This window comes from Amphiura filiformis, unplaced genomic scaffold, assembly GCF_039555335.1.
Source record: "Amphiura filiformis unplaced genomic scaffold, Afil_fr2py scaffold_77, whole genome shotgun sequence".
Classification (NCBI taxonomy): domain Eukaryota; kingdom Metazoa; phylum Echinodermata; class Ophiuroidea; order Amphilepidida; family Amphiuridae; genus Amphiura; species Amphiura filiformis.
Window position 1 is genome coordinate 22,207 of NW_027305541.1, and position 72,089 is coordinate 94,295.

Below are 72,089 nucleotides of genomic sequence, written 5' to 3' on the forward strand. Positions count from 1 at the left end.
CCATGTCCCACTAGGGCCATGTCCCACTTAGTCCATGTCCCACTAGGTCCATGTCCCACTAGGGCCATGTCCCACTAGGTCCATGTCCCACTAGGGCCATGTCCCACTAGGTCCATGTCCCACTAGGGCCATGTCCCACTAGGTCCATGTCCCACTTAGGCCATGTCCCACTAGGGCCATGTCCCACTTAGGCCATGTCCCACTTAGGCCATATCCCACATCCTATTATATGTGACCATACAGCACGAATGAGCCGTAAATGTCCTCAATTGTATTCTGAGTTACAGTGTAAAATGGGCATGAAGGTCATATTCATAGGTATTTCAATTTGGTGCTACGTGTATCTCATTAAATGAGGTACACGTAGCACCCAATTGAGGTACCTATGAATACGACCTTCATGCCCATTTTACACTGTAACTCAGAATACAATAGAGGACATTTACGGCCCATTCGTACTGTACGGTCACATATAGGCCTACTAATTATTAGTCATAAATGGACCTACATCCAAAATATCCACATGTTATGACTATTTCTTAAAACTTATAACCTCAAAACAATCTATATAATTATGTGAACGACGCTTCTGACATCATAAACAAACTAGAGGCTATACTACAAACCAGTTATCTCACTAGAAATAATAGTTGGCACAGCTATATATACTGAAACATTAGGAAGCAATAGGCATAGCATGCAAAGCCTTTGAAAACTCCAGGTTAATAACATGTTTTAACAAACCACCAACTGAACAATTTAGAAATCTTTTAAGTCTTGTTCTTGAATACAACACCTTTTTTTCAAAAAAAAAAAAAAATGGCATGGTCATGCATGGGACCCACTCTCAGTGCAACTTTATCCAATCTTACATTATATTCTCAATTACTGGATATACTTAGACGACTGTGATCCTATACCAAAGAACAGAAGAACTTAGACAGACATTGACTATCTTTCCGTTCACAAACACTTGTTAGGGGACCTAAAATTATTTTCAGGGCTCCTTTTGGCCATGAAAAATGTATGTCAACCCCATAGAAAATATAGTGTAAACTCATGTTCTGCGAGAAAATATTTTGGTGATTTTTTAATGAGCCTCTACTGACGGATTAAAATATTTAGGACCCACTTTTTGCATCAGCTCCTACCCCCCCCCCCCGTTACAACTATAGGCCCTACTATGAAAACTAAAACAAGTACTGAAAATGACCAAAAACAAATACTATAACCATAGTGGGACATGGCCCTAGTGGGATATGGACCAAGTGGGACATGGCCCTAGTGGGACATGGCCCAAGTGGGACATGGACCTAGTGGGACATGGCCCTAGTGGGACATGGCCCAAGTGGGACATGGCCCTAGTGGGACATGGCCTAAGTGGGACATGGCCCTAGTGGGACATGGACCTAGTGGGACATGGACCTAGTGGGACATGGACCTAGTGGGACATGGCCTAAGTGGGACATGGCCCTAGTGGGACATGGACCTAGTGGGACATGGCCTAAGTGGGACATGGCCTAAGTGGGACATGGCCCTAGTGGGAATGACCTAAGTGGGACATGGCTAAGTGGGACATGGACTAAGTGGGACATGGCCCAAGTGGGACATGGACTAAGTGAGATTGGACTAACTGGGTCTGGACAAAGTGGGATTTGGACCAAATGGGATTGGACTAAGTGGGATTGGACCAAATGGGATTGGACCAAGTGGGAGCCCATTTGTGTGAGACGAACTGTCACGGTAGATTGCAATCATGCTTTTGTTGAATGCATTTGAGTAGTCCTTCATATTTACGGGATGATACGTCACATGCAAGGCCTCTATAGACATGGCAGTATAGACGAATCCAATTTCACGCACTCCAACTCCTCAATGGCTGCCAAAGTTGGGTCCCTGTCGGCTCCATGTCACCTAAAATGTGAAATGATGCGGCCTTGGACTAGGGTATTTACCTAGCTGGGGGGTTTTCAACCCCCGAGCTAGGTACTGTTTTGCTATCCGATCTTTCTTCTTTCTTTCTGGCAATAAATTTCAAAATGCTTCTACTCCTACATGTTACACCCTACAATTACGTAACTTGCACATATGTATTGGCTATATCCAGTGCCCATAGTGACTAAACAGAATTGGGTTCAAAGATCATTAAAGGGGCATTTCCGGTATTTAACCAAATATCTTCAAAATGCTTCTTCTGCCACATATTATATAGTACAATGATGTCATTTGCATATATGCATCGGCTATACCACACGCTTATAACTTGCATACAGAATTGGGGTCAAAGGTCATTAAGGGGGTAAAATCTTACAATTGTATTATCTGGACATCTTTAAGGGGTATGGGGCTCAAACTTGGTGACAACAAATCTCATGACCAGGGGAACATTTTGCAGGGGTCAGGTCAAAGGTCATGCAGAGGTCAAATTTAAGAAATGCATTTCCTGTACATCTGTGAGGAGTACTGGGCTCAAACTTGGTGACAACAAACTTAATGATCTGGGGAACATTTTGCCGGGTCAGGTCAAAGGTTATCTGAGGTCACATCTTAGAATTTCACTTTCTGGATACCTGTAAGGGGTATGGGGCTCAAAGTCAGTAACAACAAATCTCATGACCAGTGGAACATTTGCAGGGGTCAGGTCAAAGGTCATGTAGAGGTCAAATCTTAGAATAGCTTTTCTGGACATCTGTAAGGGGTACGGGGCTCAAACTCAGAGACAACAGGCTTGATGAACATTTTGAACATTTTGCAGGGGTCAGGTCAAAGGTCATCTGGGGTCAAATTTTAAAATTGCATTTTCTGGACATCTGTAAGGAGTACGGGACTCAAACTCTGTGACAACAAACGTCATGACCAGTGGAACATTTTTGGAACATTTTGCAGGGGTCAGATACCTCCACAACACCAACACGCCCCAGCTAGGTTTGTGGTCTATGACCACCATTTGCCACTAGTTTAAACTGCATTCTATCACCTGTGTTACACGTAGACAAAAGAATAATGACAGTGTACAACACAAAAGAATCTAAAATCGAATTTTAAGCGGCTTTAATCCACCCAATTGGGCAGTCTCTACACCAGTTTGGTGCATGCGGGGACCCGAAAATGGCCGACCAAATCCTGACCATGACTTGGCTCGTTGGATTCGTCTATAGCACTATTTGTTTTCTGAGTTATCAAAAATAAATCAAATATAATAATTGCTGAGAACAAAGTTCATATTTAGTAATGTTACATCTAATTTGAAGTGCAGTATGGGTTATTCAAGTTGAAATCCATCATTCATCCCTATAGAATGGCATGACCTTAATCTCCCACACAGGGAGTCTGAATTTCAAATGTGGTTACCTGAGCTGATGATGGGTGACTCTATACTGTTATAGTTAAGTGTCACATTATGTGGACCGTTGTAACACTAAACTCTTTAAGGTTGGTCCAAAGTATTCTTTGGTTGGTCTTAACACTGGAATTGTTGAAATTTTGGGCCGCATAACTGCCAAATTATTGGTCTATAGTATATAACAGTATACATATTTGGAATGGTAAATGACTTGATGAATCCATCTTTCTTTCTTTTTTTCTGGAAACAACAAAAAAATTCTTGAGTAAAAATCTAGGACCCCATTTTTTTTTAATTTCAATTTTCAATTTCACCAAAATTGTTTGAAATTTGGGTGAAAATCAAGGTTTTTTATGATCACAGATCACAGCATAATTATATTTAGTACCATCAGAACAAAAGACAATATTAATTACAATAACCGGTTCACAAAAGGGCACTAAATATAGTATTCACTGAACTGTTTCAATGATGGTAGGACTGTAGAACAGCAGCGAGCGAGGCAAGGGGGCATTTCCCAACCCCCACTTTTTTTTTTTTTTTCTCAAGACAAAAAAAATCACAGAAAGGCCACTATTTTGGGCCATAATTGCCCTTGGGGAATTGTCAAGATGTTTTCCCCCCCCCAAAATTCACTTTGCCCCCCCCCCCCTTAAAAAGTCTGGTACAGCCACATCAAATGGGGCTCTGAGGACTCAATGGGTATTTTTAAGTCAACAGGATTTTTTTCTTGACTTATATTTAATTTCTTCTGAGCACTCAAATAAAAATAATTTGTTCATTTATTGCTGAAAACTTGTTGTTTTTTAGTGAATTTGATAAAATGTTTTTGTACGGAGTATTCTTGCTTTAAAAGGCATTCTTTTTAAAAAATGTTTATAGATTTTGTCAAAATTAGACCAGTCAACTGAAATTTTCTTGTGAACATGGTATAAATATATACAATCATGTAATTATTTTTCTCATTTTTTATTACTCTCAGCTATTATAAGTCCTGTTTCAGTCAAGAAAAAAATTTTAGTCCCTTTTTGTGAATACAAGAATGATCTACATGTACTTTATTAAATACATGGAGTGCATATTTAATTGTTTGTGCAAATAGACATAGTGTTATCTCGATACACAAAATAAGTACAAAGTCATTCAATTCTCATGACCCTTAAAGTATTTTGATTCCATTCAAGTCTCGTTTACTCAGTTGTTTTGATTCGCTGCCAATTCAATGCATTTAGTACCAATTCAATACACATTGAATATGACATTAATGTATAGGGGTGTGTGTGAACTACAAAAAGTACTATATTTTGAGGTGGTAGTGATCAGGTCTGCACAAGCCAGGGCAGGGGCTATTTTAACGTGCCTCACTGTCACGTACGTGTCGAGATAAAATATTCGTACAGTGACAATTAACAATCCGTGTAGATAGGCTTTAATAGTAGACAATGGTAGAGCCTTTCTTACGGTCACATTCAGGTAAAAATGTCAATTTTTTTATTTTTGAAACGCACTCTACTTCATCAACACTTTTATCTCATTGCACGAACGTGACAGTGAGGCACGTTAAAATAGCCCCTGAGCCAGGGCCCGGTACCCCAGGTCAACATAAAAAGTGGTAACCATGTGTGTTCTAAATTTCGCAGAAAAGGGGTATTTTGTTGACTGAAATCGCGGACCGCAAAAACACGAAAAAAGGGGGGGTATTCTGAGCATTGTCTCCGCGAAATTTTTAAAAAAGGGGTATTTCACAGGTTCGCTTCGATCGATGTCTTCAGCCCGAGTCTTCAGCCTCCATCAAAGTAATGTTCATACTTGCACATTTTGTACTTAATATATTAAAATATTTGGAGTCATTGAAAAGGGGTGTCTGGAAATCTTCTCATTGAAAACCTTGAAAAAGGGGGTATTTTTACCCTGATTTTGTCAGTGATTTGGCAAAAAAAAAGGGGTAAAATCAATGAAAAATCAGTGAAAAGGGGGGTTTTGAAAAAGGAAGAACACACATGGTTACCACTTTTTATGTTGACCTGGGGTACCGGGAGCCAGGGTTTATTTGACTGGGTTGCAAGCGCTAAACAGTGGACCATTAGTGAATTTTGCTTTCAAAAAAGGGTTAATGTATTGTTCTTCCTGAAAAAGAGTGGATCTTTGTGAATTTTCCTTCAACAATTTTTACAGATAAAAGTGGACCTTTTTCATATTGCAAGGGGTGCATCTCACCCTACACCCCCCATATGGCTTTTGGCGCATTGTTGGATCCAACTCAAACTCCACCCAATTGTCATGTCAAAAGGAGACACTTTTAGGCAGGTTATCAATTTTGAGGTTTTTACATATCTTAAATATAGAGATATATTGGTCCACAATGCTGTTTTCCCCAATGAAATCGGACACTCCCAAGCGAAGATATTGCGTTCGTACGTTATGGTATTATAAAATTGGAAATTGAGATATCGTCATATCGGCCTTTAAAAATGTTATTGACAATGTTGAGAAGTAGAAATTACCTTGAAAAATGTCTCAAAAAATACAATTATATTCTGGTCTGAAACTATCAGACAATATTTTTAACATTAATAACATCACAAATTCGCAATAAACCCAAATTGTGAAAAATCACCCCGGGCAGAATTTTGGCTATTTCTCCATTTACGATCCTGCCCAAAAGTGTCTCCTTTTGACATGACATGTCACATATATTTAAATTGTGAATTTCAATCAAATTTGATTCCAATTCCATGAGTGTCCCTGATTGTCCATGTTGACATTGTTTACGCACACACACCCCTACACATCAGAAACATATAGCCATGATTATTGATAGCACCTTATCATGCTTAGAAAAATATATAGACACAAATAATACTAATCTACATCCTGTAGAGATACTGTTGTACATTGACCTAATTTTGAGTTATATAGACAAATAAATATTTACATACTGATCATGGGCCCAACGATTTGCACACAAAAAAATTACATGGGGAAAAATGGCAAATTATGCAAAATTGCACGAATGTGACATTGCATGGTCAATTTTGTGGGGAATTGCATGGAAAATAGCAAATTCTCGCATTTCACAATACGATGCGCCTCCAGCGGTTGCTGGTTCGAGGCCAAAATACGCAGTGCATCATGGGAAAGTGAGTCGACATCCAAAGCCAGCGTAATACAAATACAATACAGGAACATGCATCATTGTGGGTTTAAATGTCATTATAATGATGTTACATGCGAATGCACACTAAAAATGCCATTTACAAATATAGATCCATTTTCTATCTATTGATCACAGGGAATCCTCCATGGAGCTGTTTTCAACATATTTATTATCACACTCGCGTGAAAATTCAATAGCAGCTAGAACGGCGATGTCGACTCTGGAGTCGAAAATTTGACTGCCAAAAGCAACCGCTGGTGGCACATCGTATTGTGAAACATGAGAATTACAGAGAAAATTTCACAGGAAATTTCACTGAAAATGGCTAATTTGGTGGGTGTTTGCGCAAAGTTCTGGCGACATCATTGGTTTGAAGAATAGTGTAAGGTTTGGGTTGTTAGATCATTGTTCGTGAGGAAAATGGTAGAAAGCAAGTAGAAAAACCATGCACGTATTTGGAGGCAGTGGCATAGCGTGGGGTCATCCGATTGGGGGTCACCAACCATGATTGGGGGGCACCGGGTCTGAAAACGAAATTTTCCTGTGGGATTTTCAAAATTTTGCAGTAGATTGGGGGGGGGGGCACATGCCCCCGTGCCCCTATGATGCATACCCACCATGCATTGGAGGGTGCTTTGGGGGTAAGCGCAGCAGTGGAAGAAGAAGGGAGGGCAAAAATAATTATTAAAGAAAAGAGGGCATAAGAATTATGAAAAAGGTTTTAAAAATTGGGTCTATACATAAAATTTTTAGCTTTTAGGTCGCTAATGCCTATAATCCTTTTCTTTTTTTTGCTCTTCACTTTTTCAAACAATCAAAAAAAAATTGAATCAATCTTTTCGGACTGTTGATGAAGGGGTGGCAAAATTTACCTTTTCTGCAGCCCCTCGGGTAAGAGCAGCCACAGTACACCACTGAAAACCATATTATGTTGCAGAAATTTGGCACAAAATTGGTGAAGTGCAGGGAAAAAGTCATATTGACTGGAACAAATCTTATTGCGTGGAGAAAATCAAGTTGCACAGGGCATCGCAAAAACGTTGGGCCCTATAATAATGACATTTTATAGACAAGGCATACATGGAAACAGCATAGTGTGTTCATTAAAAAGAGAGAATTAAGGCATACATTTAAACAGCATAAGTTAGTATAGAGTATTCCTTAAAAAGGAAATTAATTACATGCATGGAACAAACTGATATTTTCTTAATGGTTTAAATCAACCATTTACCATGTTTATTATAATTTACAAAACGGAGAGGATAAACCAATTCTCCTCTATTAGGAATGAAAGCCCAGCTTTCAATTTAATATTGCACATGTTTTTGTCACTGGGCATCCTTGTCCACTCTTGTCCAAAGAAAACGGACATCTTTCAAATTTTCAGAAGTTGCTCAAACAATAGGCCTACAAATTTAACAGGACGTTCTCAGTGACAGGGTTTTTCTCCTTCACTGCTTGTGTGCACCTACTGCACTAGCTAGCATCCTCATGACCTCAAAGTCTGTTGCACTCAGCATAGGCTTTGCACTGAGACACCTTTTTTGCCAAAATACCAGCCTAGGTCCAGTCCCGGCCCCCGCACTCCGTGTATCCACGGGTATTCATCCTCTACGAAAATTTCACGAAATAAGGGGTGTTTTCAGATGAAGAAACGTGATTCACGAAACACACAAAAAAGGGGTGTTTTTTCAAACTACGTGTTCGCGAAATTGAAAACAAGGGTATTTTCATCGAGTAGCATCGTTCGCGTTTTAGCGAAAGTAGGGATATTGTCAAAGGGCAAATAATTCGCGAAATCGCTAAAAAAGGGGTGTTTTCCCCTAAAAACTTTGTGAAATGAGATGCAAAAGGGGGTGTTTTTAAAGTTCACCAGCAAGCATGAATACCCGCGGATTCACGGAGTGCGGGGGCCGGGGGTCCAGATTTCTTTCAATGGAAACTCTCTCAACCGTAAAGTTGTTAAAAATCAGCAAAAATAAGGTCCATATTTCTTCAGTACAATGAAAAATCTCTCAACTGTAAAGTGTTAAAAAATCTGCGAAAATGAGGTCCCTATTTCTTCAGTTCAATGAAAAATCTCTCAACCGTAAAGTTATTCAAAGTTGTACTAAATAAACTTCATTATTCTCTTCCACTGTGAACTCTCTTGATCATACTACTAGGCTAAGTAGTTGAAAGTCAACAACCATTAACCAGTGATACCACTACCTTACAAACAGGAAATTTCCTTTAAAATTGCAGGGTAACCATGGTAACAGCCTGGTTCTCAGGTGCTGTAACCCCAGACGGTAACCATGGTAACAGGTCTCCTACTTCTTCAAGCTAATAAATCAACATCCAGCATACCGTCTAAACTTCTCAAAATGAAAATTAAAGACTTGCTGTTGATGAAATGAGACATTCTATGATGTCATGCATCTTGTAGCATATCTCTGTAATAGAAAATAACGGAGAATTGAATTAAACTTCTTGATGTTCCAGTGACATTGCATCATAGGAGCATCTATACTATTAAAGAGGAACTTGCCGATAATCGATACTTTGAAGAGGAACTGATCGATTCATCGGTATCATCTCGGAGATTATAGATAAATTATAAATTAATAAATAGATAAATAAATAAGTTCTAGCATTTCCAGATGAATGGTAAATGCATAGATAGATAGATAAATTAATAAATACAAATAATTATTTGGATTTATTCGGTAGATCAACCAATGGTGGCCCGCTTATTTACGGTCCGTTGCTGCGTTGCTAGGCCTATACGCGGATTACGCACAGGTCGTGGCAACTTCCCGACGCGCTAATGGTAACAAAACTTCCAGTTTCATCTAAGACGGAAAATATCACATCTCTTAGACGGAACTAACAAATTAATGGCTGAGACAAAGGTGGTTTTAAGTTACGTATTTTGAAAATAAATGGTCCAAGTGATCTGATTATTTTGAAAGTGATATTAGTGTATCCGTTCGTGGTGACTTTCGACGGAGAGTGGGCATTATGCGGCATGGTAACCGCAACGGCTATAATAATATATCAACTGCATTCGTTTATGCAAATTATGACTTTCGGAAACTTCATTTGTGATGACTTTGCGAAGATTTTAAATTCAAGGTAGGCCTAGGCATATATACGGTATTGGAAAGTAATTTGAGTTTATTCGTTTGTCATGTTGTGATGAATTTCGATGGGGAGCGTGGGACATTATTAGCAGATTATAGCATGGTATAAAACCGCAACCGCTAAATATCCGTGGCGTGAGATTTCTTTTTGACATTAGGGAGGGATGAAAACATTTCTTGAAGTAGGCATATTAATAGTGAATCCGGCATCTTTTGGCAACATTAACAATGGCGTGATTTCTCTTGACATGGCATGGGGGATGGGTCCGTTTAAATCAATTTCTTGCAATAGGCCTACAGTGAAGCCAGCATCTTGGCGACAGAATAATTTATGGCAAGCTAATTAGGCCTACTGGTGAATTATATTGTGCAAAAGTGAAACAAATTCGCACGAAGGCCGCAAAATTGGCACTTTTTAGTTTGGCCAAAAATGAGGTTAATTTTATCAGAAACCCACATCTATTGTGTCAAGTTGGGGTGATTGTACGGACCATTGACCTTATCAAAACATTGGGGGGGGGGGTTATACCGACCCCAACACCGGAATTTACGCTATGTAACTCAACCTTCTTGAAACCCAATGTTGCTATAGGCCTACTTGATGAAACAGAAACACATATAAAAAAAAGAACGAACGAAAGAAAGGAACCCACATACATGCGTCAACATGGAGGTGATTCAGTAGATCATGCCCCTTATCGAAATATTGAGGAATTTATTACTCATCCCGGGATGTATGCCTATGTAAAGAAAGAAGAAGGAAGGAAAAAAGGAAGGAAAGAGGGAAGGAAAGAGGGAAAGAGGGAAAGAACGAAAGAAAGAAAGAAAGAAAGAAAGAAAGAAAAAGCAAACAACGGGAAAGCAAGAAAGAGAAAGGGAGAGAGAAACGAAAACAAAGAAGAAATAGACAGACAGAAAGAAAGAAAGAAATAAGAGAGAGAGAGAGAGAGAAAGAGAAAGAAAGAAAGTGAACAAGCAAGAAACAGAAAGAGAAATGGAACGCAGGAAAGAGAGAAACTGAAAGAAAAAAGGGAAAGACAAAGAAAAAAATAAGTAAAAAGGGAAGGAAAGAGGGAAAGAAAGAAAGAAAGAAAGAAAGAAAGAAAGAGAAAGCAAGAAAGAAAGTGAGGGAAAGCAAGAAAGAAAGGGAGGGAAAGAAAGAAAGAAAAGAAAGAGAGGGAAAAGCAAGAAAGAAAGGGAGGGAAAGCAAGAGAGAAAGGGAGGGAAAGCAAGCAAGAAAGAACGGGAAAGCAAGAAAGAAAGAACGGGAAAGCAAGAAAGAAAGAACGGGAAAGCAAGAAAGAAAGAACGGGAAAGCAAGAAAGAAAGAACGGGAAAGTAAGAAAGAAAGAACGCTAAGGAAGTCGTTTGCAAAGTAGAGGCAACAAATGACAGGCCTACCACATCTAGCTCACATCACTAACCGCGTAATAATTGAGCTGTTAAAAGCGATACCAATTGACATGATTACCATTTCCATCGTTTATACTAACCGCTCCCGTTTACTAACCGCTCCCATTTACTCATCTAGCGGGGGCCCGCGCGAAGCGCGGGTACCCGCTAGTATAGATAATAGTAATAATATTTATTTGAAATACTTGCAAAATAGAAAATGTGACAACATATCAACACACTTTACATTTCTTATACATGACAAAAGCAAATAATTCAGGATGAGTGAATGGGCTTAAAGTCCAAACACTGAAGTGCCCACTCATCCTGCGCATGCTCCCCCCCCCCTCCCCATCGATATAAAAATTTAGAAAATCCCATAGAAAAAATTGTAGAAAAACTGAGCTTGTGCCCCCAATCAGGCCCTGTGCCACCCTCCCCAGCAAACATTACTTAACTGGGCCAATACTGGACCCCGTAATTGGGCCGATTCATGTTTGCACACCAGCATCGGACTGGGCCAGTAATGGTTGTAAACTGGACAAGTAAAAATTACTATTTAAAGCTTGCTCTCTCGTCTTTCCCTCTCTCTCTTACTCTTCAATGACTCCCACTCTCTTACCCACACACTGGCATGTTCAGCCAGAAAATATAAATTTGTCCAGTTTACAACCAGTATTGGCCCAGTCCGATGCCCGGGGTCCGATGCCGGTGTGCAAACATGAATCGGCCCAATACTACAATGTTTGCTGGGTCATGGTCGGTGCCCCCAATAGGATGACTCATGCTTCGCCACTGTGCTGCTGTTCCATCACAAAGTTATGTAAAGTTGTTTGTATGTCGTGCACCTTGAGGCATGCAATATTTCATTAATTCAAATGGGTTTTTTTAATGCTGAAATTGGTCACTATAAGCCCAGCTCTGCCATCATATTCAACACATTACATGCATTTTTCAGTATTTCATTTTAGCAGCATTTTCATTGAAAACATAATTGTGACCAGATATGATCCAATCAGGCTAAAGTCGGCAATAATGAAACTGAGATTTAAGCAAAAAGTGAGGAGAAAAAAACCAATAAAAACCAAAAGAAAATTGACATATAAAAGGTTCAATTGTGCAACCAAGTATTCAAGAGACCCTGAGATTCAACATCAGCAAGTGTAGATACTGACTACTGAGCAAGTTAGTAATAGCGCCGGTAACTCAATTTTCAACATTTCCAACTTTGGCCTGAGTGGATCAGATCAGGTCACTATTGGAGACAAAATCAAAACTTGCCTGGTAACTTCTTGTTGGTCATTAAACATTATCAATCGGATCTGTAGGTGCATGACCATTAAGAGAATTGAAGTCACTTAAAGTGGTGGTCACCTGACCATTACAGTCACACGAGCTGGTTGTCACATGACCACTGCAGTCATGTGATGTGCTTCTGGTAACAGGTAGGAGTGGTAGTCCATTTTCTATAGCCATGTCACTTCTGGCATATTCCTCCCTATGCACATAATGCAAACATATACCGGTACATACATAAATTAGGGGACGAAAAAAACCAAACCTGTTTTACGGTACAATAATTGTCATAATTGTGCACTTGGTCTTATAGGGAGGACTTTCACAAAAAGTCCCGATAAAAACTAGTCCTAGTGTTAGGGGTAGGTTTTTATAGAAATCTGGTTCTGCTAATCCCCAGGATCACTGCCGTTCACAAATAGTAAAGTGATGGTACAATGTCAGTGGCGGCGCCAGGAATTTTTTTTGGGGCATTGGGGGCAAATTGCCTCCCTTGCCCCCCCCCCCACCTCCCCGTGGCGCCGCCACTGTACAATGTATTTACAATATCCTATAAAAGTACATTTTTGTAATTTTGTTATCATAAGGACATAAGAACTCACCTTTTTTGCTTGTATATAACTGTGTTCACTTTCCTCCATATAAAGACCAACACCACCAGCACGCCTACCAATAGCGTTATAAGAATTACCATTAATATCATGACTACATTATCTGCAAGGAAAACAGGAAAGAGGATTGGCAGAATTAGAGATGGAAAATACAATTTTGTCCAGCAGTTTTGCAAAATTAAGCTTATTTCCACCTAACATACCCGGTGGGTTCAGTCTTCACTGACAATGTGTACGCACGATGGTTCTAATTAGGGGTACTTTTCAAGAAATGTCCGCGGAATTTTCGAGGACAAAATTGTTCGCAATTGTCTAAATAAGGGGTGTTTTGGAGCAAAATTGTCCTTGAAATGAAAAATAGGGTGTATTTCTAGGACTTTTGTCCATGATTTACCGCTTCTGAGTTTTGTTTTTGTATTTTTTCTGTCCGTTTTTTAAGTAGTTCCAAACAAAAATTGATAGGGTATTTTTTCCGATAAAAAAAAAGGGGAAAATTCAAAAGCGTCCTTGAAATGGTAAAAATACGGGTATTTATTTCTGGAAAATGTCCTCGATTCCTTGTGATAAGGGGGTGAAATGAAAATGCGTCCTCAAAATGATAAAAATAGGGGAGGTATTTGGGGGCAAATTTTCCTTGATTTCGTGCAAAATAGGGGGTAAAATTGCTACAAATGTCCTTGATTCCCCGTGAAATAGGGGTCATTTTCAAATCCTGGAACGGTCATACGTCCTACCTTTAAATACAAACTGAACCCACCGGGCTAACATACTGGCTATTTTGAATAATTATACATTCAGTAAAAGGCCCAAGCAAACCCCACATTTTACTACTTTTTACTGATATTTTTTTCAATTCCTTTATTTAATTGGCTTAATTGGCTCTCCAATACTCATCAGAAACTTCACCTCGGAGGAGCAATTTTGCTTGTTACAAACTTTAGTTTGAAACCAACCTCAGGCATCATTAGAACCTGACATCTCATGCATTTGACTGGTTTAAGGTTGGTCTGAACCCTGGAATTATGGAAACTTTGGGCCTCATAACTGCTAAATTGTTGGTCTAAAGTATATAAAAGTATACATATTTAGAATGGCAAAGACTTGATAAGTTCATCTGTGAGGTCAAATTTGGGCCAAAATGGCACTTTTGGCCCAAAACCCCAAAATAACGGTTTTGGCCCACTTCTTTTTCGTGCATCGTAACAAAAAAATTCTTGGGCCAAAATTTTTGTTTTCTTAATTTTTTTAAACTAGCTCAAAATATCTAGGACCCGTTTTTTCATTTTTTTGAATTTTGACCAATTTCACCAAAAATATTTGAAATTTGGGCCAAATTCAGGCTTTTTTATGATTTTTTTGACAAATCTGCATTTTTGGACCATTTTTGGCGCAAATTTCTCAAAGTTGGTCGAAATTCAAAGAAATGAAAAAACGGGTCCTAGATATTTTTTGTTACGATGCACGAAAAAGAAGTGGGCTAAAACCCGTTATTTTTGGGATTTGGGGCCAAAAGTGCCATTTTGGCCCAAATTTGACCTCACAGATGAACTTATCAAGTCTTTGCCATTCTACATATGTATACTTTTATATACTTTGGACCAACAATTTAGAAGTTATGAGGCCCGAAAGTTTCCATATTTCCAGGGTTCAGACCAACCTTAAGTATATGAATTATTCAATGGAGAAAATAACAAATATGGACTGAGTCTTATGCTGCCTTTAGTCATGCTCCTTTATTTCTTGGTGTACATGCAGCGTTTCTTGAAAGTTGACAAAATTCCCTAGTATTGGGGAATTTGAGGAATATTTTAGAAAATGGAAAATAAAATAAAAAATGAACTTTTCAAAAAAGGAAAACTTTGCACTCTACAATGTATCTTTAAGAAAACAAGATCTGGTTTGTACAGTCTTGGAAATAAGCTGAAATATTTTCAGGCCATTCTGGCCTGTATTTCTAAAATATTGCGGGCCCACAACAATTATAAGGACCCAACTCAAATTTTACACAATATACATGTTTCAAACTGCACTTTTTAAGACATATCGGACACCAAGATCAAAAATCTGGGTAGGTTCAAGTTGGTCTCTTAGAAAAAAACATACAACAGTGACGATGACGATGACGATGACGATGATGATGATGATGATAGTCTCTTAGAACAGGCTTATTTTTCATCACCTAAAGTACAATTGGGCTATTCCAGCAAATAGATGCACACCCCCTATAGAGGAGTTCGGATTTCCGGACTTTTTGTCCAGTCGTGATTTTTGGAAATCCAGACTTTTAAAGTGTCCAAAGGTGAAAAAATCCAGCAAAACAATAGTTCAAAATCAGAAATCCTCAATTTGAGAGCTCATTTTGGATATATCTGATTTTTGGATTTCCATGCCTTTGGCAACTGGAATTCCAGTCGTTTTCAGAAAGCAGACTTGGAAATCCAACATTTCTTTGATTGAAAAGTTGCTCCTCTATAGGGGGTGTGCACCAGGGAGGTAAATAACATGTTAACTGGGTGGGTATTTGCCCACCCAGTAAATTATTTTGCCCACCCAGTAAATTCAACTTGCCCATTGCCCAAAAGTGCCCACCCAGTAAATTATTTTTCCCACAAAAAATTGGGCACCATATAATAATTTCCATCTAATTTACTGCTTTTTTCCTACGTAGGAGTAATGGTGACTGATAATTAATAATAGATTTCTAAGTACAAGTGAAATATAATATGGTATACACTATTTTTTTTGAAAGTTGCTACATGAATATACTACAAATTGGCAGAAGATGCATTTAGGGGGAGTGTAATGTCCACTTTTACATCAAAGCCAAATTATGCATAAAAACAGGTCTACATTTCTGAAAATCCAAACGCCTGGATGCCATTAATTATTGCTGCCCACCCAGTAAATTATTTTCCATTATTTGAGGGCAAAAATAAATTAAATTGCCCACCCAGTAAATTATCCTTATTTACCTCCCTGGTGTGCACTTATTTTCTGGAATAGCCCATTAAGAATTGTAGTTTGCAATAAAGAAACAACTTACTTTGATTCTTTTGATCCTGATCAATTTCTCCAGTTTGTTCTTCAGTTTCTCCATCAACTTTAGGGGGTGATTCAGTACACAATGGCTTCTCTGGAACAGTCCTCTCTCTTGTGATTGGTCCTGTTGGTGTTATCGTCTCTGTTGTTGTTGATGGTATTGTAGTTGTTGATGTTATTGTTGATGGGATTATAGTTGTTGATGCTGTTGTTGATGGTACTATAGTTGTTGATGGTACTGTAGTTGTTGATGTTGTTGATGGTACTGTTGTTGTTGATGGTATTGTTGTTGTTGTTGGCTCCTCCAAGCAACCTATACATAAACAATCAATGTAATATTCAATTTATGGTTCTATCACAATATTTTTATTTTTTCATTTTAATAATTTTTGGAAATAGATTGATGACAACAAGGTGCTTGATATACACCCAATACCAAAAAGGCCTCTAGATGCTTTACATAAAATTCATAAAACTATAAAAATAATTAAATAAGTAAACAATCATACCCAAGGAGAATTTACAAAGTTAACAATTACATTACAAAATCCAGTACACAGTCAAATATGGGTATCATGCAATTTGTTATGTATGGAACTAACCTGCTCGAAAATGCAAGGGAAATCCCCAGTAATTCGATCAATCATTAAAACATAACAAAAACAGAAATCTAAAAAGCAGATGACATCCCCATGACATCATGACACAACACAAAAGTATAATTTGTCCAGGGAGATGACACACAAACATCAAGAAGGTACATGAAATGAGCAAAAAAGCAAAACAAGTACAAGATCCTAGTAGTCCGATGGTCGGCATCTCACTCAACATTTGAATACAAATTTAATCATACAGGGGTTTACAGCAAGAAGTCCTTATCTGCAATAGCTGCCAGATGTCATTTTTTTATATTGTGTACAATATAGAATGCCGAAATTGTCAAATGTCAATAGGGCAGCTATTGAAGATAAGACCATCTGTCACTAATCCCTCGATAAGATGATTTCACTCACGTTCTACCGGTAACACATTGAGTGTTGGTACCTCATCTCTCCTTCCATTTATTTCCTCCCCTGTATAATTCTGACTTGGGTCAAAACAGTCATACTTATCACCACTATTTGCAGCCTGTAGTACATCCTTGGATAAGAGCAGGTAGAATACTTGATGGTTATTAGGGTCTTTCAGGGAGAGATAGTTGCCACCTGGTCCATCATCTATATCAATGAGTTCATCGTCCTTATTCCATCCCCTCCATTTGGGCTTGGGATTAATTCCTTGTCTGGAAGTCTGCAGAAAAAAAGGTTCCATATTTTATTCAAATGCATGTTAGGCTAAAAAATGAATTGTCCTGGGCCACACTGTAGAAGACAGGGTCTGTCGGTGGGATTTTTTAAAAACTTTTTTTAACTTGAAACCAGGGATGAAACTCAGTCGCAATTGCTCAAAAAGACATTGATCTAACTCTATATAGCATGCCATCATGCAGGGGCCCCGTACGCAGGATTTTGTTTGGGGTGCTGATTTTGAAAAAGTGGACCTTTTTCACAATGGGGGGGGGCGATTTTGTGAAAAGTGGACTTTCTTTCCAAAATTTGGACATTTTTGACGAAAAACCCGTAAAAATTTTTTTGGATCGCTACGCTAGCAAATTCTGACATTTTTGGGACTTTTTGAACACTTTGGCAAATTTGGGGGGGGGGTGCGACGCACCCCCATGCGTACGGGCCTGCCATCATGTGTAACAACAACTGAACCATTTGGTGTGCATATAAATTTTGTTACTACAAGTAGCAGAATTCAAGTGAGAAAAATAATTTCTAAAATTTTGCACCTCTGCAGGTTATTTATCAATCTATTTATTTTTTGTATTATTTTTGTATTTTCTTATATGAATTATGTTGTGTAACTGGAAAGGAAAGCACTATGTGTTTGGACTTACAAGTCTATTTTTCTTTCCTGAATTACCATTTACTTGTAATATCATTATTACATTGCTTTGTTTTTTGGTAATTCAAATAAATATTAGTATTATCTGACACATAGCATTATTGCAAAATATCTTTGCAGTTCAGCAGTGTGCTTCGACTATATTCATAAATGCATGCGACTACCTCAGCGCTGCCATAGGTTGTCAAAATTCACCTTTTCTCCAGCCCCCTGGGTAGGAGCAGCCTCAGTACACCACTGCTATCCTTGTCTGTATGAGGATTTGGTCACACTTGGTTGTCTTGGTATGTCATCCCCATGCGCATATTTTGTGGGGAGGGCTTTGGGCCCCCGGGGTAAAAGCAGGGGGCGGCCAAAACGAAGGGGCAGCGGTAGAAGAAGGGGTGGCAAAAAGAGGGGTGGCAGATGAAGAAGGGGCGGCAAAAAGAATTAGTAAAGAAAAAGGGGGTAAAAATTTGAAAAAGTATAAATTTTTTTGAAAAAAACGGTACTATACATTAAATGTGTTGCTTTTAGGGCGCCTATAATCCTTTTTTTTTTTTTGCTTTTCACTTTTTCAAACCACAGAAAAAAAAAATTGGGTCAACCTTTTCGGGCTGTTGAGGAAGGGGGCGGCAAAATTGAATTTTCTTCAGCCCCACCCCGGGTAGGAGCGGCCACAGTACGCCACTGATGCCATTGGGTCATGTGCATATTTATAAATATACATATTCGAAACTAGCTGTTCAGGGTCACCCCAAGATTGATGAAGAAACAGAGAGTGATGCAACTGGGGTGGAGGGTGGGGATTAGGTTGTTGATGGGGGTGTAATGGGTCACATAATTATAAGATGACATAAAATATTTTGCTTTTCATTTTCGACAGTTTGGAGTAATACATACCACACATGTGATTACAAAATGTTCAAAGGAGCCTTCACAAAACGTATATGGCAGTGGTCTCTGCTTTACATGGTAGCACTCTGAAAAGTAGAGTTACAGGGTTAATAAATTATCAATACACTAGGATCCACAACATGCTCACCCCAATACATTTATACATTCATTGAATGACCTTTGAAAACTTGGGGTAACAAAAACTCATACTCTGCAACTTGAGGTCATATTTTGCACTACCAGTGTTTAATTGAGGTTATTGAGCTATGCCATTGGGATGAGGCCATTGTGGTCCATAGTGATAGGATAACTGTTTAATAGGCACTTTGCAAAAAAACCATCAAAATCTTAAGTGTCCTTATAATAATAATTATTATTATTATTATTATTCTTGAAAAGTTCTAAACTAACACTGACAAGCTTGGCGATGTTTTGATAAAACAAAAATAATTGCTTTTTTTTTAAAATCAGGTACTCAATTAAAATTAATTGGTTTTTCTAAGCAGTTTAAAAAAAATGTTTTCAACGGGGTATCCCTACCTATACCTACCCTATTTTTTTTATGTTGCGCCAATTAAATAATTTTTTAGGCCCTAGATTTGAAAATGCTACTTACCAACATAAGTAATGAATAGCCATGCAAGAAGTCCCACACGAAAGCATGTATAGAGTAATTCACTCATCTGAAAATATCAGATTTTTTTTAAAATAAATTATATGAACATGTATGAAAGCATGGACTGTTAGTTTCTACAGTCCATGATGAAAGCATATTTTCATCATAATTATTATAAGTTAAGTCATATTTTATAGATACCTTTGTCTTAGCATAGCACAGCATGCAGCATGAACACAAGTGCCACAAGGCACCATAAATATGATAAAACACAGCACTTGAGGGTTACCTTTCCATACCAGTACAAACACTACTGCGCCCCGATTCAGCGCTCCACCAGGGACATTCCTAATCATTCATAGAATTACTACCCACAAAAGACTGCTACATTATCTCAAGAACCGTCGGTCATAGACAATCTACCACAAGAGATAATCAACATCCAAGTACTCAAGTTATTCAATAGTTGTGTGGGAGAAGAAATGGACAAACCACCTGCAACATTATTCACAAAGGAGTCTGGCCACAAGTCACTACAAAAGAGAGAAGGACATGAATCTTTACCTAATGTACAATAATTTACACAAAAACAAATGTCAAGGCACGACAACACAACAAAATGAGCCATCTTGCATGTATTGCTATCTACAGTAGACAGCATATCATGTATTAAAATGCTTACATTTGCCATAGCTGGGGATTATTAAAATATGTTATAATGTATATAATTAATGTGATGTTATGTCATGCAATGTGATGTGCTTAAAATTTAATTAATATACATAAATATTGTTTAATGTTACCATGTTATGTTAAAAAATTTTAAAGAAATTAAAAAAAAAAAAAAAAAAAAGCAAATATTACAAACAAACAACAATGTGTACTACATTAGAATAGTGTTCACTGCTCAGTAAATAAACTAGCCTCAAGTTTCTTTTTGAGGCCAGTTTATAAAAATTCCTGCTAAATCCAGTTGGTAACCATGGTAACATGCTTAATTTTGTCTTGTTGTATATGTTTTGTCTGATTATCCTTCATATATAGCACACTTATAAGTTGGAAATCCCCTTATGCTGAAATCACATAATTCCCCTTCAACATGCAATCGATTCAGACAGTCACTGCATAATTCAGGGAGGTAAATCTCATACCGTAAAACGGGGTGAATCGGGACACCGGGGTGAATCGGGACAAAACACAAAAAAGTTTTTTGACACCAAATTTTTCAAACCTAATTGATTGTTTTGTGTGTTTCTCTTCCCATGTTTAAAAAATGGACTGTCAGTATCAGAATGGTGGCTTTGCACATGTGATACAGGAAATATGGAGCCCAGGATACTAAAATGAAAATTTCCTCCAATTGCTCCAAAAAAATGATGTGGTCAGAACTTTATCCCTCCCAGTGGAACCATTGGAGGAAATGAGCTGGAAATGCACAGGGACCTCACAAAAAGTGTCCTACAAGTGCTGTAAAAGTGAAAATTTGGTTAGTCCAAAGAAATTTTTAATTTTGTTGATTTTTGTACTTTTCAGATTTGAACTTTTGAGAACGGGGTGAATTGGGACACAATGTACTGTAGCAGCTTTAATGGTATTAAGTTTGGATTATTCTCTATGTGGCATCACCTTAAGCCTGTAATAGTTAGTTGTCCTCTACCCGGTACCACCCACCACTAATTTTAAAAACAGGAAGTGAGTTTTTACTGTCCCGGTACAAAATTTTACCACACCTATTTTTCAGAATTCCAGAAATAATTTTTTGAAAGGATTTTCAGGTTTTAAATAAATACGTACTTTGTTTTTAAAATATTGTTATTAATTTGTTTGTATCTTTAATGGTATAACTTGTATTAAGATATGTATTGGTAAAACAGACCTATTTGCACCTTCATTGGGCACAGGTCATTGGGCAGCTCTATAATTTGACTTAGAATTAGAAAATTAGAAAAACAAATTTGAAAACCACCCACCCTTAACCCAAAAAAGTTTTGGAGGACAACCACTTGAACTATAATGTTGTTAGTCTTATCCTGAAGTTCCAGTAATTATTGAGTTAATTATGCTTTGAATATTGCTGTTAGAGTTGGAAAATGTTTGCCAATGTTCAATTTGTTGGACTGATAGTGATAGAAATCATTCCTGAGTTGTTTTTAATGGCACTGGTTGCAAGTTGGTACCAGTATGGTATTGCTAAATTGCCCATAATGTGTTTGGCCAAAGGTTGTTTTGCTTTAGGCTGTATGTACATGATAATTGTTATTGATGGAAAATCACATGCAAGTAGCAAGAACATTTAACAGTTGTCTGCAATATGTGCGAAGTTGTCCATTTTGACTGAAAGTCACAGCTCGCTCGTTATTTTTTCCTTTAAAAATGACACATGATTATCGGTATTTTTTTTTAATGTTTAGGGAGAAATGCATTATTTATTTGGTAAGAAACACTGTAGTATTACCTTATGTAAGTAGTGATAAGAAAAGAACAATGAAAACTTAAGTTTTAACATGAAATGTGAAGGTCAAAAGTTTTATTACTTTTTACCGTAACAAGTACAGTCCAGTTGAGGGTACCAAAGAACATCCAAGTTATGGCAGTAAACATGACATCAATTGTTGTTAAATTGTTCTAAATTATTAGAGAAGTATTTAAATACTTGTTTAATGTCCCAATTCACCTCATTTGTGGGGATAAAGGGTACAAAAACTAATTCAAACCTTCATCAAATACTATTTACTCTGCTGTCCCGATTCACCCCAAACTCGGGGTGAATCGGGACAGTCACTTTTTTTTTTAAAAAGAGGTAAAGCACTTGAAATCCACTCAATCTAACATTACCAGTATGTAGATCTCATGTGTGGACATAAAATGCACCAATGACTGTGGCAATTGAAGCTACAAAGAAAAAAATACAATTAAAGCCATGCCCAAACTGTCCCGATTCACCCCGTTTTACGGTACTAGTAGTTATTATAAAACTAGAATCGTGATGATATCGTGACTTCTCTCTAGTCCCAAGGTTCTCTAGTCCGAAGGGTCGCCAGTCCGAAAACCAAATTAAGTGCACTAATCCGAAGGTTCTCTAGTCCGAATATATAGAATAAGGTATAAGCCTAGGGTTAGGGTTTATGGTTAGGTTTAGCGAGCCTGTGATTCGGACTAGAGAACCTTTATTATTATTTGGACTAGAGAACCCTCGGACTAGAGAACCTGAACATCCGGACTAGCGAACCTTTTCCAGAAAATTCGGACTAGCGAATGGTAAATTACATGTTCGGACTAATGAACCTTCGGACTGAGGAGCCTTCGGACTACGGGAACCTTCGGACTAGAGGGTTGTCGCCGATGATATCTCTTGAAATCTATTGCTGCTATTTTTCAAGTAATGTTGAAAGTGATGTATATCATAATTCAGAACATAATTTATGAATTTCCAGTTTCAACATCAGAGCAGGAATAAATATAACAGAACAAGATGGTATAGGACGCTAATTAGGGTGCATCAAATATGATTAAAGTGTGCCACTTGTCAAGTTAAATAAGTGGTCCAAATTTAAATTCAAACGGAGGTCGGGAAATGGGTCCACCGCGAGCTCAAAGTTTGCCGTGATGAGGCATCTAGTAGGAAACATTATAAACTAATAAGGCAGTAATGTAATTTATGTAAATTATTTTGAACAATTTCCACACAAAACCTGACAGAATTCACTGAGCATTCATATGAAATCTTGAATGAGGTGTTTTTTTAATAGCTTTGAAACATCGTGATTTGAAATATTTATTATACATTTGCAGCTCATTTTAAAGGTGGGTAACCTGATTGACAGCTTCATCCCACTCCCACTTTACATATCAAATGCAGATTTTGGTATCAGATAAAAGCTCATATTTTTCTCATTAACATATTGAAATTAGGGGTTCCATTATCAATATATTTTTGAACTTGAGAAAATATTTTCCAAATATATCGGGTCACCTTAATGTAAGTCGACGTCTTTGCGCATATCTAGGCCTATTATGGAAACTTTTTGGCCTCAGCCTCATAACTGCTAGCTCTAAAGAATATAAAAGTCTACATTTTTAGAATGGCAAAGACTAGATGAATTCATATCTGTGAGGTCAAATTTGGGCCAAAATGCTCATTTTTGGAGAAAACCCCAAAAAACCCCATTTTAGCAGTTATGAGGCCCGAAAGTTTCCGTAATTCCAGGGTTAGGGGGTAAAAAGTTCACTTTTTACATCAAAGCCAATTAATGTGTTCGCAAAAACAGGTCTACATTTTGGAAAATCCAAAATCCTGCATACCATTACTTTATTACATCTACCCATGATGCAGTAAATTATTTTCCCTGATTCCAGTACAACTACATGTAATTAAATTACCCACCCAGTAAAGAGTATCCTTATTTACTTCCTTTTAATATCCAAAAAGTACATTTGTATGTTGCTTATAGCACTTTCACCAGCTTCTGTGACTCAAAAAATACCCAAAACATTTCTTGATCACAATGTCCTTATAACATCTGCAATTCAGATGGTCCCATCAGTATCAAAAAACTGTACAAAGTTGCGCAATTTACTACTTCACTCATCTTGTGATTCTGAGTCAGAAATACCTGACAAAAAACCTGACATGTGATTATACAAATTTCCCCAACACATTCTTCAGATGTTATAAGGCATAATGTTAATATGACTGATCAATTTACATCCAGGGGAGAAGCTCTCCTGCCTTCTCTTAATGTTCTGCGTGCTAGCATGCGCTTCAACGGAAAAAGTTCAGGTTTTGAAATATTTTCTCAAAATATCAAGAGCTATCTTAAGAACTACCGGTACTGGATCAATACTAGGCATGTTTGTAATCATTTTAATGCATTTTTCATACTGATTCCAAATATGGTCATGAAAATTTACATTTCTGAAATTTTTGAATTTTAAAAAAAATTTGAAACTTGTCGTCTGCAGTCGACACCCCGTGGAGAGAGTTAAAATGTGTGTTTCCTCCAAATTTGTGTTCCCTATTAGATTGCACCTGGAATTTTGTTCCCTCCTTTTCCCAAACTTATCATGCTATCCTCCCACCACACCGGGTCCCTTAATATTAATTAATCCTCTGCGTGCTAGCCATATACTTCAACATAAAAAAGCCCAAGTTTTGAGATATTTTCTCAAAATATTAAGAGCTATCTCAAGAACCACTGAACCAATACTAGCCTGGTTTGTACTCATTTTGATACATTTTTTTATGTTGATTTCAAATAATGATCATATTTTTGAATTTGATTTTTTTGAACACTTGTCGTCTGCAGTTGACACCTGCCATGGAGAGAGTTCAGCAAAGGGTGGGATATATAATGAAGATGGTTAGGGATAGTGCTTTTACTCAACAAGCGAATCTGGAAAAACCCAGCATACTGCAACTTTACAAAAAATCCCTTGGCCATCATAATGATGCAAGAATGCAGACTGTCGCACTAGTATCCGAGACTAGTATTTGCCTAAATATTAATTATTAATATCATCATCATTTCTGTTCTTTACTGACTGCAATTGATCATGCATGTCATTTAACTTACATAATTGAACAGTTTCATATTAAAGGAGTACTTTGTGATTCTAGCATCTTCTTTTTATGGTATGTTTCAGTAGATTGCCATTCGCCACGAAAACAGGTTTATTTTCAAAATTTCAGTTGATTTTGTGTTTAATTGCAAGTTGTGCATGATTATGTGTAGCTCCACAGAAATGAAATTCAATTATGACATCGACAGTAGCAAAGCGCAAGGGGGCAATGGGCCATATGAGAAAATTTGACATGTTTGGAGAAATTGTAAAAATGTACCCATTACCAAAGGTCCAAATTACATGGGTATAATCAGAAATAATGGCACCAAAGTGTGACAAAAGTGTCAAAATTACAAACAGTGTTCAGAGATGTAATTGTTGTCCTACTGTAAGCAAAACATATCTAAATTCAAAAAAAAATAAAAAAATTACATCAGTAATATTACTAAATATATTTTTTCAACTGGTTTATTGGCAAAAGTAGTCCAAAATCTTCAGAAACATAACACAAAAGACCCATGTCATTCCTTGTTATATTTTGACAAAATTATGCAAATATGTAATTCTTTGAGTTTTAATTCATTACTTAGACACTAAACTAAAATAGTCATGTAGAATTTTTCACATGGAAACAAAGTTTTGGAAAAAAAATTAAAATTTTCATTTAAACACCCAAAAAAATCGTGGAAATCAGAAACAAAAGTTTTTATTTGTCAAAAGAAACATCTTGAATTATTTTCTGTTTAAGTTTATATCATGCAATATGATGTGCAAAAACTGTGTTGAAGTTTTTAGCATCACATTGTTCTTCAAACTGATGTAAGGATCTATCTAAGTAGTGCTATTGTGTAACACTCCTGACACTGTATAGTAGGCCTACCTGTATATGGCCTGAAATATTTTATAAACTACATTTTCTAAAACAGTCTTTGTAATTTTTTGTTGACATCTATGGCCCTCTCAAAAAAGGCACAGAATTTAGGTGATTTACGTTCATTTTTGTTTTTAGAGCCCAGCTTGCATGTTTTATGTAACACTCCTGACACTTTGCTACAGTAACTGTATAGCCTCAAATATATAAATTTGCAAATCACATTTTCTAAAGTAGTTTTTGTAATTTTTTGGTGACACTATCTATGGCTATCTCAAAAAGGGGCAAAAAATTGAATTACATTAGTTCAATTTTATTGTTGAGCCTACATTACTTACAATTGATTGTCAGGAGTGTAACATTTTGGTCGAGCTATAAAAACCATGTTTTTATGTACATATTTCTTGAATATGAAGGTCTTTACATCATGATTGCAGCAGTTTGGCTTCAGGAATATATTTTCAGGGCTAAAAGAACACCAACAGACTGGTAATTTCTTCAGAAATTTGAATTATTGCCAATTAATTAATTCTGTGTAACACTCCTGATATTGACTATTTAGATAGCTGTAGCAAACATGTTCAAGCAATGGCAAATATTTTTCTTGTTTTTGAGTTCCTATCCCAATGCACTAATACAATAAAAAGTAATGTATGAATATTGCCAACTTGGTGTATGAAAAAAAAGTTGAAATTCTGACGTAACACTCCTCACGAGACAGAATTTCTCTTTTCAACCCGCTCTAAAAAGAAAACGGTTTTGATATCATGCAAGTTTAATTTTTTCCAAGTTTCGCCCAAATGTTGCTTTACTTAAAAACAGAATGAAATAGATTATTAGTATATTACTGTCATCATAACCTTACAATGCTAGTGATTTTTGGAACATATTTTATTTTTCGCACCATGTAGTCTTCACATGTTCCTATAAAGTAGACTATTAAGCGACTAATATGAAAGAATTTGGTACTTAATAATAGCAGACACTTCACAAAATGCCATGAAAACCCTAGAGACATCAAAACATATTAACTTCTACCAATTAGTGAACTTGTGCAACGTGATTTTGTATTATGACTTAGTATAATAATTATGACTTAGACCGTGTAATTTCAATAGCAGTTCATGGTGAATTCACCCCGGGAATTCACCATGCAGCATGCATGCACTTCTATTGAAATTATTGTTAATAATGTTTACAAAATCATCATCATTATAATAATTATTATTATTATTACATGCACGATATAATAAGCATCATTTACGGTAATATAGTTGTGTTCATTCATGCATTTTTATACATTGAAATGAAAAGTTCCATTTACCTTGACTTGAAAGCTGAAGCTCCAAAATGATCTGCGAAAAAGTTGCAACCTATCTGAAGTTCAACTCGAGATGGTGCGACGAAAATCAACGGCGTGATCCGCAATATAGTTGATGTAACCAGTAGCCTAACCACTTCAAGTTTTAAATGTTCAGGTCCCGGGTTCAGGTCTGCTGAGACTGTTTCTGTTTTATGGCAAAATCTTTCAACATTTAGTACTGTTCTCCGATATATGCCTATTGTTCATTGCACACGACCATGTTTAGTGTTGTGATGCTTGCGCTTCAAACTAGACATGAAGGTGCAGCTCGCTCTGTGTACAGAGCTCTGTGTATAAAGGTGTGAGGTCGGCAGTGTATTTTCCTAGCGCTTTATCTCGGGGAATCCCCAAATATTTGCAATCGTCACGCGGCGAGTTGCAAATGAGTTTGCTATGGCGCGGCGGTTGGCACATTGCCATAATTTTGGTTCAAGATCTTTCTAAATGAAATGACAAGACTTTGAATAAAAATGGCTTCTAGCTATAATTTAAAGCATAGAGCTAATAAAAGAGCAATATCAACCTTTTGAAGAAAAAAAACCATTCCGTTACGTGGCACCAAAATGATGAATAAAACGACACAGCTTGGTATAGGCCTACTGGAGCCTGGAGCACTTCCCTGCGTGGAGTATTTTCGATGTCCCCATTATTAGCTCATAGGACTCTTTAAAAAGAGTCCTATGAGCTAATAATGGGGACATCGACAAGGGACTTCTTGTCTGTCGCGTTTGTTTCTTTATTTTAGTCAAAGAAAGAAAAAGAGACGGGTAAACATTTCTTAGCACTTCAGGAAACTTGTTACTGAAAGGCTACCGGGTAATTAAAATGCTTCAGAAAATTTGTAATTTGTTTGTGTGTAGGCCTAATTGTGAAAAATAAAAATTGTTTTCCCAACACATAGGCCTAGAAGTACAAAACACGCAAAACGTTAGTGCTTTTGTGTCGTTGACTTCAACTCGCGTGATCCCGGATACGAATTTGATTGAGGTCCCGAGAGAGGTTGTGTCTCAGCTTGACTCCTTCACAACCGTTAGGCTGTAGTCCATTAGAAAGCTTTCTATCGCTCCTCATGGATTCGAGACAGTAGGCCTATTGCGCCGTTAATTGCTTGCTGTCTTCTGCAGATGAGCAGCATTGATGAAGCATCATCTGCAGAATATCCGGAGCGAATCGGCGATTGCCGGGGTGCAACTCTACTAGTCTTATTACAAGACTGCCCTACCCCAACCCTAAATCCTAACCCTAAGCCCCCCTAAACTCCATAAACGAGAACTGGACTCAAATCTAGGCATATAGGAAGTTACCCAGCAAACACAAAAACGTTTTAAAAACGTTTTTAATAAGTTATATTTTGGCTTTTGGTTTACATAAAAACGTTTTAATAACATTAAAATGTCGGGTTATATAAAGGTCATGAAAACGTTTTAAAACGTTTTGTATGAAAACACACTACAACAATATTTTAAAAATGTTTTCAAAAATGTTATTGTAAACTATTTTTGCAAACATTTTTTGCAAAATATTTTGTCAACACTTAAATAACATTATGTTAAAATATTTGCACTCAGCAAACACAGAAATGTTCTTAAAATGTTTTTTTTTCAAAACGTTTTAATAACATTTAAATGTCGGGTTATATAAAGGTCATGAAAACGTTTTTAAAACGTTATTGCAAATATTTTGGGCAAACATTTTTCGCAAAATATTTTTCAACCCCAAAATAACATTCTGTTTAGAATGTTTTGTATCAAGTTTTCAAGAATGTTTTTGGAATGTTATTAAAACGATTTTATACCCTTTATATAACCCGACATTTAAACGTTTTCTGTAAAACATTTTTGTTTGCTGAGCAGTAGATTATCAAAAATGTTTTTTAAGGTTATGAAAACGTTTTATACTCTTAATATACCCTTTATATAACCCGACATTTAAACGTTTTCTGACAACCTTTTATAACCTTTTGCGAATCATGTCGAAAACGTTTTGTGTTTGCTGGGTAGGAATCATTTTTTATCTCGTTTTATGTATTATACTATAGGCCTACTAGTAAACGTTTTATTTTGATTCAACCTTTAAAATAAACTGTGTGTACCTTTGTATACGTAATAATCTCAAAACCAACAAAATGCGTCCGAAAAGCATGCATTATCAGTTTGGTTGAGATAAGTTTTAATATCAATTTGATACAGCGGATATATACAGGACACTACTCCTTATTCCAGAAAAATACAGCACTTATTTGTTGGGATTAAAAGCAAATATGTGACCGTCCACGGCGAATGAGCCGTAAATTCCTCCCCGGTCAATTTTGTTTTATTTCGTGTTTAAAAATAAACATCATAAACTTAAAAATGGTATATCATTTGACTTCAAACGATATCCAGAAGCGGAGTTATGGTTAGTTAAACTTTGCTCCTTCAACAAAATTATAGCTTTTTCGTTTCTATGTGTGTCACTTTTTCCACATTGCTGGCAATAAATATCAAACAGTCATAATTGGCGGTCATTTCAAATCATCCCCAAGTCAACGAGGTTTAAGGTTCTCTCATTGTTAATTGTTGGTTTTGCATACCTATACAAATAACCCACCACTTGAAAAGGATTTAGCAAAAGCAAACAAAGACCACAGCTAGTAAAAGTTCTATAGCCATCTATTATCCACTTCAATAATAGGATTATTGATTGGTGTTGTGACTATCAAAATAAGACAGATGTCGCGCCAGCTTAAGTGACCGATGAATACGACCTTCGTACACATTTTACACCATAACTCAGAATACAATTTAGGGAATTTACGGCTCGTTTGTGCTGCCGGGTCACATATTATCCTGTATTGCCAAATGAAACATATCTAAATCCTAATCCTTAGTCCTAACTAGCAATAAATGTCAAATTTTAACATTTGGCCAATTTTTGGAAATAAGGGCCAAAAACATGCGATTTTAGGGTGTTTTTCGTATATGCTGTGAAAATTAAGCCCAAAGACTGTACTAAGACTAGTAAAACGAACTTTTTCTCCAGTTAGGACTAAATGAATAATGATTAAGATTGATTGGCAGAACTTGATAATGTTTTTGAATCCCAAAAAATTAGTGCTGTATTTTTCTGGAATGGGGAGTAGTGATGCCTGATGGGAAGTTGCATGTGTTTTGTTTATTTTCTAAGAAACCTTTTATTGGATAAGGAGAATGAGATTAAGCCTTTAAGGGATCATATTACGATATTGTAATATTCTTAAAGGAAATTTGTTTATACCTTTTGCATACATATTAGGCCCTATACATAAACGTATGGAACCAGAACTTGGTTATTATATGACTTTGTGTCAAACTGTGTCTAGACTGTATTGCGGTTTGTAAACACGTTTAAAGCAATATGGTAACGTTTCCGTAAAAATAGTAGGCCAGACCCAGCAAACACAAACATTTTATTAAAACGTTTATCCAAAACGTTTTAATAACATTTGAAGGTTTGTGGTCAGATTTGTTTGTATTGTGTTTTGTACCTTAAAATTGAGGCATGTATACCAAAATAATCTGATTCCCAAATTTTGAGGTAAATTGCACTAGCCGTTTTGATAATATTATTAGAAGTAAAAACGTGTTTCCCAGTGGCCCATACAAAATTTATGAAAGAACTTTATCAGTGAGTGCGTTATCTACCTAAGACGATTGGGCTATTCCAGAAAATAGGTGCACACCCCCTATAGAGGAGTAAATTGTTAATCAAAGAAATGTCCGGATTTCCAAGTCTGCTTTCTGAAAACGACTGGATTTCCAGTTGCCAATGTTACTGGAAAAAGCTTGGAAATCCAATCAAATGAAGGGAAAATCACGGAAATGTTGAAAATGAGCTCTCAAATTGAGGATTTCTGATTTTAAACTATTTTTCTGCCGGATTTTTTTGCCTTTGAGCACTTTAAAAGTCTGGATTTCCAACAGTCACGAGTGGACAAAAAGTCCGGATATCCGAACTCCTCTATAGGGGGTGTGCATCTATTTTCTGGAATAGCCCATTTCATCAGTGCTATCTACCAAGTGTAGGCCTATACTACAATGCCTGTCTAAGGTAAGGACATTATTATTTGTAGATACCCTGAAAATGGACGCCTTTTATCACTTTTGTCAGGGAGGAAATAAGCTGATATGGTCATCTGTTACAAATTGAAACCAGCCAGGGCATGCAACGGGGAATGAAATCCTGATTTAATGTCACCAATGCTTCCTTTTGATCGAATAAACACAGTATGTTTCCTGCAACTTGTTGCAAGTGCCATTCAACTTTACATTTTGACTCTATAACCTGGTTTATTGATTCATGGTTATAGATGGAGGATTGACGGATGATGATGATGATGGTGATGATGATGATGATGATGATGATGATGATGATGATGATGATGATGATGATGATGATGATGATTTATTCAGTGATAAGGTTATCTCTGAATTTGACAGGTGCTAATTGATTTTTAAATGTTATTATATCATTTAGCACCTGTCAAATTCGGAGATAACCTTGTCACTGATTAATTTGATAACCAGGCAGGATTGGTTCATCCATCCCAGAAGAATTGCTCTGGCGGGCTTCCTCTTTAACCCTATATTTTCACCTATTTAAACTGGATTATAAAGGAGATCCCAAGGCTTGAAAGGCGAATGAAAGTCAATTCCCAATACATTTTTTTTTTAATTCACGATACAATACAAATTTTATGGCAAATTATTAAAAATTGATTTTTGAAATTTAACAGTCCTCGAAGTAAATTGTATAAATCTAACGTACATAACATTTATGTAGCTGGGATGCAAAGCCGTCAATCATATGATTTTTCCCCCAAAACACCCCAAAAATTAGGTCTTTTGGGGAAAAAAATCTATATCTTCAATAAGAAAGGTCAAAATTTTCAATTGATGGTCGGCTTTTCATCCCAGCTATACATACACTTTTTAAAGTGTAGTACATATCATTAGCTTGATAAAAATTTATTTTATTCTGTTAAATGTCGAAAAAGTTCAATTTTAATTATTTGCCCTAAATTTTTTATTGTATCGCGAATTAAAAAAAAATCTAGATTATTTGATATCAAAAGGACATTCCTCGTAGGGGAGAGCGGGGAGTGTTCGCCCTAGGGGCAGGTTCGCCCACCGTGCGATTCTCAGCACTACGGCCATCGGGGGATTTGGCGATGGCAAAATTAGGTGACAAAAGTCATTATAAACTTCTCATATTAGCTACGCGACATATAGGGACGTGTTCATCGAACTGTAGCCAAAACAAATAAATTACACCAAAACGTAATTTTTTCTTGCATTAATAATGTTGTATTGTCATTGATACATAAATAAAGATGGTTTTAATGGAAATGGGAACATAATTATGGGATTTGTCAAAGATTTAATACAGTTATAAACTCCTTATTCGATTTGTATTTTGCATACCCTGAAGAAAATACAAAAATGTGCACAAGGGGCACGTTCGCCCTTTTGAGGATGGGGCATGTTCGTCCTTTATCTTCCCCGGGCGGACTTACCCCAAACTGGAGGGCGGACCTACCCTATCAGCGTATTATGCAAAATATTGATAATTATACCATTAAACAAGGTAAAACATTGTTACAATGTCCGAAAATTTTTGTATTTTACACTATTTTGGGCCTGAATTTTGCTATTTTCCTTTGCCCTTCTGATTTTCTCTTTCATGTTTTGTCAGAGGGGCACTTTTTTCTTTCATTTTTTTTGTCAGGGGGGGGGGGCACCCCCGGTGGCTTTGTGCCTAATACACGAATCCAGTGTAAAGTCGCCAATGCTTATTCAGATATGATGGACCAATAGGCCTATAAGCATGACAGAAAATAAAAAATTTCAAGAGCAAAGTTTTGGAGCACCTATATATTTCCTAAGCAGTTATGACAAGTGATCATTTTAAAACTTGTTTAATTGAGATTTCAACTGTTTAACAACCTAAGATACTCAAAAGTGTGACTACACTGTGACTACACTGGATTTCAATCCTGTATTTACCATCCACGACAAAAGCAGGTTTTGTATGGCTAAAACAAGTAGCCTACTTTTGAATAAAAAATACTTTTCAGCAGGCATGTCACGTGTTACAATTGTCCCCAGAGTAAGGGGCAATTGTAACACATCTCTGGGTCAAGAAAAGATATGTAAGTCCCCTATAATTTGAAAATTGGGGTCAGTTGTAACAATCTAAAATTTGGAGATAGGATATATTGTTTATTTTCAAATTATTGTATTGTGGTAAGGCAAAGGCAGTGGCATAGCTGCCGGGGAGGGGGGGGTGGCAGGGGGGCAATTTGCCCCTGGCAAAAATTGCCTATTTGGGCCCCCGCCCCCTAGTGCAAGGAAAAAAAGAGGAAAAAAGAGGAGAGAGAGAGGGGGAGAGAGGGAGAGGAGGGGCAGAGAGATGGGATAATGGATATCCATACAATATGCAATACCATACGATTATTATCAATAAGCCTGGCAAAAATTTTATATTTGGGCCCCCGCCCCCCCCCCAAGTACAGGGAAATTTGGTGGATTTGGGCCCCCGCCCCATACAGGCTAGCCCCCCTGGAAAAAATCCCAGCTACGCCGCTGGGAAAAGGGGCAAATTTGATGCATTGTGGGATAGAAAATTAATCCATTCTGTCTCCTTTTCTCCCTATTTCAGATAAAAATAGGTGTTACAATTGACCCCGTTACAACCGTCCCCAACACAGGTTGCCATCTTTAATGCGAAATGGTATTTTTGATATTACGGTCATCAGCTTCTGACGTGACAGGTCCTACTGATAAGCATTAGGAATAGGCAAATCTAGGAAAATAAGCTTTGTAAGTTTTCTTGTCTTCTAGGCGTGCATGGGCGTCACTGTTACAACGTGCCCCGTGTTACAATTGTCCCCGGTCTCCCCTACAGGAGTAAAACTGTGAAACTGAAAACTGTGGACGCCTGAAATACGCCATCATTTCTTGATATTGTATTCAGAGGAACGATATGGAAAAGTGGTGGCGCTATAACAATCAATCGCACAATCCAGATCAGGTCCAGCATACTGCAGTTACTGTCCGTTTTCCTATACACAATACACAGTGCTCTCACCATTGACGCGTGACCTCTACAAACAGTGTATGTTATAGGTATATGGGCATTGCCTAGTTAACATCACTGTGTGAAAAATAACCGGCCAATATTTTAACTATTCTCCAAACTTCTAGCAAATATATTTCTCTAACATGACCTAAAATTACAGCTAGGTTAGATGTTCAGAAGGGGTCGCACTTTCGTAGAATATGAGTGAGGGCAAAGCATAGCTAGCTCATAGCTAGCCAACTCCCCGTGTTAATTGAATGGAGATTTGACCGAAAATATTGAGCTATATTGGTAACGGACCGCTCCGTTCTGAAGGATGCCACAAAAAAACGGTACAAGCTACATTTAAACTATTCTAAATAGGTTCTAGAAAATATAGTTTTGTAACATGTCCTAAATTTTAGCTAATTTAGATGTTTGGAGAGGTCGCACTTTTGTGTTTTAGGAAGGATATGTAAACGACAGATAACACCAAAATATGAAGAAATTATTTCCAAACCGTGTTAAGCCAACAATCATTATGTTGCTCATGGTCATTGTCTCATTTCGTGAACAAAGGTACACATACCATTGTTTCCTTTCGTTTCCTTTATAATCGGTTACCCAACTGAAGCTATAATACCAGCTTTATTGCGATGTCGCACATGTAAAACAGACACTTGTGCACAACCAGAGAAGATCTGATTTAATCAGTTGAGCTGCTTCAATGAGTGTTATCTTGGTTTAATAGCTTTTAATGGGGTTTAAGTCCTGCAAGGTCGAGATGAATTCTACTGTAGACATGACTGCATCATGGGTGATGTGTTCCACGAGTGTGGCATGATGCAGTCATGTCTACAGTAGAATTCAACTCGACCTTTGCAGGACTTAAACCCCATTAAAAGCTATTAAACCAAGATAACACTCATTGAAAACAGCTCAACTGATTAAATCATATCTTTTCTGGTTAAATACACACAACATATGTGTCTGCTTTACACGTACAATGGAGCAATGAGCTGGGATTATACTTTCAGTTGGGTGAACGATTATAAAGCGAGCGCTAGAGAACAATTCTCTGTGGTCTTTGTTTACGAAATGAGACAATACGTGCTTATTGTTAACCAGCGTTCTTGAAAATGAGAAACATGGTGGTTTGCAGACTTAATACGGTTTGGAAATAATTTCTTCATATTTTTGGTGTTATCTGTCGTTTACATATCCTTCCTAAAACACCAAAGTACGCGTATTTCCAAACATCTAAATTAGCTAAAAATTTAGGACATGTTACAAAACTATATTGTCTAGAATTTTAGAAGAGTACTTTTAATATTGGCCGGTTATTTTTCACACAGCGACGTTAACTAGGCAATGTACTATTACCTATAACATTAACTAAAACACCAAAGTACGCATAATTCCAAACATCTAAATTAGCTAAAAATTTAGGACATGTTACAAAACTATATTTTCTAGAACTTTAGAACTTTTAACTTTTAACTCTCTCTGTTCGGAACCACGATATTAAATGATCACAACATAAAGTCAATTGGTTACAAACCATGCGTGAATAAGTTATTAAAGTATGGTATGACGTATGGCGCAATCGATACCATTGATAGCTAACTTATACAGTGATTGATTTTCTTGACCAGTTACTAGTAAATGCTACCTGGTCAATGACCTGACGGTGTTTTTAAAATTTAAGATATTTTACGTAATATTCAAACTAATATAATGAATGCAGCAATTAATATTGCCTATTGTTTTAATACACTCAAAGTATATGACGGATAATGTACTCGTGCAAATGCATTAGTCAAGATAATCGCACTTGCCATGGAGTTATTGCATTTAGCTCTCGAGCCTATCGGCTCTCGAGCTAAATGCAATAACTCCACGGCGCGTGCGATTATCTTGACTAATGCATTGCACTCAGTTCATTATCCTTATCATAACATGACTTCATCAATGGGTGCTATTATCTACCTAGGCCTATTATACATTGAATTTTCAACTGTATGACAAAACAGGCGAAAATAGTAACTTTTCGCACAAGATTTGCAATTGAAAGAGAATTGGCCTTTGCTCATTAAAATGAATTTAGTATAATAGGACAATGTAAGTGTGCTCTTTCATTTTTTATAATGATATAAAATTTGAAAAATATTGTAAGTATCACTTAAGGTTTTGACTTTTAAACCTACATTTTGGTCAAACGTTGTGCGTGAATAGGTTGTTTTCAAAAGATTTACCACATTTGCCTTGCTATAAACATTGAATTGCGTCATCTGTTGACGTAATGAAAAAAGCGTTTTTAGCGGGAAGTGTACGTTAGCTTTCGTTCGATATACTAAATTTCTGATTGGATGAAGGGAACACTGGAGGTTTTGACAAAAACCAATCACAGATGCCTATTTGCCACTAGTCATCAGCTAGAAGATCACACAGCTCTTATGATGATATGCACTCAACTTTGTAGAGTAAACACAGACTACCCAGCAAACACAAAACGTTTTGGACATCATTCGCAAAAGGTTATAAAAGGTTGTCAGAAAACGTTTAAATGTCGGGTTATATAAAGGGTACATTAATGGTATAAAACGTTTTCATATAACATTAGATAACATTTGTTGGTAATTTACTGCACAGCAAACACAAAACCAAAACCCAAAATATAACTTATTTAAAACGTTTTGAAAACGTTTTTGTGTTTGCTGGGTATGTTCTCTACAAGGTACTGCTGCTTGGACGAAATTGTGTGCTCAGGTGTATCGAGGTGGAAACTGCATAGATGCGTTTGTAAGAGAATCGTTTTGTAGCCAAACCTTTCCATATGCTTCATCAATGGATGCTATCTACCTAAGATGACTTCATCAATGGGTGCTATCAATATCTACCTAAGATGACTTCATCAATGGGTGCTATCACCTAAGATGACTTCATCAATGGTGCTATCTACCTAAGATGACTTCATCAATGGGTGCTATCTACCTAAGATGACTTCATCAGTGGGTGTTATCTACCTAGATGACTTCATCAATGGGTGCTATCTACCTAAGATGACTTCATCAATGGGTGCTATCAACCTAAGGTGACTTCATCAATGGGTGCTATCAACCTAAGATGACTTCATCAATGGGTGCTATCTACCTAAGATGACTTAATCAATGGGTGCTATCTACCTAATAAGATGACTTCATCAGTGGGTGTTATCTACCTAGATGACTTCATCAATTGGTGCTATCTACCTAATAAGACTTCATCAGTGGGTGTTATCTACCTAGATGACTTCATCAATGGGTGCTATCTACCTAAGATGACTTCATCAGTGGGTGTTATCTACCTAAGATGACTTCATCAATGGGTGCTATCTACCTAAGATGACTTCATCAGTGGGTGTTATCTACCTAGATGACTTCATCAATGGGTGCTATCAGTCTAAGATGACGTCATCAATGAGTGATATCTACCTAAGATGACTTCATTAATGAGTGCTATCTGCCTAAGATGACTTCATCAATGGGTGCTATCTACCTAAGATGACTTCATCAATGAGTGCTATCAACCTAAGATGACTTCATCAATGGGTGCTATCAACCTAAGATGACTTCATCAATGGGTGCTATCTACCTAAGATGACTTCATCAATGGGTGCTATCTACCTAAGATGACTTCATCAGTGGGTGCTATCTACCTAAGATGACTTCATCAATGGGTGCTATCTAAGATGACTTCATCAATGGGTGCTATCTACCTAAGATGACTTCATCAATGGGTGCTATCTACCTAAGATGACTTCATCAGTGGGTGTTATCTACCTAGATGACTTCATCAATGGGTGCTATCTACCTAAGATGACTTCATCAGTGGGTGTTATCTACCTAGATGACTTCATCAATGGGTGCTATCTACCTAAGATGACTTCATCAATGGGTGCTATCTACCTAAGATGACTTCATCAGTGGGTGTTATCTACCTAGATGACTTCATCAATGGGTGCTATCTACCTAAGATGACTTCATCAGTGGGTGTTATCTACCTAGATGAAGTTCATCAATGGGTGCTACCAGTCTAAGATGACGTCATCAATTGTGATATCTACCTAAGATGACTTCATTAATGAGTGCTATCTGCCTCAGATGACTTCATCAATGGATGCTATCTACCTCATCAATGGGTGCTATCTACCTAAGATGACTTCATCAATGGGTGCTATCAACCTAAGATGACTTCATCAATGGGTGCTATCAACCTAAGATGACTTCATCAATGGGTGCTATCTATACCCAAGATGACTTCATCGATGGGTGTTATCTGTCTGAGATGACTTTGAGTGCTATGTCTCTGACATGATGACTTCATCAATAAGTGCTATCTAGTTAAGATGACTTCATCAATAAGTGCTTTTTGCCTATGGTGACTTCACTAATGGGTGCTATATGTCTAAGATGACTTCTTCAATGAATGCTATCTACCTAAGATGACTTCATCAATGTATGCTATATGTCTAAGATTACTTCTTCAATGAATGCTATCTACCTAAGACGATTTCATCAATGGGTGATATCTGCCTATGACTTCCTCAAATAGTATTTTACAAACCAGTCCTCAGGGCAAGAGTATCTGAACTCAAATAATGATGTTTTAAGAATAAATCAAAACCACATTCTTGTGATTCCATTGTAGTACGAGTGCTGATTTCACAACCACCCATGCAGACCCAATACAAACTCTCCCAACTCTGTGAAACTCCATGAGTAAAGATGATGTGACATCTGGTCCATAGAGGCTAAAGAAGCATGTTTGAAAATTCAGTTCCTATAATTATTACGAAATACAAACTTGAAGCTATCATAATTGAAACACCAAAGGTCTTTCATAAAGTTCTGAAGATTTGTGATATCTATTCTCTCATGTGTTTATATATGATTTGTTTACGCCATAATTTTGCCTTAATCTCAATCCCAAATTTGCTGCCTAATGACCTCCATGAACCAGATCGTGTCACACATTGTTCCAAAGCATTCAGAAACCTGATATTTCAAATGTAATATCCTGGTGAATATACCATAGTGAAGTTGTCTTAAAAGACATTGTGGCTGTCAAATTGACAACATTGCTATAGCTCAATTTCATAAAAGTTTTGCCAGACTTGGAGTTAAGCTATTGTTGCACTGACCTCTGCGTGCTAGCCATGCGCTTCAATGGAAAAAGTTCAAGTTTTGAAATATTTTCTCAAAATATCAAGAGCTATCTTAAGAACTACTGAATCAATACTAGGCTTGTTTGTACTCATTTTAATGCATTTTTTCATGCCGATTCCAAATATGGTCATGAAAATATACATTTCTGAAATTTTTGATTTTTTTTAAAACTTGTCGTCTGCAGTCGACACCCGCATGAAAAGAGTTAAGAGTGGTACTACACCCCTTGATAAATTTGTGACTATTTTAGCATTTTTCTCAAACAATAATAACACACTGGTAACAAAAGTTATGTATATTATAAGGGCAAGGAATCCAGTTACAACACTGGAATTTCAGTGACTCGACAAGCGGTACGCTATTTATGATAAGAAAAGAGGTACCGCTAGAATGTACTTCATTTCTTGACATAATATATAATGAACCACTTTAAATCTTGAATCACTGAAATTTCAGTGAAGTAATAATTGTATTCCATGTCCCTATAATATACGTAACTGTGTGTGTTTTTTGAGATAAATGCCAAATTAGTCACAAAATTTATCACAGGGTGCAGTAACACCTTAAGAACATTAACTGGCAACAGAACGGACAAAACTTCAACGATAAAAGCATTCAAGTTTTCGTTCAAAGGTTATTTATTGTATTTATATCTTAGTTATGAGTTAAGTACTTAAAAACCGTTTACTTTGAATATTCTGATCTTATGGGCTTAATACTAAAAACCTGTTTGCTTTGAAAGATTTTGCATACAATCCAACTGCATTTAATTAACAGTATCTGGTTTCAAGCATTCAAATTCTTGAACCAATATATTGCAAACCAACGACAAATATAAAACAATGCAATATACAACAAATACCTCACAAGTATATAATATTTGTCAATAGTACATAAAACACTTTACATAGAACCTGTACTTATTTTGAAAAACTTTGGTACAAAAATTTTGAAATTAAGCCTAAGAAGTACGGTACTCAGCATACTTATACGCCCCTTGGGGTTTTAAAGAACAAAATAAAGAAACGAATATAATTCAAATTTGAATCTCCTTACATTATACTATTTACAGTGTCACTTCTGAACATGCAAAATTATAACCTTTTCTTTTTATCAGCGCGGACTTACCCCATCATAGGGGCGGACTTGCCCCAGCACGGAGCAAGTTCGCCCTTGCATCGTGATTTTTATTTCCCCTTTTCCTGCCGTTACTGAAAACGCAATGTTGTTACAATTGTGGTAGTATTTAGCTGGAGTATACAGCTTTAAAGTATAAAAACTATAGCCTTCTAACATGAGAATTGCCCTCTCTGGGCGAGATTGAAAAAAAATAGGGCGGAAACGTCCCGGTGTCCCCTATTGACTTACTGTTCCGCCACCTGTACACGTCCTATTTCACATGATTTCATAACATCAGGTCATCTACATTCATTCTGGTCACACTTGTGACCACCTTCATGACTTCACATTACAACCACTGCCTTAGCGACGATTGTCTTTTTTTAAACACTATTCTTGTTTTCACTTTATGTAAAAGTCATGTTCTAGCTGCGAGGAGTTATAAACTACCGATTTATATAACATTTAATCTTCTGAACTTTGTTTCTTTCTGTGTATGTAAATAAGTTAAATAATAACACCAATTACGATCAGCAAGACCGATACAATAATTTTACAACAAATCTTACTTCTTAAAACTAATCACATTTGAGTGATGTGATGATTTAAAGCCATAATGTACGATCTTTTAATATGAAATGGGGTAATTTTTTTCAAATTGGACTTTTTTGCATATTTGTAATGTTATACACAAGTCCCAAAATGTACCTAAATGGAGTCAGCCAAATTCGTTGTGTTTGTGGGTCTCCCGGGTGGGTCTACAGAGCACTTTTGATATAAAGTCATATTATGACTTTAAATCACCCATAGAACTCCATGTAAACAGCTAAAATAGCCAGTTGGGATTATTTCATTTTACCGTGTCATTTATGCTTAAAATTGACAGAAACCCTTCCCAGCAGTTATTTCTAATATTATTTCAGCATTTTGGGTAAAAAAAAACCCGTACATTATATTTGTGTATATTCTCAGTCATCCAGGTATATAAAATATCAAGTTGATTTAAATTAAAATCTAGTCAACTGGACTTACTATTTATTGACTGGCGACGTTTCACATCCTATCCTGGATGCTTCCTCAAGCCGTCTGATTTTTTTGGCAGCGATTGGTCAGTGACCCGTGACGGGGTCACAGAACTGATATCCAAAAGATCCCTCGACGTCTCAGTGTGACCCCGTCACTGACCAATTGCCACCAAAAAATCAGACGGCTTGAGGAAGCATCCAGGATAGGATGTGAAACGTCGCCAGTCAATAAATAGTAAGTCCAGTTGACTAGATTTGAATTTAAATAAACTTGAAACCATACATTATGGCTTGATGGAGGCAGGTAGGATCACTAAAAATTAGCAATTTTAGACATTGCTTTAAAACTAATGCTAAGAAGCAAAAATTAAAAGTTTTTGAGAAAAGCACCAAATTGGATTTTTCATGCCAATTTTTTTCCGTCCACCATAACAGCTTACCCTAAATTTTCAAATCGATCAAAATTGCATATTTATGTTCTAAACACGTAAACTAGAAACGGTTTTCTTACATTTTTGAATTACGAGCTTATGCTGTTTTTAAACCATAAAATATCAAATATTTTGGTGAAAATGAAAAAAAAAAGTCAAACTTTGATCCATTTTGACCAACATTTTTAAAACGCAGAAATTCTCATCAATTTGGCGCTGTTCTAAAAAACTGCTAATATTTGTTGAAATCTGCCGTGCTAGTTAAAGTTGCATTCCTTGCATCATTTTCATACTTTATACTTTTATGAACTTATCATCATTACTTTTAAGGTTATTAATTATTTTAAACTGTTGTGATTTGGTAGTTCACAGCATCTTACGAATGGTATTGAGCTTTGGTAAAAACTGCATTGCTCAATTCATAGCGAGCGTGTAGAAGAATTAAAATATCACAGATATACTTTTATATAGGTGCTGCGGTTCTTGAGTTACGTTGTAAAGAGGGATGAAACAACAACACTTTTGTAATATGTAAATAACTCATTAACAACAATAAATTAAGCAAGTTTGCAAAGTATACAATTTGTAGAATTAACTTTTGCAAAATATCAAGGTGTTAATTTTCAATAATATATTGATCTAGATAATGAAAATCGATTTTTAGGTTGCTTCGACCAACAATACCTCGTCTACCCTTAAAGATACAATACAAAACAATGTCTAAACTTTCCCATTTATGGGTTGGTCCCCTTAAAACACTGGAATTATGGACACTTTTGGGCCTCGTTAAGTACTACTAAATTGTTTGACTAAGTATGTATATTTAGAATGAAAACAAAAAACTTTTACGAATCGAACCGTGACGTCAGTTGGAGAAGAGCATGATTGTCAAAAACAAGATTATGAAGTTCTAGGAATTATCTTTTTTTAGTTTGAATTTTGACCAACAAATAAATATTTTGTTTTATTTTATATCTCGAAATGCCAAGAAGGGGTGATCCCGTGAGTGGTGTATAATGAAAGAGAAAAAAAGTAAATAGTACAATTTAAATATATATTTCCCACCGGGGTAGACATTCTCCGTAAGACCCGGGTGAATATTCATATTTTGGGTTTTTTCATATCTCTAAATGCCACGAAATTACTATGATCCCCGAATTGTGTCAAATGAAAGCGAAAAAGTAAAACATGTTATAAATATAATAAACTTCTCATAAGACCTGGGTCAATAAGTAATTTGGGGTCCTTTTCATATATCGAAATATCAAGAAAGTGTGATCCCCCGAGTGGTGTCAAATGAGAGAGAAAAAAGTAAATAATATGCTAACAAGAAGAGTCTTTCAAAAAGACAGTTCACGGATCAGGTGTAAAGTAATTTGTTCTAACTTTCCATTTTCATATCTAATAAACCTATTCTGCACCGATCTTACAATAAATTAGTGATTTGAGGCATAATGATACCTGCCTTATATAACTCTCCATCCAGCAAGAAACTCATTGAACTACAAACTTTCAAATCAATATCACTATCATAGGCCTATTGAAATTCAATTAATATACCATGCAGATAATAACCGTGGCCCAATAATTATTATGTTTCCAATTAAAATCAAACATTACTGGGTAGATAACAGGAACTAAATTTCGTCAGTTGGAAGTACCGTAATTGAGTAAATCGCCTGTATAAAATAGCAGTGTATTTTTCATATATGCAGTGATATGCTCAACCTTTATCACAAAATAAACAATAACATTGACCTTACCCACCAATCAGTAAAGCCTATTATAATCATGTGATGGCTCAATCCAATAGTAAACATGCTTAGGAAAAAAGGCAAAAAAAATAGTCCTGGCTGCCATTGTCTCAATACAAGATAAGATGTGGTAAAAAATTCCTTGTCACGTGGGGCAGGATTAGATAAAGGGATACAAACCTGGGTATGAGACATTAGGAATTATTTTCTAGCCTCTTAACCACAGGGTTGATGGGCTGCAATAGCTATTTAAGACACAGTGTATGTAAGGGATACACTGTGCATATGATATATGGGTTCAAGTGGGGGAAACAAAAAATATTTTTATAAGTCCGAAACATGTTAGAGTGGTATATCACAATTTACTGCTGAAGCCCCATGGTTCAGCTATGGTGCGCAGGTGCGGTAACCGCTATAATTGTTTTTAAAGCTGTGAGCGCTAACGTGTTTGTATGTGTGGCTCGTTGATTAGCAAGTTGAATTGAATTGAATTGAATATTTATATTCGTTCATAGTAGCAAAGGTAAAGAGTTATGCCTGAACCGGCAATGCCTTTGTAAGGGTGATTTCCAGTAACAGAGTCGGCGTTGTTACTATCCTCAGTATCCCACGTGAAGAATTCACTTGTGGCTTGCATTCCATGAACCTGCCAAGAAATAAAATTAAGTTCAGATCAATCTTGACAAAACAAAACAAGGACAAACAAAAACCAAAGCAAGCCAAAGGAAAGGAATAAAGAAACACAAGAACAAAATTCGGCGTGCTGTTTACACTTGGTCAGTATGAGTTTGTTTGAAATAAAACCATGTGATTCGTACTTTTAAGTATTTTATTAAAATAATTATTTATCTAATATATAGGTCATAATATTTTGATTGCCGGAGACTTCCTTTGATGATAACACATTCTGTCATTTCAAATATTGAGTTTTAGTTTTGGTTTTTGTTTTGGTCACGTGGTTTCTTATTATCCTGCCTAAGCTCTTGAGTGACGTCATTATCGATATATTTGTTTGTACCCTTTGTTAGAAACTTAAAATTTGTAGCAAGGAGATTTGGTTTTCATTTCAGTTTGTCATAATTATAATCGTGTGAAGAACATAATCAATTGGCTTGAAGTTACCTGATCTAAGTATACAAAAGAAATGTTTAAATTTCGCAGTGCAATATTCACGAGTAGAGAAATCGAGCATGTCAATCCACATTTAAAAACGTGGTTTAGAAAATCCAATCAGCATTGGCTATTCTCGCTGTGAAAAAAATATAGACCATCGAAATATTTGCATTCGATATTACAAAAGGGGTGACTCAAGTGATATAAACAACATAGATTCAATGTCCTTATCGCATGTAGGAGGATCGATAGAAAGCTATATGACTCTACAGGCTAGTGACTTTTATTGAAATAATTTATTCCTCGAAAGAAATGAAAAGAGAGAGGGAGAGAGACAGGGGGAAAAAGTGTGTGGGAGAGGTAAGGGGAGGGAGAAAGAGAAACAGATGGGAGAGAGCATTGGAAGTGGAAAGGGAATGATGGGGGAGAGGAGAGCTCGAGAGTGGAGTAGAAAAGTGTGTAGGGGAAATGAGATATCGAATGTAGGGGGGGGCTTCACTGGAGAGGAGGTTATATATAGGTGGAGGAGAGGCCTAAGTAAGAGGTATGGGCCTAAGTAAGAGGTATGGGTTGTGCTTACCAGGGACAATAAACTAATTCATAATCAAATCATCTCCATCATCATGCATCGTTTATGTTTCATATAAACAAACAAAAGTTTTTATGACGATTCTATTTCCAGGACCCCTGCCACGCCAGTCCCGTGAATACCGTCCACGTGTGATTGATATCCGATATTTCATTCAATATAAACACAACCAGATATGTGTCCGATATTTGCTTAGCACAATCATGGTAGGCTACCATGGCACAATCAATAAGCTATTATTATTTAGGGACCGTTCACAAACACTTGTTAGGGGGTTGATGCAAAAGGGGAGGCCTGAAAAGTTATGACCCTCCTAAGGGGGGGGGCTGAAAAAATGACCACAAATTTTCCTGGGAAAATTGAGTTTATAGAGGCCTTGCATGTGACGTATCATCCCGTAAATATGGCGGACTACTCAAATGCATTCAACAAAAGCATGATTGCCATCTACCGTGACAGTTAGTCTCACACACATAACCCTGCACTACGATCAAATAGGTTGATGACAACATTTGATTGAATGGACTGCACTCCGCCATAACTACGATGAAGGACACCGGCTCAAATCCTTTGTTTGGAGCCAATCGATAATTTCATGCAGGACCTCTATATGCTTTTCCATGGGGTTGACCCATAATTTTCATGTCAAAAGGGGGGCCTGAAATTTTGAGATCTGAAAATGGGGGGGAACAATTTTTGCGATGAATTTTTTTTGCATCAGGCCCCCCAACATGTGTTTGTGAACGGTCCCTTATGGTCTTCTCTACACTAAAGTTTAATTCATTGCTCTATCACTGAGCGAAAAGCGGTTGGTATTTGACCAATGAGGTAGTAGCGCTTTCCCCAACGCAACAAAAAGCGATATACCTCATTTGGTAAAAGCCAATCAGTGTCGCTCAGCTATGTAGTATAAATTTAGCTTTAGATGTTATGAGTACAGACAAGTTATGTCCCTCTTTTTAATCCGCTGATTTTTGGTTTCTGAACAAAAGAGAAACCAAAACTTATAATTTGAAAAGAGGGACTGTTAGTAAAATTTTACCTGTTGACATTGACTGTTGTATTTGAAAAGCATGAAGTTGTTTTCCGTTGGCAGGTAAATAGGGTTATTAGCATACCCACTGGTTTGACAACAAAAATAAATACGAGTATTGCTGTTGAAGTAGCCATCAGGTAGTACACCACTGGCACTATTCCGATTACTATCATTTTCGTCATCCCAATAAACTGTGCCTCCTGTCATGCCTGAGGATATAAATGCGAAAAGGCTCACTCTGTTTATTTATTTTGGCCAAAAGGTTTATGTAACTGTTGACATTTAACAGCATGGCAGAGGGGTACATCTTGGTGATTGATGAGTTACCGTTACCAGGGAATGACACTAAATTCACGTAAATATTAACAACGCAAACCTATGCGGATTCTGTTGTTTGCGATCTACAAAGTGAGGCAAGGTATCGAACGGTTGTGAGTAATCCACACCTTACTTGGCCCTTGTATTTGAGGTCACCACATAAAGGTGTCGCAAATTGTACTGTACCTGTTGAAGAGAGGTAAAAACGCCCTCTAGCAAGGTCACGTCCTTCGGAAATGGGTCAAAATATAATAACCCCATCAGGCAGCAGTGATTTGTTTCTCAAAGGTACCTTTGAGCCAAAGGAGAGCAAAATCCAAGGGGTTAGGTGTACACTCAGTCTGTTTTGGCATGGAGTGACCTGATGTAAAACAGTGCAAAAATTTAAAATTGCCAAAACTGAACTTTGACCTTTCTCAAATTCATGCGCCAATACTAATCACAGAGATCCCAAGTGTCTATTTTAATTTCTTAGTTATAGTTGGGATCGGGTCATCAAGCAACTTCCTCATCGATTGACCTCGGATGACCCTAAATCATCCACCCAGCTGAAGGCCAAAGGTTTTGGCCACAACGTAATAACATCTAACCAAAAAGTGAATTTTTTCTGGTTTACATGATTTCATCACAAAGTTCTATGGGTCATTGTGAAACACATTTTCACTTCTAATATCAAAACGGCTATACAATTTGGGAAATGGATTATTTTAGTACAGGCCCCATATTTCAAGGTATATATTAGGAAACGGCAAAATAGAAAATATTACAGAAAGTTGGAATTCATCATGTGGTTATTCTTTACCGGCAGGACAAATGCCTCCTTTTCGATAAATACAATACTGCCCAGCTGGCCAGCGCCGATCATCGATATCCGCTCTATCAATTGTCTTCATACAGAAATCCTGATCCATGCTACTTGTGCCTTTGGAACCACTCAAATGGCAGGGAGTAGACCATACATTGCGTGGATTATCGTCTTCTGTGTCATGAGTTCGACGTCCTGTTTCCCATTGGCTTGGACATCCAGTAGTTGGCTTGAGTAGACCATATGTTCCCATTGGCCAGGTAATTGCTACATAAAGAGTTATTAATAAGACAATTTGAAATAAATAATTGCACGTTTTTTCACCAATTTATTACAAGAACCTGTAGGTTTTACACATGTTCTGACACATTACAATGATTACATTCGTGACACTATAGTTTACTTGAGGGAAAGTAAATAAGTAAGAAAACAAGTTAACCAGTTGTTATTGGCAGCAGTAATGTATCGTTATAGTCGAGAGAAAAAAGCCGTATGATTGTTAAGTTGTGTACTAATGTAATTGTTTTGCTTTAAGTAACACCAGGGGTGTGCAGATTCAGAATCCGCCAGGAGCCATGAGGGCACCCTTGAGCATTTTAAAATGCTTCAATAAAGTTCTCTCAAGAAATAAAAACGTCAATGGTCAAATATCTTTAGAATGCCTAATTAATGAAAATTTTCAAAATTCTCATATCCGATTGTAATGAAAATTATCCTCCTTGACAAAAGAAAACACAAAATGTATAGTTTGCCATTTCTACGGAGTCTATGAACTTGGACCTATGATTCTATATAGAATTAGATGAGTTCTGATATATAGCAAACTTTAAAAAAAAATTAATTGTGAAGACTAATAATTTGGTACTATTGTTTATTAATCAATTTTAAGGATTTTACCCAATGTGCACTGTTAGCAATCGCCTTTGACCTATTTTGAACTATACCTCTAACTAGGCATCTTGGAGATACAAGACCATTGATTTTTGTTATTTCTTGGGACCAGAGGAACAACATGTGATATTTTATACCTTGATTAAAGCATTTCGAAAATTTTATCCCCTTGTGTGACCTTTGACCTCAATAACTCAATTTGCTCAAGGGTGCCCTCATGGCTCCCGGCGGAATCTAAAACTACAAATTGCATTAGTAAGCAACTTCACGATCATACTGGACAATTGTATCTAACCTAATCTGTGGTGTTCTGAAGCTCAGCTAACCGGAACAAATTGCAGTATACTTTAAATTGTACAATAAAGCTTACTTTTGCCAATTAAGGGGAGGGGTATGAACGTTTGGACAGTATTTTTTGTTGGACATTAGAGTACATCAGACATATCGAATTGCATTCTGAATACGAAGAATGTCATTCTGATATCAAATAATTTTGATTTATTTAAATTCGCAATGTAATACACATTTTATGGCAAATCATTAGAAATTGATATTTTTGATATTTAACAGTACTCGAAGTAAACTTTATAAATCTGATGATTTATACTTAAAGTGTATGTAGGTGGGATGAAAAGCCGACGATCAATTGAAAATTTTGACCATTCGTATTGAAGATATGAATTTTTTTCCCAAAAAGACCTAATTTTTTTTGGTGTTTTGGGAAAAAAATCCATATCTTCAATACGAAAGGTCAAAATTTTCAATTGATCATCGGCTTTTCCTCCCATCTACATACACTTTAAGAATATATCATTAGATTTATAAAATTTACGTCGAGGACTGTTATATATCAAAAATTTGCAAAATATCAAATTTTAATAATTTGTCATAAAATTTGTATTATATCGTGAATTTCAAAAAATGAAAATTATTTGATATCAGAAAGACATGCTTCATATTCAGAATGCAATTCGATACGTCTGAGGTGCTCTCATGTCCCACAAAAAATACTGTCGAAACCCAATAAACGCTCATTCCAGTTCCCTTAATGAAATCGAATGTTGATGGATATTATACTCACGGCATAACTGCGCATTGCAACCCTCCGACTCACTCGAAGATCCACTGCAAGCACCACTGTCAGGACAAGTCCTGGTTCTAGTTCTAGTTCCACCACCACATGATTGACTACAAGAGCTCCATGCCCTCCAAGTACTCCATTGTGCTAAAAAAAAGTTAACGAAAACGGGATTTTTATATTTGTGGATTGACGATATTTGCTTAGATTTGCTTAGTTATTGATGATAGTACTAAAAAGTATACATATGCAGAAAACGGGAATGTTATATTTGTGCTTTGATGTTTTTTTGCATAGATTTCGTATCGTATCGTTGCTGTTTTTGGCACCTGACTCATTTTATCACATCGTGGGGTAGAATTAATACTCAGAGCCTAAACCTTAAAAAGGCTCTAAAACTGGAGTTAGGGTACCTTGAAAGAACATTTTTTAACCCATGGATATTGATAGTATGAAACCTCAGGATTATGAATTCAGAGGTCTTCTTTTTCGCCAGGATTGCAAAAAAATAGATATTGCGCAATAATGATGACGCCACCAAATTTTTGGTGAAAGTAGTTAATGGGGATACGCATCCTTCACAAGAACAAATAAACACAATGGGGAACGATTGCCCGGTACAAGAGTAAACTGAATATAATTAATAAGAAAGAAAGAACAGTTTTCCAACCCAAAGTGTTACACTTAAACAAGACAACAAATAAGCACAAATCCCGACCGGCACACATCCCAACTTTAAAAAAAAGGAAGGGAATGTGCCGGCATGGAATTCGAACCCACGACCTTCCGATCTCTATAGACGGACGCTCTATTCATTAGGCTACCAGCTCCCACTGATAAACGGTGGTTAACACTGGGTCTAATGTGAGCAGTCGAGGTATATAATACACACAAACATATATTACGCAAGTACAGGAGATCATTACTGATGCTTAATCGTTTCCCCAGCATAATACAAGTAAAGTAGGTAATGGGGATACGCATCCTGCACAAGAACACATAAACACAATGGAGAACGATTGCTCGCTACAAGAGGAAACTGAATATAATTACTAAGAAAGAAAGGACAGTTTACCAACCCAAAGTGTTACAATTAAACAAGACAACAAATAAACACAAATCCCGACCGGCACACAACCCAACTTGAAAAAAAAGCAAGGGAATGTGCCGGCATGGGATTCGAACTGTGTTTACACTATACGGTTGAGTGTCACTCTTACAAGAAATACTGTTGCTGGTGTAAGATTTGCCCTATATCTATCTCTACTGTGCAATAACTGTTAAAATATCTTTCAGAACACCCTAGGCAAAGGATAGTTCCCAGACCTCATCTATAATGTAGATTTGGCATGATCCTGAAGTACAGATGATGAGGATATTGCCAAAGCCCCACTCATGCATGATGACTCACTCCTCTGGTAACTTTCTGTGGCCTGTTTTCTCGCTGCCGGTCACCCAGCCACTATATTTTGGATGGCAGCTGGTTCAACAAAGCGTAGCCAGCTCTGCAAGCAGTCAGATACAGATTTTGAGTCATTGTCAGAAGCACCAATCCTTGTTTGTTTATTCAGCCTTCTCGGGTACCACTATTGTCGGGGCCAATTTGGTGCTAGCAGCACCCGGTAGCTCATATACTATTCTTCATTTACAAAGGAAAACATTTTGATCAAGAGAGAAGGTATCCCTCGACCTCAGATCCCAGCAGATGGTCTCCAATATGACAAAGAGAACCGGCCCTTCGATTAAGACTAGGGTGCTGACTATTTTCTCTTCCTAACTGCAAACAGATTAAAGGTCTCTTAAGGCAGACTAATCTGTACAGGTGTCACTCTGAAGCCCTTTGTACCTTTGTCGTTGCTGCGGAAAGCTGTTTTTCTCTGCCCGCTAGTATCCATCACTGAGAGGTGACAGTGCCTGAACGGTCATCATATCAGGAGAGGGGATTTCAGGGATTTTCTGGGTACCCAATATTTCGCACAAGAGTTCTTCACATGATGAGAGAATTGTGCAGCCGTTGCTAGGTAATAAGACTTGCCTTTGATGTTAACTTGAAAGTAGCATGATCCGTTATTCCCACTGTTATCCAGTGCTACGCACGTGACATTTGTTTGTCCAATAAGAAACTCGGATCCAGAGGGCGGATGGCATACTACATTTATCACCTCACCAGAGTTATCGGTAGCAGTAGGAGTTTGGTATACAACCACGGTAGTGGTCTTGCCTGGATCTGCCGACTTTACCTGGTCGACATGACACGAGACAATTACTGGTCTCTGTAAGTCTGGATAATGTTGTTAAGCATTAAAGGACAAAGAAACGCGTTAAAGGCTTATTTTTTCTTCTAAATTCAACATGCGTTCGGCAAGTTTGAGAAACAAACTTGGCAAAATTATTACATAATATCAGTAACAACTTTCAAGGAGGGTTTCTGATTATTTTAAACCGAAATAATGAGGAAAAATGAAAGACAACCACAAAAGCCGCTTAACTAGTTGTGGAGCTCATGGAGGGACTGGTTTTTGTTTCATTATAAAAACTCTAAATTTACTGTAATTAAAGCACTTCGTCTTTAAAGGCTTAATCTTTCACATGGTATTTTAGTACACTATTAGGCATTACAATCATGCAAAAAATATAAATTCGAGAAAATTTGAGGTCGTCGCTGTGGAGCAAATCACACATTATTGCTTTAAATTAATTTGGAGATGCTAATTTCTAATATGTTGCTGTTGTTTACACCATGACGACCCTCAAAACGTCCCCACGTGGCGCAACAGGTTCGTACATGGGGCAAAAGTTATTTTATTCAAATTACATTTTCTAAAATGACAAATTATTTGTCCTGTCTCGTGGATCACGTTCGCGCGAGTATAACCTATAGTTAAGAAATAATAATTTTCTTAAAAAGTGTGGCTTCAGATAAAGAATAATTTGCACTATTTACAATTTCTGGTTTCACAGCAAAGACTTAAAGGGGAGTAGTAAATGGTAAACGGTATACAAGTATATATAGTGTGTGGCCTTAAATTCAGGATTTACTGTATGTCCAATTGGCACATGAAACGAAAAACAAGACAATCAAAATACTGTGTACACTGTACACGATGTGCTAGAAGTTGATTTTACTCCCGGTCCCCGCACTCCGTGCATCCGCGGGTATTCATGCTTGTCGGTGAACTTTATAAACACCCCCTTTTGCAAGGCGAACGATATTTCTAACATACCCTTTTCTGACAGAAACACGTAGGCTGGTCCATGAAAATACCCTTTTTTTCAATTTCGCGAACACGTGGTTTGAAAAAACACCCCTTTTTTGTGTGTTTCGCGAATCGCATTTCTTCATCTGAAAACACCCCTATTTCGCGAAATTTTCGATGAGCATGAATACCCGCGGATGCACGGAGTGCGGGGACCGGGATTTTACTTTATAACTTTAATAACAAAACTCCACATATTCTTCTGTATATTTTATATTATGTCTTTTATTTAATACTCGAGTACAGTAATTTTGGATTTCAGACTTGAATCAAGATTCTAGTACGGCAATGTCGAATTCAGTATTTTGAATTTTGAATAAATACGTGCACTATGTAAGTATTAGTTACTAGTACACACTACGTTTGTAACGTAGGTATTGGTGCCTAATAAAGTACACTCATCAGCATTATCAGACGTACCTTTGATATCGACTAGAAAATCGCATGTCTCGCTGTTCTTGCTGTTGTCTCCTGCTACGCAACTGACCGTAGTCTGTCCTATAGGAAACTGAGATCCAGATGCCGGATTGCACACTACGCTCACCTCACCAGAGTTATCTGTAGCAGTAGGAGTCTGGTATATAACTACGGCGGTGGCTTTGTTAGGATCTGTCTCCATTCCCATGTCTGTAGGACATGACTCAATCGCTGGCGCTTCTACGTCTAAGATTAAAGAACATACACATGATAAATGGTCGTATTCCATTTATAATGAGTTGTTTTATATCTATGTGGTATGATTTGATGTGGCTTTGAGGGAATTACATGCACTTATATATGTAATAATGCATTTTGTGGTGGAAATAAAAGGTCTATAAATGAATCTGACTTACCTCTAATGTCGACTTGAAAGTGGCACGTGGCGCTATTCTCACTGCCATCTTGTGCTTCGCACGCGACCGTTGTTCGCCCTATAGGAAACTGAGATCCAGATATTGCGGTGCACACTACGCTTACATCACCAGAGTTATCAGTAGCAGTAGGAGTCTGGTATACAACCAAAGCGGTGGCTTTGCCTAGATCGGTCTCCTTTTCTATGTCTGTAGGACATGATTCAATCGCTGGCGCTTCTACGTCTAAGATTAGAAGAACATAACATGATAAAATACTTCTGCCTTGCATGATTATAAATGATTGAAAATACTTCTGCCCACATGACCAAGACCTGTACCGAGATAGTCCAGAGCGATGCGTACAGTACTGAAGCTCGGGACTGAAGCAGCAGAAGCAGATCAGATGTGGCTTTGATGGACGAAAATTTTGAATAAATACGTGCACTATGTAAGTATTAGTTACTAGTACACACTACGTTTGTAACGTAGGTATTGGTGCCTAATAAAGTACACTCATCAGCATTATCAGACGTACCTTTGATATCGACTAGAAAATCGCATGTCTCGCTGTTCTTGCTGTTGTCTCCTGCTACGCAACTGACCGTAGTCTGTCCTATAGGAAACTGAGATCCAGATGCCGGATTGCACACTACGCTCACCTCACCAGAGTTATCTGTAGCACTAGGAGTCTGGTATATAACTACGGCGGTGGCTTTGTTAGGATCTGTCTCCATTCCCATGTCTGTAGGACATGACTCAATCGCTGGCGTTTCTACGTCTAAGATTAAAAGAACATACACATGATAAATGGTCGTATTCCATTTATAATGAGTTGTTTTATATCTATGTGGTATGATTTGATGTGGCTTTGAGGGAATTACATGCACTTATATATGTAATAATGCATTTTGTGGTGGAAATAAAAGGTCTATAAATGAATCTGACTTACCTCTAATGTCGACTTGAAAGTGGCACGTGGCGCTATTCCCACTGCCATCTTGTGCTTCGCACGCGACCGTTGTTCGCCCTATAGGAAACTGAGATCCAGATATTGCGGTGCACACTACGCTTACTTCACCAGAGTTATCAGTAGCAGTAGGAGTCTGGTATACAACCAAAACGGTGGCTTTGCTTAGATCGGTCTCCTTTTCTATGTCTGTAGGACATGATTCAATCGCTGGCGCTTCTACGTCTAAGATTAGAAGAACATAACATGATAAAATACTTCTGCCTTGCATGATTATAAATGATTGAAAATACTTCTGCCCACATGACCAAGACCTGTACCGAGATAGTCCAGAGCGATGCGTACAGTACTGAAGCTCGGGACTGAAGCAGCAGAAGCAGATCAGATGTGGCTTTGATGGACGAAAATTTTGAATAAATACGTGCACTATGTAAGTATTAGTTACTAGTACACACTACGTTTGTAACGTAGGTATTGGTGCCTAATAAAGTACACTCATCAGCATTATCAGACGTACCTTTGATATCGACTAGAAAATCGCATGTCTCGCTGTTCTTGCTGTTGTCTCCTGCTACGCAACTGACCGTAGTCTGTCCTATAGGAAACTGAGATCCAGATGCCGGATTGCACACTACGCTCACCTCACCAGAGTTATCTGTAGCAGTAGGAGTCTGGTATATAACTACGGCGGTGGCTTTGTTAGGATCTGTCTCCATTCCCATGTCTGTAGGACATGACTCAATCGCTGGCGCTTCTACGTCTAAGATTAAAAGAACATACACATGATAAATGGTCGTATTCCATTTATAATGAGTTGTTTTATATCTATGTGGTATGATTTGATGTGGCTTTGAGGGAATTACATGCACTTATATATGTAATAATGCATTTTGTGGTGGAAATAAAAGGTCTATAAATGAATCTGACTTACCTCTAATGTCGACTTGAAAGTGGCACGTGGCGCTATTCTCACTGCCATCTTGTGCTTCGCACGCGACCGTTGTTCGCCCTATAGGAAACTGAGATCCAGATATTGCGGTGCACACTACGCTTACTTCACCAGAGTTATCAGTAGCAGTAGGAGTCTGGTATACAACCAAAGCGGTGGCTTTGCCTAGATCGGTCTCCTTTTCTATGTCTGTATGACATGATTCAATCGCTGGCGCTTCTACGTCTAAGATTAGAAGAACATAAACATGATAAAATACTTCTGCTTTGCATGATTATAAATGATTGAAAATACTTCTGCCCACATGACCAAGACCTGTACCGAGATAGTCCAGAGCGATGCGTACAGTACTGAAGCTCGGGACTGAAGCAGCAGAAGCAGATCAGATCTGGCTTTGATGGACGAATATAGACCTATGATGTAAAACACTGAAGGGGTGACACTAAATTCACGGTTGTTCTATGCACGCAGACCGAATGACAAATCCCACTGGTTTTGCTAGATAGAAACCACCGGATGTGAGTTCATAAGGGCAATGTCGGGGATTATAGGGCACAATAGATGGGGAGAGATGAGGTCCGACCAGGTCCGACCGAGTCTCCTACACAGGTTACGCTCCCTGTGGAGGGGCGGAACCAAACTGGCTGATGTGGAGACTAAGCCAGTTTGCGCAGGCGGATGGGAGTTCATAAGGGCAATGTCGGGGATCGATGGCCACAATCGATGAGGAGAGATGAGGTCCGACCAGGTCCGACCGAGTCTCCTACATAGGTTACGCTCCCTGTGGAGGGGCGGAACCAAACTGGCTGATGTGGAGACTAAGCCAGTTTGCGTCGGTCTGATACTCGTCTTTGACCATGCGCAGATCTGGCTGGTCAGGAAGATATTTAATATCCCGATTTTATAATACCTACCAGTTCCATCTATAACCGATTTGCTAGAGAATATTTTGTTACCATGTTTAATAAATTCGTATTAATCGTATAATAAAATGTGGCCAAATGCATATTTGTGTACATAGTGTGTGGATCCACTCTTCTACGAACTTGGCTAGTAAGCATGTCGGGAAGGATATGGCGGTATGCTGACCTGGGTCAATATGTTCTGGGCAGATGAGGTCCGACCAATTGCCTACGACCTTGTGTGCGATCATGTGTGACAGGCAATTCCCGATAATAATAGAAGTTCCCTGGTTTGCGTCGGTCTGATACTCGTCTTTGACCATGCGCAGATCTGGCTGGTCAGGAAGATATTTAATATCCCGAATTTATAATATGCATACCAGTTCCATCTATAACCGATTTGCTAGAGAATATTTGTTACCTTGTTTAATAAATTCGTATTAATCGTATAATAAAATGTGGCCAAATGTATATTTGTGTACATAGTGTGTGGATCCACTCTTCTACGGACTTGGCTACTAACCATGTCGGGAAGGATATGGCGGTATGCTGACCTGGGTCAATATGTTCTGGGCAGATGAGGTCCGACCAATTGCCTACGACCTTGTGTGCGATCATGTGTGACAGGCAATTCCCGATAATAATAGACGTTCCCTGCTAGAAAATGAGGCCAGTTATCGATCGGTTATGAATAATTCATATTCGATCCCTTGATTATGAAGCTTGGCAAATAACAACGCCGTTAATTTTGCGAACTTTGCCTGTTCAATGCTAGTAGCAAGCTTGAAAGCGCGCCCACTATAAGAGCTAAGAGCAACCAGGTGGATGTGAGTTCATAAGGGCAATGTCGGGGATTATAGGTCACAATCGATGGGGAGAGATGAGGTCCGACCAGGTCCGACCGAGTCTCCTTCACAGGTTACGCTCCCTGTGGAGGGGCGGAACCAAACTGGCTGATGTGGAGACTAAGCCAGTTTGCGTCGCACAGTGTCGACGTCCTATACGATAAATATAAATTTAATACTCCGTTGGTGAGCGACGGGCGAGTGGTATTTCACCGAACGCAAGAAAAGGAGTTCTATCTGATTGGCTAGCAATCGATCGCTTATGTCGCTCAGTAGTCAACTACATGTACAAACTCAAAATGGAGCAATGTATTCAATTCGATTGAAATTGATTATTCTATTATTGACGTAGATAAAGAGAGTGATAGTGTGTCAATAATGTACATTGTATTGCACCTGGGTTTTTACATGCATTCCTTTATATTATTATTTTCTCAAAGAGTTGAATATTATCACAATTTTTACAGTGAATTTCAAATTGTTTACATCAAAATTGCAGTTAAACATATCCACAGCAAAATACCGGTCCTCACTAATTAGTTAATTTAATTTCCAGTTAGTACATTTAAACGAAACCTGTGATTTAGGGGACAACAAATAAAATTTTCTTGCAATAGAAATATCATATGGGATACTGATATGGTAGGCCGCAACAGCCACAACGTGGAGCTGCTACGCGTAGCTGACTTTTTGCTCCGTGGAACCAAATTGACCAATCATGTTAGAGTTTTTCATTACTCGGAGGTAAAACTGACCAATCAAGTACGACTTACTCATTACGTGAAGCGAATTTATTCATTAAGAATTTGCCAGACGAGCTTCACGTAGTTGCAAGATATCCTCGGTCACGAAAGTTATGATTCAAAAAGTAGTTTATGAAAAGTACGAACCGACTTATTATTAAGATGGACATGCACTCATAAGAAACTCATACAGTATTGTACATAACTATATAGCTAGGCAGAGTGGTGGTAAACCATGCACACAATTCTGCGATCTGCAGTGTATCGCCGGGAGCTAATTTGTACAACTTGCGCGGCGTGGCCTGCGGAATTCGACCTTCAGCAAACCAGTTCGGATTTACTTTATATACTAGTAGGCCATACATACTGTACTAGTTACTGTCCGTTTTCCTATACACAATACTCAGTGCGCTCACCATTGACGCGTGACCTCTACAAATAGTGTATGTTAGAAGTATAGGCCATTGCCTAGTTGACGTCACTGTGTAAAAAATAACCGGCCAATATTTAAAGTATTCTCTGAAATTCTAGAAAATATAGTTTTGTAACAGGTCCTAAATTTTTAGCTAATTTAGGTGTTTGGAAATATTGGTACTTTTGTGTTTTAGGAAGGATATGTAAACGACAGATAACACCAAAATATATGAAGAAATTATTTCTAAACCGTGTTAAGTCTGCAAACCATTATGCTTCTCATTTTCAAGAACGCTGGTTAACAATAAGCAGACTATTGTCTCATTTCGTAAACAAAAGCCCACACAGTATTGTTACCTTGCATTCGCTTTATAATCATTCACCCAACTGAAACTATAATACCAGCTCATTGCTCATTGCACAGGTAAAACAGACACAAGTGCAGTGTGTATTAAACCAGAGAAGATCTGATGTAACATAGTTGAGCTGTTTTCATTGAGTGTTATCTTGGTTTAATAGCTTTTAATGGGGTTTAAGTCCTTCAAAGGTCGTGGTGAATTCTACTGTAGACATGACTGCATCATGATTATTTTAAAGTCAACAACATTCAACAATATGATTTTAGCTCCGCGAAGCGAAAAGTAAGCTACGCGTAGCAGCTCCACGTTGTGGCGGTTACGGCCAGCCATATACTGATCATGCGAAAATCGTAAAAACATAGAATAGAAACAGTGTGGCAGACTCTCAAAATCTCACATTGTATGCTTAGCCTGAGTCGCTCGGCCTATCTCGAATAAAATCACCATGCGTAGCTGTTGAAAAACGTGAGGATTCATCGTACTATCACGGCAATTTTTGACACGAAGATATAGGGACGATGACGGTGTGCGTCGGTCTGATACTCGTCTTTGACCATGCGCAGATCTGGCTGGTCAGGAAGATATTTAATATCCCGAATTTATAATATGCCTACCAGTTCCATCTATAACCGATTTGCTAGAGAATATTTGTTACCATGTTTAATAAATTCGTATTAATCGTATAATAAAATGTGGCCAAATGTATATTTGTGTACATAGTGTGTGGATCCACTCTTCGACGGACTTGGCTACTAAGCATGTCGGGAAGGATATGGCGGTATGCTGACCTGGGTCAATATGTTCTGGGCAGATGAGGTCCGACCAATTGCCTACGACCTTGCGTGCGATCATGTGTGACAGGCAATTCCCGATAATAATAGAAATTCCCTGGAGCAACCCGGTGACGGCGGAATAGTATTTCCCATCAGGCACCAGTACACAGTGATTTGGTTTTTTTACAGAAAGTCTATAATTTGATAATGGAATGACCTTTCGCAATAGTAATGTCGAAATTAGGAATTGGTGTCAATAATGCGACGGTAGTGTATCACATGAATTTAATACGATTAAAAACCTTTGACCATTGACCTGGCCTACAGCACGTGAAGCGCCATATTCGTTTGTTTTTATTTCCTCGTGTGATAATAAATATCATTAAATCTATAGTTGTCGAGCGTAAACATAGTTTATTACAGGCCTAAGCAGTTTGTTTTTAAAAACAAGTAAATAATCATTACTCACCGTTCTAATTGATCTTGTAGATTTTCAAAATCACGTAATAAGTTAAAACGCCCTCTATAAGAGCTGAGAGCACTGAACATTGCTGAAGATAATCACCTCTTCGTTTCAATTTTGATTTACACACCACCTCGTGGGAGCCGGTTAGTAATGTCACTGATGCGCAGCGTTTCTGGAATAGCACTTGTATCGTGCATGTATAATTTGAATATAACTTGCTGCATTATGTGTAGGCCTAGTTTAGGCCCATTTAAAAATAATTGAATAAGTTTGGAGATTATCAGGGGCTGTGTAATAATTACTAGAGGAGGGTAAAATTAGAGGGGTGGGGTGGAAGAAGGGGTGCGATTTTTGGCACACACTCATGGGACGCCTTTTAAATAAAACGCTCTAAAAGGCTTAGGATAACAGTACACGTCCGGAAACGCTTAAATATGCAAATTTCATTTAGAACAAAAGCAAATTCTTTACTCACTATTGACGGTTTCGCCATGGTCAGTAATGAGTAAAATATTGGTTTAGTTCAAAAAAGTTTTCTTACTGTAGGCCTATATATCTATAAATCTGATCTATTTAGTCATTAATTCATTAATTGGGATCCCAATAACTTTGCAGGCTGAGAGGGAAGCAAGCGATTTATTTATTGATTTATTTATTTATTTATTTATTTATTTATTTATTTATTTATTTATTTATTGATTGATTGATTGATTGATTGATTGATTGATTGATTGATTGATTGATTGATTTAACAGCATTATTTTCAGGTAGACGTAATTTGCAATTAAGAGTGCTCAATCCCATTACAGGAGAGCGTAAAAACAAATTATAGACCTCTGGAAAGGCAACCATTACTCTCAGTTTCACGGCATACCCTCACTTTCGATCATAGGGTACCCGATCATCAGACGGATGGGGAGGGTGGTTGCATTGGACCATACCTCCACGTCGAATATATAAATATACGCCGCCCCACCCACCCGAAATATTTTCCCTTTTCTCGAGTATCTCCAATTTGAGCCCGAAATAGGAATCTACTTCTTTTATTACTGATTTAATTCCACGATTCATTGCATTAAGCAATAAAGGATTAATGTTACACGTGTCACAACAGATAGTTAGAAATTCCCACCTCTGCCTACTATTTTTTAAGACTGGAAAATTGAAGTTTGTTTGACTTCACAACGCCATATTTTAATATTCATGGCTTACCCTACGTGGTGGTGTAAAGTGATACCCATAATATATGAATATGGATTAATAACAAAATGGCTAATTTAAATAAGAATGCGGCACATGCTAATTAGGTATTGACTCATCCAGGAGTTGATCCATGGATGTAAAGATGCATTTGGGGAATTAAGGTCTATATGAATCACATTTACCTTTAATGTCGACGTGAAAGTCGCACGTGGCGTTATTCTCACTACTATCTAGTGCTTCGCACGTGACCGTTGTTTGTCCTATAGCAAACTCTGATTGGGATGGTGGTAACACAGTACGCTCACCTCACCCGAGTTATCAGTAGCAGTAGGATTCTGGTATACAACCATAGCGGTGGCTTTGCCTGGATCTGTCTCCCTTTCCATGTCTGTAGGACATGACTCAATCGATGGAGCTTGTACGTCTGAGATTAGCATCAAGGGGGTGACACTAAATTCACGGTTGTTCTATTAGCAACGCAAAATCTATGAAAAATTCAGCTGGTTTACTAGCTAGAAAGTGAGGCCAGTTATCGATCCGTTATAGCTCGTTATGAATAATTCATGTTCGACCCTTGGATCATGTTAATTGAGTTTGGCAAATAACAACGTTGTTAGTTTTGCGAACTTTGCCTGTTCAATGAGAGTATAGCGCGCCCCAATACATCTGGGCACAAACCAGGCGAAAACGATCCAGTTTAATGAAATGGCGGACGGGTATTCCCATCAGGCACCAGTGATATGTTTTTTCAAAGAAAGTCTACTAATTTGATATGAAATGACATTTTGCAATAGCAAAGTCAAAATTAGGACTTCCTGTCAATAATATGAAGGAAATATGTGACAGAGGCAAGGTGGGAAATACAAGTAGTATTTAAGTTATAATAACCTTTGATACCCGACCTGACCTTCCATCATGGCGCCATGATTCGTCTTATGTATTTATATTATGCTCTCAAGTAAAATAAAATACCAATCTGCACTGAGCAGACAATGTTACTTGGCTCCCAGCATGAATTATTGATTTTATACGGAGGTAAAGAAATGCACAGTGTATGTGCAATTGTGCATGATGTGCAAGCATACTCCAAATATTTACGGTAAATCTGAATAGTGGTCACATGTTGACATATCATGTGTTCGGGAAATCACGTGGCAACATTTTAAGATTTCAGGCTTGTTTACTAGTTAATTGCCATTTGTACTCTTTATTATTTATCTTTGTTAATTAACATATATTTTAAATGCTGATAAATCGTGGTTGGCTGCCCATGATATCTGTTCAATTCAATGTTTTATGAATATAATTCTACCACGCAGAGGGGGTCACGCAGCAGAATTTCACATCACCTGACTTAGCTAGATTTCAAGTTCTGCTCTTCAAATTCATGTAACTTTCAAAGTTTATACATTTAATATATTTAATATGATACTAATTTTTGTTATAACCAACTGGTACACGAAATATACTAGCTTATTACCTATACAGAAAGGTGATTATCAGCCTTCACTCAGCAAATTGACATGCCCGGCATATGCAGCCATTCTCCGTCTGGATTACATGACTGTCGCCCTCAATACGTCTGGGCACAAATTTAAATAACAATACGCTATTTACATATCAATGCGGCCTCATGCTAATTAAAGCTGCCCCATCCAGGAGTTCATCTATGTTAGCATGATGCAGTCATGTCTACAGTAGAATTCATCTCGACCTTTGCAGGACTTAAACCCCATTAAAAGCTATTAAACCAAGATAACACTCATTGAAACAGCTCAACTGATTAAATCGGATCTTCTCTGGTTGTGCACATGTGTCTGTTTACATGTGCGATATCGCAATAAAGCTGGTATTATAGCTTCAGTTAAAAGAAACGAAAGGAAACAATGGTATGTGGACCTTTGTTCACGAAATGAGACAATGGCCTGCTTTTTGTTAACCAGCATTCTTGAAAATGAGCAACATAATGATTGTTGACTTAACACGGTTTGGAAATAATTTCTTCATATTTTTGGTTGTTATCTGTCGTTTACATATCCTTCCTAAAACACAAAAGTGCGACCCTCTCCAAACACCTAAATTAGCTAAAATTTTAGGACATGTTACAAAACTATATTTTCTAGAATTTCATAGAATAGTTTAAATGTAGCTTGTACCGTTTTTTTTGTGGCATCCTTCAGAACGGAGCGGTCCGTTACCAATATAGCTCAATATTTTCGGTCAAATCTCCATTCAATTAACACGGGGAGTTGGCTAGCTATGAGCTAGCTATGCCTTGCCCTCACTCATATTCTACGACAGTGCGACCCCTTCTGAACATCTAACCTAGCTGTAATTTTAGGTCATGTTAGAGAAATATATTTGCTAGAAGTTTGGAGAATATAGTTTAAATATTGGCCGGTTATTTTTCACACAGTGATGTTAACTAGGCAAATGCAATATACTTCTAACATAGACTATTTGTAAAGGTCGCGCGTCAATGGTGAGAGCACTGTGTATTGTGTATAGGAAAACGGACAGTAACTGCAGTATGGAAGAATATAACATGATAAATAATGATCGTAATGACGTACTTACTTACTTAAACCAAAAAAATTATGTTTCAAGTTCTTTTGGTTGGTCATAATTATTTCACAATACCTTCAGCCATCATTAGCATGTATTCATAAAGGAAGTTATAGATCTGTCAGATGAAGATAGTGGTGGGGCCACGAGGCCAGAATATCCCACCTACCTCCGTGAAAATAAAAGTCACTGAACATTCCAATATGTTGGTCACCAATTGTAAGTAATGTTTAACCCTTCATATCCTGAAACACTGCATATTAATAACGGGGAAAAGGCTATTGAAGGAACATTTTCAGCAACTGGTCAGCAAAAAGGTGGGGCGAGAGGAACCTCCTATTTGGTTCTGACGAATTCTGACAAAGCAGGTATAAGAGACCATTTCTATTTTAGGTATACTGTACGATATCGCTTAAAGGGGCATTTCGTGATTTGAGAACAATAGATATCGACATTTTTTTCAGCGGCCGGACCTTTCTAGAACGACTAGACTATGCCATAGTCTATTTTTGATGTTAATCATGATGAAAGCATTCAGTTGAACTCGAAATTATACTGATATTAATTACATCAAAATACTAGTATAAAATTGTTATGAAAAAGTTGATATAATTATATTAGTGACAGTAAAAGTAAAGTGTACGTAGGCTTATATTATTGAATGCAACATATCATAATGTCATAATTGTATTGGCACTTCAATACTGAACAATTCTGATTTTAGAATCTGCCAGTTTATTAATCGCGAAATTCCAGGTTAAAAATAATATAATCCACTTGGGAAGCTAACGAACAGTGGGAATAGGGTGACTGAAAAGAACAGATGTGAAAATCTATCAATTGTGCACACATTAATTAAATCAGAGTTTTAAACTTAAATACAATATCCAGAGTATGCACAATGGGCAAGTGGACTACGGGGTAGTCTATAGAACGACCGAATCTGCAAGAAAGGTTATACACACAAACATTATGTAGTTCTAAGTTTCTCAACTGGAGTAAGTTGGGGGATAAGGCTGTGGATCTCGAAGTACCCCTTGAAGAAAGTATCCCTACAATCCTAACACTAACAATACTTATTTCAAAATATATTTATACTAGTAATGTGAGCCCTTTTCCGCTCGCCCGTGAGTAGGTGTTGGGGGGGGGGGGTGCGGGTGGGGGTGTGTGTGTGAGGGGGGGTAGTATTTTATCTTATGTGTGTACGTTTGTTGTGTGGATGGACATGCATTTGTGCATACAACGTATTTAAAATGAATTTCGTTAGACCAACTCCAGGGACCTACTTGCCTTTGATGTGAACTTGAAAGTCGCAGGTTACACTGTTTTCGAGGCGGTCTCCCGCTACGCACGTGACCGTTGTTTGTCCAATTGCAAACTCTGATGCAGATGGTGGGTAGCACACTACTCTCACTTCACCAGAGTTATCTGTAGCAGTAGGACTCTGGTATACAACCATGGCGGTGGCTTTACCTGGATCTGTCTCCATATCTAGGTTTGTAGGACATGACACCGTCACTGGTGCTTGCCGTATTTCTGGATGAACACGATGAACAGAAAAACAAGAACGTTCTATTTATGATAGTATTTATAATACATTGCACATGTATCAATATTGATCAGAAAATTTGTGATTATTGGCCATCGAACAAAATGTCTTTTCATTTTGTGTCAGGTTCATCTGTGGCTGGGAAACAAGATGCATATTTGAACGTTTCTCTACTGTTTTCTTAAGCCTTAAGATCGTCTTCTTGAAGGGGTGTCCCGTATATGTGTGCTCATCCTACCAGTATAACCACTATACTATAATAATAATAATAATAATAATAATAATAATAATAATAATAATAATAATAATAATAATAATAATAATAATAATAATAATAATAGTCCTAACCCTAACCCTAACCCAAAACCATAACTCTAACCCTAACCCTTAACCCTAACCCTAAACCATAACCCCTAACCCTAAATCTAAACCCAAACCCTAAACCATAACCACTAACCCTAACTCTAAACCCTAACCCTAAACCCTAACCCTACCCCATAATTTCCCTCATTCTTCAAACCCTACTCTCTTTCGGGTGCTAATTTATAGTTTAAGCTTGTTGGATATCCATATTTCGCGGTTAGTGCTTCTTTGTAGCCCTGCGGGGTAAACTAGTTGGATATCCACATTTCGCGGTTAGTGGCTCTTTTTTAACAACTCATAGTCACCCCCAGCATACCTTACTTCGATCTTTAACTAATAAAAATAATAATTTCCATATTCTATGGTTTCAAATATTATTGTTTTATAGCTGAACCCCATAGTTCAGCTATTTTTTTCGGAAACCGTTCTACTTACAAACAACAGAGGGCGTTATTTGAATATATAAAATGCAGCATGTACGCTTTTTATTAAAATGCTAAGTGTACACATTTTTTTATAAGAATCATCATGCTTACGTTATATACGCATTTTAACACCAAAATGACACATTTTAGGCTGTGAATATGTTGCAAAACATCACCAATATTATTATTATTAATAATAATAATATAAATAATAATAATAATAATAATAATGATAATAATAATAATAATAATAATAATAATAATATTAAAATAATATCACTAATAATAATAATAAGGGGCTGTGCAATAATTATGAGCCCGGGGGGGGTAAAATTTCCGAACGGCTCGCCAAAAATCGCTTGCCCCCCCCGGCCCCCCTCTCGGCCTCGGCTCGCCAAAATCGCTTGCCCCCCCTCTCGGCCCGCCAAAATTGCTTTGCCCCCCCCTTTACACTTTTTTTTTGGGGGGGATCCCAATTTGCAAACCTTAAATGGTCTAGATATGTTGCGAGAGCAGCGAGCAGGAAAATTTGCATATTAAAGCGTTTCCGTACTGTTTTCCTAAGCCTTTTTAGAGCGTTTTATTTAAAAGGCGCCCCATGAATGTGTGCCAAAAATTTCTTTCCCCCCCTTCTCGGCTGGCCAAAAATTTCTTGCCCCCCCACTTTTACCCTCCCCCAGGGCTCATAATTATTGCACAGCCCCTAATAATAATAATAATAATAATAATAATAATAATAATAATAATAATAATAATAAAGGATAGCTTCTTACCACAATATCTAGCGCGGTTCAAAAGTTCATCAAGTATGTCCTTCTTCCAATTTTGTCTCATAATTAATAGACTTGGGTCATCGACAAACCATAAGTCGCCATCTTCATAATCCTCTTCCCTTCGTGGACACGTATTTACACGTCTAGGTGCTACCACACCTTGACAATAACATATTTCCTTATATAGAAGAGACCATCTCAAGACACCCCCTCTAGAATGGTCTGGTCTTTCTTTAAGCATACAAAGGTTACTCTGCACCACAGCTAGATGAGCTGTTCACGAAAATGATAGTGAACCAATTGTAAACAGGGATTATGAAAATATAGGTAATCATACATTTTTGAATCAATTATTAAAACTAACAAAAAAAAACCCAAAAACAAAACAAAACAAAAATAACAACAAAACAACAACAAGAAAACAAATTGAAACACACAAAATGCTTCTCATGAAAAGTAGGCGTTACTGCAAAGAATTTATTTCAATGCTGTGTATCAAACATGAACTTGGTGTCCATGATAATCAGATATTATACATTCGTTATGAACACGGCAGAGTGCCGAATACGCAAAATGGTTGTTCTTAGTAAACAGCATTTGAAAATCTTGGTACCATTCCATTGGTCCTTCTAAACATTGAGAACATTCTTGAGCACTCATATGAAATGTATATTATAGAAGTGAATGTGCACGAATTATTTGCAATACTTGTATGTTCTGAAACAATCGATACCATCCCTCCAAACGGGTATTTTCAGCTATTCGGCGTTATGATAAATCCAAAATGTCATTACCGCTGCGCGCAGAGTTTTATACGAGGTCGAATACGCATTCAACTACGTGTAAACCATATCACACATTCTTGATTTGGTTTTGTGTAAAATTACTGGTTGTCCTAAGGCTGTAGAGTGTAGACTTTAAATTTAGTATTTAAGTTGTAAATAGTCTTCCCTGTAATATTTAGCAAATGATCGAGGATTTTAAAGCAGAAAAAAACAATATTGGCCTATATTTTGCGTATAATTTTTGGGATTTCACGAGGGTGCACTCACATTATTAAGCCATAGCGATATCATGTAGGGAATGTTTGTACTTATATTGGTATCACTAGATAGAAGTTACCTATAGCTATCCATTGGTATCAAATATAATAGTATAGGACATTAATATAGAAAATATGGGGTTTCCAGCTATACAATATTATAAATCAACCTGATTTGTACTGCTAATTATACGATTCGTCAATTGGTCAAATTCATTAATCGCAATCAGGCGCGATTCGTCCAAATCAAAATTTCGGTATCTACGTCAGGGAGTAAGATTTACCATTAATTTTTGGTGGAAATAAAAGATCACCTGAAACGTAATCATAAGCATAACAATAACTCAATTTACTCAAAATTCTCGATTCGTCACTCTGCCGAATTCATAACGATATGATTGAATAAACACACTAAAATAATGCAAACTTGCACAATGGAAGGCACTTGAAAACTCTTTAGATAATTGAATACATGAATACAAAAGCCACCCAAGTCCATGGGAAGTGATTTTGAGAGAAAAACCTGTGTATCATTTTAATTCCTTCAGTTAGATTTACCTGGTCAATATGGTAAGTTTTACGTGCAAATGAGTGGATTAACCTGTATTAGGTATGACGATTAGCATTTCAGGGACTTCGTGGGGTTCATTTTAAATTTTCGACTTGGGTGGTTTTTTGAATCATATACAAAGACAACAATGTTAGAATGAGCTTACCACTAGTAAGATAATACAAAATAAAGCACACAGGTATGTATAATGTTGATATAAGCATTCTGCCATGTAATATAAACCACACACTTTCCTTTATTAAACCCATTTTATGTTCAAAAGTCACTCTCTAGCAATGAATGTGTTACAAGTGGACTTTTATACATACTGAATCTCAATCAATGTGTTACAAGACTCAAATCATGGAATTGGGTGATTCTTTCATACATGCTACTTTTCACATGCTCAATAGACACAGAGGATGAATTTGAGTTGTTCTTTCATACATATGACAGGCCTATGTATAGCAACAATTCCCATGCTTAACTCAATTTGGCCAACGTATGGACTTGGGTGGCTTTTGTATTCATATATTCAATTGTATACATAATCACCAACCCCGGTCTTATTAAGGCGGTTTCAACCCTCCCAGCAGCATCTCTCAGGGGTGTGTCGAACCTATCTAAAATTGGGGGGGGGGGGGCTTGGGCACATATTTTTTGTAAAGGCGGAGTTCGGTCGCGCTTTTGCGTCTTTATGGTGTGTGTGAGGGGGCTGTGCCCCTCTCAGAAGTGGAAATTTTATTTAAATGAAGCCATTGGGTGTACTTCTATAATACCCCGTGGTTATAGTGAACCAGACCTCAAGATGTGGGTCTAATAGACTTAGACGATGTCTGAGGAGGGATATGTCCCCATAGAAACTTGGATTTTTTTTCAAAATGAACCCCAGTTGAAACAATTTCATATTGTGTCCATCGTCTAAACGTACGGTCATACCCTACCCCGCCCCCTAACCCCCATTGACCCATTGACGCCCATGCTTCTATGTGCACTGAAACGCTTAAATAACCAATCAAATGACTTCGGCTAATATTAAAACATTTATTTTTGCTCTTACAAAACAATCAAACAGGTATTAAGTTTAGTGATCTAATTTCATATTTAGCCAAAAACCTGGTAAAAGTCGTCCATATTTCGTTATTTTGTACATAGCGAGGGTTACCGATTGGTGTGTGGACGTCTTGTTTGTATCGCGAATGTTGGTACTTATTTTTAACTGGAAATAGGAGTCATAACCAATATAGTGTACCAGAATAAGACATGGGGTTGGTAAATAAATCTAGAAGGGTTCGGAAAGCATGTTAGCAAAAATATCTCAGTGGAACCAGGGTAATAAGGTTACGAAGAATGTAATTATGGATGAAGCATATTTGTGTCCAATTTTAAAAATATGTTATAATAAAACAGCATTAAACCGCACAAAAAAAAACGCATGAAAGAAAAAGAAATAATGAATATTTAAATCAATTTTAATTTTTTCGTTTAAGCTGTAAAATACTGCCTTCTCTTTTCTTCTCTATTTTCTGCCCAAGTCTGGTGAAATTGAATACAAAATATACACTCACCTGTTAATGCTATGATGATGATGATGACAATGAAAGAAATTTCAAATTCCATTCTCATATTCTGTACGTATGTTCATCGTCTTAAAAATTCAACGTTAATAGAGAAATAGATCGATCTTTAGTAACATTTTAAACCGCTATGCTGATCATCGGAATCAAACATCTTAAACGTTGTGCTGTTCAATTGACAACGAATGCTACAGTTTAATCATTGGAATTATCTAGAAAACTGAGTGTCACGTGTCAAAATTGGATGATGATTTGAGTGCCGATTGGTTACAGTGACATCACGTGACATCACTTACCTAACTGATGAGGGCGAACTTTACTACAAAATGTCATATATTTTTTTTCTCATCCCCTTAAATAATGGATTATCGATATGAGGTAATTACCTTAAAAGTAGGTCAAAAAGTAGGCCCAATGTCAAATTTAGTATCAATAGAATATAAATGCATGGAACGATGATTGAATATAATATGAATTAAATGAATTAGAGTGGAATTATTAATATAAAATTAATGCATGTAGCTGCTTTTACGTTCGTTCATAATACATTTGAAAATTAAATGTAGGCCTTTTCTTGACCTGTAAAACAATACCCATCAAAAACAAGTTCCGACATGCCTACACTTTGAGTAAAAAGAAAACTGTGCCAAAGTTGCCAGAAAATGATATAAATTGGTGGTTAAATATAAACAAAAGCAAAAAATAAATAGATAATCAAAAACAAATTACGTATATGTCTAATCCGGGCCTTTTTTACCACTTTAATATTATTTAAAAACATAAAGCTTGGTAAATCTAGCGAAACAAATTAGTGTTTAAACAAACAAATTGAAAGATAATCATGGAACAGATATATATTTTATGTAATTTGGTAATTTTTACCAGTTTAAAAATATAAAGCTGTGTAAATCTAGTGAAAAGGAGGAACGATATGCTGGGTTTCTAACACAGTACCCAAGCACAAACAATTAGATTTAGCTAATTGGGATGGTACAATTGTAATGATTGTGAAATAACAGAATTAATACTTAGCCTAAACTGTTTTACTAAAAACTAAATTAACACGTCTGTTGGGCTGCCAACATAATATGAACTTCTATTAGGTTAATAAAAGTCGAGTCCCAGTTACCCGACCCGGTTGCAGAAAATTCCCGGTCAAATAATTCATTAATTCCAAATTTGATATGTTGTCGAGTTTAAGAGAAATAACAACTATTTGAAACTATTCCCCGTCAAGATAAACGTATTTTAAGCATCTTTTTGTGGATATTTTATAGCTATCATCATGACATCGTTCGTGGTTATTGCACTTCTGCTATCCTTTGCCACATGCTGGTTTGGACACGATCTGCCACAGTCTGCAATGTAGGCTATAGCCTAGTCAATAATATACCAATACATCGATTACTTTCCTGCAGCAATACATTGATACGATATCTTTTACCACGTTACATAGGAAGGCAGTAAAATTATTTGTTTTGGAAATGTTAACTTTAATGTTAACATAACTATTTTCAAAGTGCATAACATGTTATCATAATCAGAATTTTTTAAAGGGGAAATGGTGGCATCGGTGGCATAATTGCTCGGTGATTGTTTTTATTTTAGTCAGGTACTATACAGTTTCCCACAGAAAATCTGCAACATTGTATTTTTGAAAAGCTCCCGATTAAATCTGGACTCATTATTACAAATATTCTTACAAAGAGCTTGGAATCCGATATCTATCTGCTGAATATCTGTTTTAAACGTGCAGATGGTTTGAAGTCATTTAAAGGATGTCTCCGGCAATCACAATATTATGCCTTAAAATTCCCGGGCGCCGAAATTGTCCAGTGCAATGACGTCCCAGTAATACAATGAAGGCTGACATCAATTGAGCACAAGTAA

General features: G+C 37.2%; 3 protein-coding genes across 3 annotated transcripts; all 3 read right to left on the reverse strand.

Annotated features, from left to right (window-relative positions):
* Positions 1-5,386: 5,386 nt before the first annotated feature.
* On the reverse strand, positions 5,387-27,459 carry LOC140144755 (uncharacterized). Its single transcript, XM_072166560.1, has 8 exons — positions 27,163-27,459; positions 19,406-19,472; positions 18,796-18,875; positions 16,977-17,253; positions 15,968-16,276; positions 12,916-13,027; positions 12,299-12,515; positions 5,387-8,935 (listed from the first exon to the last, which is right to left on the reverse strand). The coding sequence occupies exons 2-7, from the start codon at positions 19,470-19,472 to the stop codon at positions 12,320-12,322; spliced, it is 1,041 nt and encodes a 346-aa protein (XP_072022661.1). The 5' UTR covers positions 27,163-27,459; the 3' UTR covers positions 5,387-8,935; positions 12,299-12,319.
* Positions 27,460-44,313: 16,854 nt separating this feature from the next.
* LOC140144737 (uncharacterized) lies at positions 44,314-47,862 on the reverse strand (the record flags this gene model as incomplete). The annotated part of the gene is made up of 3 exons (XM_072166547.1): positions 44,314-44,460; positions 46,559-46,761; positions 47,673-47,862. Coding segments are annotated over 3 exons (540 nt in total), but the record flags the coding sequence as incomplete, so codon positions are not given.
* Positions 47,863-51,569: 3,707 nt separating this feature from the next.
* Positions 51,570-70,242, reverse strand: LOC140144746 (hyalin-like). The gene is made up of 11 exons (XM_072166553.1): positions 70,191-70,242; positions 67,031-67,303; positions 65,211-65,456; positions 61,666-61,779; positions 55,633-55,875; positions 55,219-55,461; positions 54,684-54,926; positions 54,270-54,512; positions 53,735-53,977; positions 53,322-53,564; positions 51,570-51,925 (listed from the first exon to the last, which is right to left on the reverse strand). The coding sequence occupies exons 1-11, from the start codon at positions 70,240-70,242 to the stop codon at positions 51,570-51,572; spliced, it is 2,499 nt and encodes an 832-aa protein (XP_072022654.1).
* Between the last annotated feature and the right edge of the window lie 1,847 nt (positions 70,243-72,089).

Bases quoted from the DNA above. Each gene is read 5' to 3' on its own strand.
- LOC140144755 (XM_072166560.1), bottom strand. From the start codon at position 19,472: ATGAGTGAATTACTCTATACATGCTTTCGTGTGGGACTTCTTGCATGG. The intron at 16,277-16,976 runs GTGAGTGAAATC...GTTTATGTATAG, and splicing joins CAATGTGTTACCGGTAGAAC to GTTGCTTGGAGGAGCCAACA. The intron at 12,516-12,915 runs GTGAGTTCTTAT...TTATGTGCATAG, and splicing joins GTTATATACAAGCAAAAAAG to GGAGGAATATGCCAGAAGTG.
- LOC140144746 (XM_072166553.1), bottom strand. From the start codon at position 70,242: ATGGAATTTGAAATTTCTTTCATTGTCATCATCATCATCATAGCATTA. The intron at 61,780-65,210 runs GCAAGTAGGTCC...TGCTAATCTCAG, and splicing joins CTTTCAAGTTCACATCAAAG to ACGTACAAGCTCCATCGATT. The intron at 54,927-55,218 runs GTACGTCTGATA...TTCTAATCTTAG, and splicing joins TTTTCTAGTCGATATCAAAG to ACGTAGAAGCGCCAGCGATT.